This window comes from Garra rufa, chromosome 17, assembly GCF_049309525.1.
Source record: "Garra rufa chromosome 17, GarRuf1.0, whole genome shotgun sequence".
Classification (NCBI taxonomy): Eukaryota; Metazoa; Chordata; class Actinopteri; order Cypriniformes; family Cyprinidae; genus Garra; species Garra rufa.
In genome coordinates this window covers 552,679-621,113 of record NC_133377.1, presented here as the reverse complement: position 1 = coordinate 621,113, position 68,435 = coordinate 552,679, and the positions used below count along the sequence as shown (strand labels likewise).

Sequence of the window (68,435 nt, the reverse complement as noted above, 5' to 3'; positions counted from 1 at the left end):
GAAGTGGTGGACGTAAAGCAAGCAATAATAACATTTTGTTATCATGAATCTTGTTCTTACTTGTTAGCAGCAGGATATATCATATCTTTCACTAACTCAAACATACCAAGGTCAATCTGCACCAAACTTCATATGTTTGATAATAGTGCTGGCCTGAACACATCTACATGCCAATAATTAGTTACAAGCATAGCGCCACCATCTGGCAGCGGCAAGTTTGGCACATTTAAATGACTAATGACTTTTTTCTATATTTACTGTATTAAAAGCATACTGCCCACCGTTTGCTGATTTCCTGAAGCCACCGGTCGGCGGTGAGCCCAGGTGCGAGGGCCCGTTCATCGCTGCTCGCAGCTTTAATTATTAGGGCCCGAGCACCGATGGTGTGAGGACCCTATTGGATCTGCTTCGTTTATTATTATTATTATTATTCTTCTTCTCCGGAATGAATCGCATTTTTGAGGGCCTAAACATACCCGAAAACTCATGAAACTTTGCACACACATCAAACCTGGCGAAAATGGATGTCTGATATGGGTTTCAGAGATGGGTGTGGCAAAACGGCTCGATAGCGCCACCTTTACACGTTCCGCGGTGTGCGCTTTCAGCTATGATTCACGTACATGCATGAAAATCGGTACACACATGTATCTCACCAATACCTACAAAAAAGCCTCCTGGGACAAAATCCGAAACCCAACAGGAAGTCGGTTATTATTAATTTTCTTAGCAAAATTTGTGTCATTTTTGCCATTTTCAGGCGTCGTACTTGAACGAACTCCTCCTAGATATTTACTCCGATCAACAGCAAATTTGGTGAGTCTAATCTAAAGCCCTTTGTGACGTTAAATTGTGAAGATCTAGAGTTTTCATCAGAGGGCGTGTCTGTGGCGGCCTCGCAAATTTCGATGTTTCGCCATGAAAAAGGAAGTTGCTATAACTTAGGCATAAAATGTCCGATCTGTCCCAAACTTCACATGTGTGATAACACTCCTGACCTGATGACATCTACATATCCATATTCAGTTATAGTCATAGCGCCACCTGCTGGCAACAGGAAGTGTCATGCTGTACTCTACCACCAACTCCTCCTAGAGATTTATACAGATCAACACCAAAATCGGTCAGTCTAATATAAAGGCCTTAGAGATGTTAAATTGTGAAGATCTTGAGTTTTCGGTAAAGGGCGTGTCCGTGGCGGCCTGACAAATTTCGAGGTCTCGCCATGGATATAAAACTTGTTATAACTCAGCCATAAAATGTCCGATTTGCCTCAAACTTCACATATTCGATAAGAGTCCTGGCCTGAACACATCTGAAGGCCAATATTCTATTATAATCACAGCGCCACCTGTTGGCAACAGGAAATGACTTGTATCAAACTCCTCCTAGAAATTTATTGATATCAACATTATATTTGGTCAGTCTGATCTAGAGGCCTTAGAGATGTTAAATTGTGAAGATCTTGAGTTTTCGTTAAAGGGCGTGTCTGTGGCGGCGTGACAAAGTTTGATGTTTCGCCATGGACATAGAAGTTGTTATAACTCAGCCATAAAATGTCCGATCTGCCTCAAACTTCACAGGTTTGGTAAGAGTCCTGGCCTGAAGACACCTAAAGGCCAATATTCAGATATTATCATAGTGCCACCTGTTGGCAGCAGGATATATCATATCTTTCACTAACTCAAACATACCATGGTCAATCTGCACCAAACTTCATATGTTTGATGAAAGTGGTGGCCTGAACACATCTACATGCCAATAATCAGTTATAGGCATAGCGCCACCAGCTGGCAGCAGGAAATTTGGCACATTTAAGTGACTTTGACATATTTCTCCTATTTTTACTGTATTAAAAGCATACTACCCACCATTTGCTGTGTTCCTAAAGCCACCGGTCGGCGGTGAGCCCGTGTGCGAGGGCCCGTTCATCGCTGCTTGCAGCTTTAATTATTATTATTATTATTATTATTATTTTTTTTTTTTCAATGTTTTGGGGGATTTCGGGGGCCTTAACATACACGAAAACTCTTGAAACTTTGCACACACATTGGAACCTGCGGCCATCAGGGCCGGACAGACTTTGACATGGGGGGGTCACCTGGGGGGGGCATGGCACAGCGTTAAAAATTGCGACTTTTGAAGGGCTCTGGAGCGCACAACGGTTGACCTACAGTCACCAAAATTCATACACATATAGACCTCATCGGGCCGAACAAATTTCACACTCATAGTCCGTGCTTCGCCAAACAGGAAGTCGGCTATTCAGGGATGTCTAAAAAGTGCATGCAATGGAATTTGAAATACTCCTACTAGGCCTTTCCACCGATGGCCACCAAACTCGGTCAGCATGATCTCAAGACATTGGGGACGCAAAATTGCCAGGGGATTTTTGATATCTCAAACGGTTTGACCGTGACGGGGCGACAAATTTATGGCGAGAAATGAGAAACAGGAAGTGCCTAATAACTTTGACATACTTTGTCTGATTTTGACCAAACTTCAGCAGTTTGTTCATCGTCTGATGCCGATCACAGAGATGTGACTATTATGAGTCAAAGTTATAGCGCCACCAACTGGCAGCAGAAAGCGTGACGTTTTTGAAACGCTTTAATCTCAGCCTCTTAATTTTACTCAATTTGCTTCAAACTTCATCCCAATAATGTCAAAACACGACCGATAAGAATCTGTGAAGGGCGTTATCCATAACATTTATCATGTTGCCATGGCAACGTGTCAAACTTTAACTTTTGTTTTTTGTGTTTTTGAGCCACTTAAAATGCTTAGAATTTCATGAAACTCAACACACACATCTGTATTAATGACAGTTAAACACTGATAAAAGCCCATAAATGGGCGTGGAGCAGGTGCTCCATAGCGCCACCTTTTGACAAAAGTTGGGGGGTTACTTTGTCCTACAGTCACCAAACTCGGTACATATATTGGACTCATCAAGCCGGACAACTTTCTAATTTACACCCATTAGCTACGACCAACAGGAAGTCAGCTATTTTTATTTGAATATGGATTTTTGGAAAAATCAAGCTGTGGAATTTGAAACACTCCTCCTAGACCTTTCCACCGATGGCCACCAAACTCGGTCAGCATGATCTCAAGATATTGGGAATGCAAAATTGCCAGGGGATTTTTGGTATCTCGAACGGTTTGGCCGTGGCAGGGCGACAAATTATGGCGAGAAATGAGAAGCAGGAAATGTCTAATAATTTTGACACACTTTATCTGATTTTGACCAAACTTAAGCAGTTTGTTCGTCGTATGATACCGATCACAGAGATGTGACTATTATGAGTCAAAGTTATAGCGCCACCAACTGGCAGCAGGAAGTGTGTTGCTTGCAAAACGCTTTTAAATCAACCTCTTAATTTTACTCAATTTGCTTCAAACTTCATCAGAATAATATCAAAACACGGCCGATGAGAATCTGTGAAGGGGTCCTTGATACATCAAATGCTGTTGCCATGGCAACATGTCAAACTTTAACATTTGTTTCCTGTGTTTTTAAATATAGCTGTGAATAAATTCATATCACTCATAGCAGAATCAGACAGTTCACACCAAACTTTGTCAACATGATGCCAAGATACTGAAGATGTTAAATTGTGAACGGCTTTGGGACATCTTGAACGGTGTTGATGTGGTGATTTATGAAAGTAACAATAAAAAAGATGAAGAGTTATTTTCATATATCTTTAAATTGCATTATTCTAACTCATCAAAACTTTTTACATATAAAGAACAAGAAATTCTTAGGAAATACGTGTAGTTTCAAAATGTTATCATGCTCAGAGGCCCCAAAAACATTAAAAGTGTCACATAAATTTGTCAGATTAAAGCTCTAATACCAGGGATGAACACTAGAGGTCCTCATAAGATAAGGAATCGTTTGACCTCTAATGCTATTTAGCTCATTCTCAGTGTATAAGAATGAAAATAATCCATAGAATCAGTTGATATAGACTGTACTGTCAGTGTACTTTTACATATATATTTAGTATAGGTGCTTAAAGAGCATTAAAATCTTTTTTTAATCTTTTAAGGAAAAATTATATGATTTATATACATATATACAATCTCACTGATAGAATAAAAAATCTTATAAGTATGACACTATACTGCTCAGTTCACTTAATTAGAATGAGAAACAAATACATCAACTAAGTTAATACGTATTTATTTTTAATATATTTGTTTATAATTATTTCACAGATGCTTATAGATCATTAAAATAATATTTAAAAATGGATGTAGATCATAAAACATGGTAACTATTTAAAATAGGGTCTCTTTTGTTAACATTGGTTAATGAACTAACACACGAACGAACAACGAACAATATATTTGTACTCGATTTTCTTCAAACTTCATCAGAATGATGTAAAAACACGGCCGATGAGAGTCTGTAAAGGCGTCCCTGATGCATCAAATGCTGTTGCCATTGCAAATAAATAAAAATACAAAATACATTCAAATATTTGTTTCCTGTGTTTTTGAGGCAGATAGCGTGCCTAGAATTTCATTTTCCATTTTCAATTTTCAATGATTTATAATATATTTAAAGTGCAGCATCCTAACTCTTTGAAACTTTTTTCATACAAATAACTATTCATTATGATTAAACACAGTTTATTTCATAATTATGCAAAACTCCACGAATGAAAGAAAATTAAAAAACACTCTGCTCTGCACTCTATGTGTGTGTTTGTGTGGTAAGTGGCTGAGTGTAAGGAGGTGGGATGGGTGGTAAGAGAAAGAGTCAGACAGGAGGAGAGACAGTTAGGGTTAGTCCAAAGGGTTATTGTGAATGCATGTGCCAACTGGGCACCGTTTTCCTGATGCTATCGGGATGGCGACTGCCAGACGGCGAGGGCCCGGTCAACGCTGCTTGCAGCTTTAATTTTTTTTTATTTATTTTTTTTTTTCAACCTTCCGGGCACTTTTGGGGGCCTTAACATACTCAAAAACTCTTGAAAATTTGCACACACGTCGGAATCTGCGGCCATCAGGACGCCAAAGAGGCTGGGACCCGGGCGTGGTTCAGGGCCTCTACAGCGCCCCCTGGAACACAGTTTGAAAACTTGATGTACTGCGCACACATACTTGCATGTATTGATATGAAACTCGGTACACATATAGATCTCACTGAGCCAAACAACTTTTGTACTCTATGTCATGGGCTCCACGCAACAGGAAGTGAGATATTTAGGGCTGTTTAAAAAGCGCATGCTCTGGAATTTAACGTACTCCTCCCAGGAATTCCATGGGATTGTCACCAAACTCGGTCAGCATGATCTCAAGACATTGGGGACGCTAAATTGCGAGGGGATTTTTGATATCTCGAACGGTTTGGCCGTGGCAAGGCGACAAAGTTATGGCGAGAAATGAGAAACAGGAAGTGTCTAATAACTGTTGACCACATTGCCTGATTCTGATGAAACTTCACCAGTTTGTTCGTTGTATGATGCCGATTCCATAAATGTGACTATTATGAGTCAAAGTTATAGCGCCACCAACTGGCAGCAGGAAGTGTATCATTTTCAAAATGCTTTGATATCAGCCTCTTAATTTTACTCGATTTTCTTTAAACTTCATCAAAATCATGTCAAAACACGGCCGATAAGAATATGTAAAGGGGTCGATGATAAATCGAATGCTGTTGCCATGGCAACATGTCAAACTTTAAAATTAGATTCCTGTCTTTTCGAGGCAGTTAACATGCTTAGAATTTCATGAAACTCAACACACACATCAATATTTATGATAGTTAGACACTGGCAAAAGGTCATAAATAGGCGTGGAGCAGGCACTCTCTAGCGCCATCTTTTGACAAAAGTTGGGGGGTTAGTTTTTCCTACAGTCACTAAACTCTGTACATATATTAATCTCATCAATTTGGAGAACTTTCTAAATCAAACTCATTAGCTGAGACCAACAGGAAGCCGGCTATTTTGATTTGAATGTGGATTTTTGGAAAAATCAGGCTGTAAACAAATGCACACTACTTCTAAGAACAACCAGCTGTTCACACCAAACTTTTTTAACATGAAGAGAATATTCTGAAGATGTTAAATTGCGACCGGATTTTGGATATCTTGAACGTTGTGGACGTGGTGATTTTTTAAAGATATAGTAAAAAATATTTTTATATCTTTAAAGTGCAGCATCCAAACTCTTTAAAACTTTTTTCACACAGAGATCTAATCATTCTGAGCAAGTGCTGGAAATAAAAAATGTATACAAGCTTCTATGAATTAAAGAAAATTTAAAAAAGAACTCAGAAACCTGCTGTCACTCTGGTGAATGTCTCTACAGTATGTGTGTGCGTTCAGTCAGGCACAGAGAAGCTCATTATTGCAGGGGGGAGGGGTGAGAGGCAGAGAGGGTGACAGAGTAGAGAGCCATCCTACAGACCATCTTTGAACAAAATGCACATACTGTATGTAGTGTAATTACATAAATATGTCTGATCTTTGAGAGTCTGATATTTTGAGAAAATATAAAGGGTCACTAAGTCTTTCATTGTTCATTTTTTGCAGTTGTTGTTTTTTATTTATTTTTTACTTAACTGTACCATGAACTTGTCCTATTCAGTCACATAGCAAAAGATTTTAAAAAATACAACTTTTTAGCATGATCAATTTATCTTCATTGATAGACAATATTTACATAGTGTTATTTATTGAATATAAAATAATAATAATAAAAAATTAAGACAAACTTTGACAACAAAACAAACGTTACTGTTATCTCTTCAAAACATCTGAAAACCATAATTTTAAGATCAGTTATATATATGTATCACCCCGTTAAAATACTCAACTTGATTTTTAAAGATATTTTGAAAGAATGAAGCGTTTATAGAGCACTTTATTGTGTATTGCTGTACACCCACATGAACTGTGTTCATGTTCATGTTAATTCACAGTACATAAACTTTATATGAATACTTTTTTTAGCTTAATATTAATTAACATTAATAAATGCTATTTATTTATTGGTCATGTTAACTGATATAGTTAATTTTAACAAATGAAACTGGATGGCAACATTTTATATTTTGTGTGTATGTGTCTGTGTGTTGATTTTAAAGTGTAACCCTTTCAATTCTGTAAACTTAAAATCCAAACTAGCAGATGGTTACTGTGAATGCATGTGCCAACTGGGCACCGTCTTCATTATTGATTCTTAGTTATGACAACAATTGATTTTATACAAAAATATATTATACAAAAATAGTACAGATAGGTAACAATGACATTTAAGCAGAAGTGGTGGATATAAAGGAAGCAATAATAACATTTTGCTATCATCATGAATTACATGTTCTTATTTGTAGCATACTGGTTCACAGTTGGCATCTATCTGAAGTCCTTGCATTGATTGCATTTAATTAAATCAACATTATATTTGGTCAGTCTGATCTTGAGGCCTTAGAGATGTTAAATTGTGAAGATCTTGAGTTTTCATTAAAGGGCATGTCCGTGGTGGCCTGACAAAGTTTGATGTTTCTGCATAGACATAGAAGTGGTTATAACTTAGCCTGAAAATGTCTGATCTGCCACAAAATTCACAGGTTTGGTAAGAGTCCTGGCCTGAAGACACCTAAAGACCAATATTCAGATATTATCATAGCGCCACCTGTTGGCAGCAGGATATCTCATATATTTCACTAACTCAAACACACCAAGGTCAATCTGCACCAAACTTCATATGTTTGATAATAGTGCTGGCCTGAACACATCTACATGTCAATAATCAGTTATAGGCATAGCGCCACCAGCTGGCAGCAGCAATTTTGGCACATTTAAATGACTTATGACATATTTTTTCTATATTTACTGTATTAAAAGCATACTGCCCACCGATTGCTGTTTTCCTGAAGCCACCGGTCGGCGGTGAGCCCGGGTGCGAGGGCCCGTTCATCGCTGCTCGCAGCTTTAATTATTATTATTTTTTTTTTTTTTTTTTTTCAACCTTCCGGGCACTTTTGGGGGTCTTAACATACTCAAAAACTCTTGAAAATTTGCACACACGTCGGAATCTGCGGCCATCAGGACGCCAAAGAGGCTGGGACCCGGGCGTGGTTCAGGGCCTCTACAGCGCCCCCTGGAACACAGTTTGAAAACTTGATGTACTGCGCACACATACTTGCATGTATTGATATGAAACTCGGTACACATATAGATCTCACTGAGCCAAACAACTTTTGTACTCTATGTCATAGGCTCCACCTGACAGGAAGTGAGATATTTAGGGCTGTTTAAAAAGCGCATGCTCTGGAATTTAACGTACTCCTCCCAGGAATTCCATGGGATTGTCACCAAACTCGGTCAGCATGATCTCAAGACATTGGGGATGCTAAATTGCGAGGAGATTTTTGATATCTCGAACGGTTTGGCCGTGGCAAGGCGACAAAGTTATGGCGAGAAATGAGAAACAGGAAGTGTCTAATAACTGTTGCACACATTGCCTGATTCTGATGAAACTTCACCAGTTTGTTCGTTGTATGATGCCGATTCCATAAATGTGACTATTATGAGTCAAAGTTATAGCGCCACCAACTGGGAGCAGGAAGTGTGTCATTTTCAAAATGCTTTGAAATCAGCCTCTTAATTTTACTCGATTTTCTTTAAACTTCATCAAAATCATGTCAAAACACGGCCGATAAGAATATGTAAAGGGGTCGATGATAAATCGAATGCTGTTGCCATGGCAACATGTCAAACTTTAAAATTAGATTCCTGTCTTTTCGAGGCAGATAACATGCTTAGAATTTCATGAAACTCAACACACACATCAATATTAATGATAGTTAGACACTGGCAAAAGGTCATAAATGGGCGTGGAGCAGGCACTCTATAGCGCCATCTTTTGACAAAAGTTGGGGGGTTAGTTTTTCCTGCAGTCACCAAACTCTGTACATATATTAATCTCATCAATCTGGACAACTTTCTAAATCAAACTCATTAGCTAAGACCAACAGGAAGCCGGCTATTTTGATTTGAATGTGGATTTTTTGAAAAATCAGGCTGTAAACAAATTCACACTACTTCTGAGAACATCAAGGTATTCACACCAAACTTTTTTAACATGAAGAGAAGATTCTGAAGATGTTAAATTGCGAGCGGATTCGGGATATCTTGAACGGTGTGGACGTGGTGATTTTTTAAAGATATAGTAAAAAATATTTTTATATCTTTAAAGTGCAGCATCCAAACTCTTTAAAACTTTTTTCACACAGAGATCTAATCATTTTGAGCAAGTGCTGGAAATAAAAAAATTATACAAGCTTCTATGAATTAAAGAAAATTAAAAAAAGAACTCATAAACCTCACTCTGCCTGACTGTGTTCAGTCACTGCAGAATGACAGAGTGGCTAAAGGGGGGAGGGGTGAAAGGGAGAGAGGGAGAGAGGGATAGAGAGTGAAACATGCTATCTTGCTTATAGACCATCTTTGAGAAATGCACATATATATATATATATAGTGTAATCGAAATAAATACGTCTGATCTTTGAGAGTCTGATATTTTGAGAAAATATAAAGGGTCACTAAGTCTTTCATTGTTTGTATTTTGCAGTTGTTGTTTTTTTATTTATTTATTTTTTACTGAACTATACCATGAACTTGTCCTATTCAGTCACATAGCAAAAGATTAAGAAAAATGCAACTTTTAGCATTAGCGATTTATCTTCATTGATAGACATTTATTTTCATAGTGTTATTTATTGAATATAAAATTTAAATTAACAATTTCAAGACAAACTTGGACAACAAAACAAGCTTTGCTGTTATCTGTTCAAAACATCTGAAATTTATACAATTTTAAGTTGAGTTATATATATATATATCGCCCCATTTCAATACTCAACTTGTTTTTAAAGATATTTTGAAAGAATGAAGAGTTTATAGAGCACTTTATTGTGTATTTCTGTACACCCACATGAACTGTGTTCATGTTCATGTTAATTCACAGTACATAAACTATATATGAATACTTTTTTAGCTTAATATTAATTAACATTAATAAATGCTATTTATTTATTGGTCATGTTAACTAATATAGTTAATGCTAACAAATGAAACTGAATGGCAACATTTTATATTTTGTGTGTATGTGTCTGTGTGTTGATTTTAAAGTCTAACACTTTCAATTCTGTAAACTTAAAATCCAAACTAGCAGATGGTTACTGTGAATGCATGTGCCAACTGGGCACCGTCTTCCTTATTGATTCTTAGTTATGTAGCGCTTAAGAGTGATGTCTTATAACAGGAGTCACCAGCAAAGCAATATCCACACACAAATTGTACAGATAGGTAACGATGACATTTAAGCAGAAGTGGTGGACGTAAAGCAAGCAATAATAACATTTTGTTATCATCATGAATCATGTTCTTATCATCATCATCAGAGTATAGGGAACATTTAGCATATTGGTTCACAGTTGGCATTATCTGAAGTCCTTGCATTGATTGCATTTAATTAAATCAACATTATATTTGGTCAGTCTGATCTTGAGGCCTTAGAGATGTTAAATTGTGAAGATCTTGAGTTTTCATTGAGTTGTTATAACTTAGCCATAAAATGTCTGATCTGCCACAAAATTCACAGGTTTGGTAAGAGTCCTGGCCTGAAGACACCTAAAGACCAATATTCAGATATTATCATAGCGCCACTTGTTGGCAGCAGGATATATCATATCTTTCACTAACTCAAACATACCAAGGTCAATCTGCACCAAACTTCATATGTTTGATAATAGTGCTGGCCTGAACACATCTACATGCCAATAATCAGTTATAGGCATAGCGCCACCATCTGGCAGCGGCAAGTTTGGCACATTTAAATGACTTATGACATATTTTTTCTATATTTACTGTATTAAAAGCATACTGCCCACCGTTTGCTGATTTCCTGAAGCCACCGGTCGGCGGTGAGCCCAGGTGCGAGGGCCCGTTCATCGCTGCTCGCAGCTTTAATTATTTTTTTTTTTTCAATGTTTTGGGGGATTTCGGGGGCCTTAACATAAACAAAAACTCTTGAAACTTTGCACACACATTGGAACCTGCGGCCATCAGGGCCGGACAGCTTTTGACATGGGGGGGGTCACCTGGGGGGGGCATGGCACAGCGTTAAAAATTGCGACTTTTGAAGGGCTCTGGAGCGCACAACGGTTGACCTACAGTCACCAAAATTCATACACATATAGACCTCATCGGGCCGAACAAATTTCACACTCATAGTCCGTGCTTCGCCAAACAGGAAGTCGGCTATTCAGGGATGTCTAAAAAGTGCATGCAATGGAATTTGAAATACTCCTACTAGGCCTTTCCACCGATGGCCACCAAACTCGGTCAGCATGATCTCAAGACATTGGGGACGCAAAATTGCCAGGGGATTTTTGATATCTCGAACAGTTTGACCGTGACGGGGCGACAAATTTATGGCGAGAAATGAGAAACAGGAAGTGCCTAATAACGTTGACATACTTTGTCTGATTTTGACCAAACTTCAGCAGTTTGTTCATCGTCTGATGCCGATCACAGAGATGTGACTATTATGAGTCAAAGTTATATCGCCACCAACTGGCAGCAGAAAGCGTGACGTTTTTGAAACGCTTTAAACTCAGCCACTTAATTTTACTAAATTTGCTTCAAACTTCATCACAATAATGTCAAAACACGACCGATAAGAATCTGTGAAGGGCGTTATCCATAACTTTTATCATGTTGCCATGGCAACGTGTCAAACTTTAACTTTAGTTTTTTGTGTTTTTGAGCCACTTAAAATGCTTAGAATTTCATGAAACTCAACACACACATCTGTATTAATGACAGTTAAACACTGATAAAAGCCCATAAATGGGTGTGGAGCAGGCGCTCCATAGCGCCACCTTTTGACAAAAGTTGGGGGGTTACTTTGTCCTACAGTCACCAAACTCTGTACATATATTGGACTCATCAAGCCGGACAACTTTCTAATTTACACCCATTAGCTACGACCAACAGGAAGTCAGCTATTTTTATTTAAATATGGATTTTTGGAAAAATCAAGCTGTGGAATTTTAAATACTCCTCCTAGACCTTTCCACCGATGGCCACCAAACTCGGTCAGCATGATCTCAAGATATTGGGAATGCAAAATTGCCAGGGGATTTTTGCTATCTCGAACGGTTTGGCCGTGGCAGGGCGACAAATTATGGCGAGAAATGAGAAACAGGAAATGTCTAATAATTTTGACACACTTTATCTGATTTTGACCAAACTTAAGCAGTTTGTTCGACGTATGATACCAATCACAGAGATGTGACTATTATGAGTCAAAGTTATAGCGCCACCAACTGGCAGCAGGAAGTGTGTTGCTTGCAAAACGCTTTTAAATCAACCTCTTCATTTTACTCAATTTGCTTCAAACTTCATCAGAATAATGTCAAAACACGGCCGATGAGAATCTGTGAAGGGGTCCTTGATACATCAAATGCTGTTGCCATGGCAACATGTCAAACTTTAACATTTGTTTCCTGTGTTTTTAAATATAGCTGTGAATAAATTCATATCACTCATAGCAGAATCAGACAGTTCACAGCAAACTTTGTCAACATGATTCCAAGATACTGAAGATGTTAAATTGTGAACGGCTTTGGGACATCTTGAACGGTGTTAATGTGGTGATTTATGAAAGTAACAATAAAAAAGATGAAGAGTTATTTTCATATATCTTCAAATTGCATTATTCTAACTCATCAAAACTTTTTACATATAAACAACAAGAAATTCTTAGGAAATACGTGTAGTTTCAAAATGTTATCATGCTCAGAGGCCCCAAAAACATTAAAAGTGTCACATAAATTTGTCAGATTAAAGCTCTAATACCAGGGTTGAACACTAGAGGTCCTCATAAGATAAGGAATCGTTTGACCTCTAATGCTATTTAGCTCTTTCTCAGTGTATAAGAATGAAAATAATCCATAGAATCAGTTGATATAGACTGTACTGTCAGTGTACTTTTACATAATTATTTTGTATAGGTGCTTAAAGAGCATTAAAATCTTTTTTTAATCTTTTAAGGAAAAATTATATGATTTATATACATATATACAAGCTCACTGATAGAATAAAAAATCTTATAAGTATGACACTATACTGCTCAGTTCACTTAATTAGAATGAGAAACAAATACATCAACTAAGTTAATATGTATTTATTTTAATATATTTGTTTATAATTATTTCACAGATGCTTATAGATCATTAAAATAATATTAAAAAATGGATGTAGATCATAAAACATGGTAACTATTTAAAATAGGGTCTCTTTTGTTAACATTGGTTAATGAACTAACACACGAACAAACAACGAACAATATTTTTGTACTCGATTTTCTTCAAACTTCATCAGAATTATGTAAAAACACGGCCGATGAGAGTCTGTAAAGGCGTCCCTGATGCATCAAATGCTGTTGCCATGGCAAATAAATAAAAATACAAAATACATTCAAATATTTGTTTCCTGTGTTTTTGAGGCAGATAGCGTGCCTAGAATTTCATTTTCCATTTTCAATTTTCAATGATTTATTATATATTTAAAGTGCAGCATCCTAACTCTTTGAAACTTTTTTCATACAAATAACTATTCATTCTGATTAAACACAGTTCATTTCATAATTATACAAAACTCCACGAATGAAAGAAAATTAAAAAACAAATCTGATCTCACTCTGCTCTGCACTCTATGTGTGTGTTTGTGTGGTAAGTGGCTGAGTGTAAGGAGGTGGGATGGGTGGTAAGAGAAAGAGTCAGACAGGAGGAGAGACAGTTAGGGTTAGTCCAAAGGGTTATTGTGAATGCATGTGCCAACTGGGCACCGTTTTCCTGATGCTATCGGGATGGCGACTGCCAGACGGCGAGGGCCCGGTCAACGCTGCTTGCAGCTTTAATTAATGTTGTTTTTTATTCAGGTTGAATTTGACAAACTTCAGATTGTCTAACTTTTTTCGAATTTGTCCTTTCATTACCTATATAGCAACAATTGTCAGTTGTGTTGCACATATTTCAACCATTTGGAAATTGTCTTTTTCAGTACGATGTTGTTTGTATTTTGATTAATTGTTTTGTTTTCTGTGTTTTAGGCCCCTGAGTTGGGTGGCTAGCTGCTCTATTATCCTGGTGGTGGTGTTTGCAGCACGGAGTGTGGATTGCCGTTACAGTCACTCACCTCACTGTGTGTGTGTGTGTGCGTGCGTGTGTGTGGCGTGTGGTTACAAATAATCACTTTGCAGCTAGCCTACCCTACTACGGGTGAGCCTTAAATTAGTGCTTTGTTCTGTGTGACATTGAGTCATATTTTGTTTGAGCTGTTTTAAATATTTTATTCAATTGTGAACTTAATAAATATATTTTGTATACTGATATTTTATGTCTCTGCCCTTCATGGTAACGAACCTGTTCTCCATCAAATAGTTAGTTCCCCTTACTTTAAAGGGGTGGCGTAGTCAGCATTAATACCCCATTTAAAGGGTTTGTATTTATAGTGTGATTTTTGATTTGCCTCCCGTGGCCTCGCTACAATATATAAAACAATGACAGAGAATATTTAAAACATTAGTTGATCTATACAGAGACAGAGGCTCTTGCAGACCAAAACAATCATATAAGACTTAGTTTCTATTATGTAATATTAGCGTAGGAATAAAGCATTGAGTAAATTAAATAAGCATAAATTACCTGCACCGCTGCCACATTCAAAGGCGTTTCATCCTTTCCACTCAGTGATGTCGGTCTGTCTTCGTACCCGTCTATAAAACCATTGTCGTTTATTATGTGAGGGTATTGGCACATTTGTTATCCTTCCACTTGCTAAGAAAAACATCTTACCGCAGATGACTTGTTTAGCCCCAGCCATTGCTCAGATTCTGCCGTTAGCGCGAGTGTGTTTAAATTTTGGCTCATGCGCAAAAGTACGGTGGCCGTATTCTTGAAATGCGTTTTAGCAAAGTCCCTTTAAGGCAAGTCATGTCACTCGGCGGCCATCTTTGAAACGCTACTCGGGCAGGCAAGTGCAGCTCCTATCTCTTTGAATGGGGAAACATCAATTTCTCCAAAACTGTTCACCAAGCTGACGATTAAATGAACTGCCTCATAAATATGGTTCCTTGAGCTCTAATAACATTTAAAAAACGCTTATTTTTTCCGGCTCAAATAGGCCAGTGTGCATGCGCAGTACTGAGCGCTCGTCTTAAAGCGCCGATTGTTTCTATAGCAACCGGGACTTCTAACGGCAGCTGCAGTGACGCACTGACTTTACTAATCAACGGTTGGCCCTTTCACTAAGAAGGCGGGGCTTCGCGGCCATAATGAACGTTGCATTTTTCCCCATTCAAAACTATAGGAGTGACATGTCTTGGGTATTCTATAGTCTTTGGTTTTAGTTCATTGATGATGAGAGCACATATGGACAAACAGTTACATTGAAGTGTTTTCCCCCCTCAATAACTCTATAATACATTCCTTTTACTACAAGTAATTAGTACATTGGCATTTTTTGAACAGGTTTTATATTCATCTATATTTTCTTCTCCAGAAAACTGAATAGGCTTCATGCCCAACAGGCTTCCGTTTTCTGCTAAACAGGTCTCGTTGCTTCCGGTTCACGCGTTTTGCATATCCCTCTTTAAATATGAACATGATTTACTCAAGATTCATTCAAAGTAGACACTAAAAATGATCATAACCAATGTCCATCACATATGTGGATTGATATATAAAAGTTTTAAATTTTTATTCTTTTCACTAACATTTATATATAAATATCGAATGAAACATCCACAATAAACAGCTGGCTTGTTTAACTGATTACCTTAAAAGTCCGTCGATATCGCCATTATTTATTACGGCTATTAACACGTTCTCCGACAAGCGGAAGCAATGAGACCTGTTTTCCGGGGTTGGTCATGTGACGTTCGGCATAAAGCCTATTGAAACAAAAATAAGCAAAACATAATTTTGTTATATGATTTACAATAAGCAGTATCTTTTAGGCATATGTGGTTAATAAACTTGCATAAATTCAATATATACATTGGTAACAAATGGTCAAAACAGAGTAACATATATAATTTTGATATATATTGTTAACATATATGGTCATATCATATAATACAATATACCATTTTAATAAATATTGTAAACATATATGGTCATAACATGCAATACCAAGTTAACCATATATATACTTTCAATATATGTTTATATACAAATTGTACTATGGGAAATTCATATATGTTATAAACATATATCTACAAATATCCAGAAGATGGATATATGTGATAATAATATATTGCCCTATATTTAACATATATGAGAGTAGCACTTCTGATATAGGGACATATATGTCATATATTACATTTCCGTATGGGTCAGTAAAGATCCTCTCACTGTCCTCCACTGCTGTCTGTGCAGAGCGCTGTTAGACACACATCACAATCAGCTCTTACTGCTTCCTCATAGCCTGAGAGACACAGCGGCTTCAGTGGGACTGAAAGAGGAGAGTCCAAACCGAGTCTCAAACTTCTCTTCTTCTCCAAACTCACCTTAGGAGACTCCACAGCCTCTCTCAGCTGCTGAAGATCTTTCTGTCTCTGCTGGATTCTCTGCTGGAGTTTACTCTGTGTCTCCTTTAGGTGTTTCTGGAGGAGAGAGAAAAAAAAAAAAAAAAAAAAACACTTACAATACTACATAGAGATATCACAAGTTGCCTGTTTGATTAAATAATTTTCTTATTTAAAGCATTTGTCAGAGTTTTAAGATCATTAGTTGAATTTAGGTTAGACATGTCCTCACACATAAAGAGGAACAGCAAATATGATGCATGTTCAGTTATTGTAGAAATCTTGGTTGATGTGACAAACTGAGCAAAGTTCAGCTTGTGGCTCAAATGCACAGAGCTGTCATGTAGTAACTCCCGATGGGAGTGTAGATCACATGATGCACTTATGATAACAGCTGGGTACTGCAGTGAGAAGGAACACTTGAAGTGTCAGCATTAATACATCAATGAGTCGTTTTAGGTCATGCCTTTTTTTTTGTCCTCTCTGCTGCAGTTGATACAGTCTCATGATTTTTATGTTCATGCATTGCACACAACATGCAAACACATCGCTGATCAGTACGACAGAAAACCAATAGAGGCATATCATGTTGACGGCAGATCATCTGCTGCAGTTGTCCAGTGGCATCAGTCACTTTGTGTCTCTTTCCGAAACTCCTCATGACGCTCAAAATGAGTTTGACAGTAAGACTCCAGACACACCAGACAGGACTTGACAGCTTTGTGTTTTCTTCCAGTACAGATGTCACACTCCACGTCTCCAGGTCCAGCAGGAACAGCAGCTTGTAGTTTGGTCTTCTTCAGTTTCTCCACCACTTCAGCCAGCATGGTGTTTTTGCCTAAAGTAGGTCTTGGACTGAAGGTCAGTCTGCACTGAGGGCAGCTGTAGACTCTTTTCTGATCCTCTTGATCCCAGCAGTCTGTAATGCAGCTCATACAGTAACTGTGTCCACAGGGAATGGCCACTGGATCCTTCAGGAGATCCAGACACACTGGACAGCTGAACTGCTCCACTGAAAAACACTGGCTTCAGCCATTTCACTGCATCTACAGGAATACAGACACACAAATTAAGCTCAATGGCAGATCAGTTTCAGTTTCTGTTAACTGTTTCCTGGTTTTGTGTTTGAGAGATGTGTGCAAATAAACTTCCTAAAATATCCAATAGGAGTCTCAAACATAAACTTTAGAGTTAGTGAGAACAGAAAGTTGCTGTGAGTTGTTAGATTTACATTTAGTCATTTAGCAGATGCTTTTATCTAAAGGGAATTACAAATGGGGACAATGGAAGCAATCAAAATCCACAAAAAAGCAATGATATGCCAGTGCTATGAAAAGTCTCAGTAAGTGTAATGCAGTAGCAAGGTTCTTTTTTTTTTGTTAATTACATAATAAATAGAAAACAGATAGAGTAGAAAAAGAATAGAGCAATGTAGTGTGAATGGCATTTTATGTTAATTATACAATAAATAAAAAGAAAACAAATAAATAGATTGCAAAAGAATAGAAAAGCTAGTGTTTTTTTTTTTAAGAAAACAAGCAGAAAATGAATAAAGTGCAAGTCTTAAAGGGTCAAGTTTTTTTTTTCTTAAAGAGTAGAATTAGAATAGAGAGTGCTAGAGTAAGGGGGTCAAATAAAGATAGAAAATATGTGTTTTTAGCCGTTTCTTGAAGATGGCTAAGCGCTCATCTGTTGGAATTGAGTTGAGCAAGTCATTCCACCAAGAGGGTACATTAAAGGTAAAAGTCAGTGAAAGTGAGTGTGTGGCTCTTTGGGATGGCACATTAATGCACCGTTCACTTGCAAAATGCAAGCATCTAGAGGCATATAAGTCTGAAGTAGTGAATTTACACTCTAAAAACTCCTGGGTTATTTCTTTAACCCATTTTCTGGGTTATTTGTGTTGGGTTAAAATTATGGGTTATTTTTTCAGAGAGTAACCATTTTCTGGGTTATAGGGCTAATATTTTGACCCAACTCCTGGGTTGTTTAGGTTTATGGGTTATTTTTCAAAGAGTAACCCATGTTCTGGGTTCACGACCCTTCCCCCCGCCCCCGCTGTTGTTCTGGTATTTTCTCACAACAGTCGTTTGAAATAACCGTCACTTGAACTTCACGCTCGATCCTTTTTGGCCTGGGCTTCTTCGGTACAACTTCGTCGCGTATTCAAGGTAAGCAAGTATTTTCAGTGTCAATGTAACGTAAACTTTTCTGTGTCCATGTCCCCGTTAGTAGTTTAGCACCGTTTGCTGAAAAAATGACCATGGCTTATCATGGTAATTCTGTGGTTAGCATGTAGTCACCTGCAGATATGTAACTAGTTTAAAGTCCGTGTAAAGTGAAAGTAAATGTGTTTTGAGTTTTTCAGACTAAAGAAGAAAGTGTAATTAACCACCCAGCCAAATTTGAATGATTAAAAATAACGATAAATTCATGAAATTCGATGTCAAAATGGTTGAAATGCTTTTTACACATCGTTGAGAAATACATGTATGACCTAAATGACTGAATTCATTTTACACGGTGTTTAAATTCTATTTTTCATAAATTGTGCTGTACTTATCTCATTGTTTTAATACTCGTGGTAATACGATAAGTATAGTGCAGCTAGTGGAGACTTCATGCCGCGTTAAGGGGGTCGTACACCGGACGAGAAGCCGCCCTCGCTGCGTCTAGGACAACTCGAGGTATCGCGTACTTTATCAGTTTATGGCCAAGCAATATTGTTACGTTTAAGGATATTATGGGTTTAGATAATGCCAGTACTATGTTATGATTGTACTGTATAATTAAAGACCATTGCTGAGACTGCAGTCTTAACACTTACTGTCTGTTAACTAAATTAAATGAGAATATCACCTGAAAATCCAATAACATCAGCAATTTTTCATTCAAGTAGCCGATTTCTGTAAATTAATGTAAAACTAAATTTATGTTGCAGCACATGGTGAAGTCAGTATATACATTAAAGACGATTTGTGAGAAAGAAGAGTAAATTTAATATAAGACTATGTACATTTACGCGCTCAAGTTTGTTATTTCAAATGTAGGCGCGCGGCATGCACACCGCAGGTCATGTGACATGAACTAACCAATTAGCTTCATCCTTTCCCTTAATAGCATTGAAAGCACTTCCAAGTCGGAGAAACAGTTTATCATAGCTGTACAGGAATAAATATTTTTAAATAAATTTAATAACAGAGCTACTGCAAATGATTTTTAATGCTGAAAATCCATTTATCCTTTCCTGAATCTTCCGCGTGTTTATGGAGAGCGCAGGTCATGGTTGCTTAGCAACGGCACACGCTTCCGGAGCGCAAGCGCACGAGCGCTTTATTGATAGGAGGAAAGCGGCGCGCCTAGCGTTTTCCACGCGTTTTTAGGCGCGACATGTGAACGGCCCCATAAAGAATAATGTGTTTGTATTTTAAATACCCTTCTCGTCCAGTGTGCAACCCCCTTTAGCCGCGGCTAGAGCGACGAGGCAACACAATAGTTGAGTTATGTTAACCAGCTGCGCTGTGCTTATCATATTATACAGTGCTCTACTGGCTTAAGTAGTAATAGTTAAAGAAACGTGTCAGGTCTTCAAATTGTTGCTAACTTCTATTGCTATGTTTTCTCCAGGTCATTTTAAATGGACAGCTTTGTCGCTGATAAGCTAACTGAGTGGCGGCTGTCTGAGCTGATAGAGAATTTTAGAGGTGAGTGTTTTACTCTTAACTGCCCTCACATCATCTCTCTATACCTAAACATTTTTTTCTTTAATACGTTTTAAATGTGTCAGTGCAAGATTTTGTGACAGTCACAACTTCTTTTACAGTGGGGAATGCATATCTATAATAACCCTTTTAGTTAAAAGATACTTGTGCCTTGTCTTTTAGCTGTTATGCATAATAATGGGCCAGATATTCACCTTTGCATTAATGTCATTATTACACTTGTTAATGAAAGAAAAGATAGACAGTATAGACTGTATGGAACTCATATGGAAACTGATGCTCATTTAACTTGATGCTTTTTTTTTTTTTTTTACAAAGATGTGAATGCACTTAATAAGAAAATGGTGTCTAATGAGATGAGTGGGTCATACAAGACATAATATATTGTATGTGTACATGTATCATTTCCGTTAATTTTGCTTTTAGCCCTTTTAACCCCCTAGTTGTTCCTTATCTGTACCTGATGTGTGTTATCTCTACTGCAAAACTTTGTAAAAGATTAAAAATGTCTGTTCATTTTCATTTACATATTTCTATAGTCGTTTTATTTTTTCACACACATACTGATACCTAGAATATTGTTAACCTACAGATGCCAAAGGGGAACTAGCGCTAACACTTCTACCCAACATGGTGCCACAGGCCGTCTACAGGGTTGGGAAGAAGACTGTCCAGCACTCCATTGAAGTGTCCCGGACAGCGTCCATACACCAAATGCCTGTAAGTACAATGGACCAGTTTCTCAGCACCACTCTGAGAGAGAATATTCTTAATTCTAACTATGCTGTACAGGTGAAAGATGGCAATCCAAGTGACATGTTTCATGTGAAAGCTAAAGGGTGAATCCTGATTTAAAAAAAAAAAAAAAAAACCTCCAAGGTTCCTCGCAGTTGTATTTCAGTTTTGAGTGATGCCATCTATGGTAGCTAGAAAGTGAAGTTGAAGATGTTAAGTTTTATTACTCTGAGTGGTTCTCAATCCACATTTTCTTTTACACATTCATGACCCACTCAAAATGAACACATCAATTAAGAACCACAGTTCATTTGGCTTCCTTGTACAGTTAGTGTCAGCATTATAACACAAACTGGTAGTCTATTATCTTGCTTACAGTTCACCTTCTACACAATATTCACATTCTTTTGTGTATCTTTCTGTCTCTGTCTGTTTTAGGTTGGAACAAATATGGTGGAATACCTCTTGCAATCAAAGCCATTCCTCTCTGTCCTGGCGCTGGGAGACCCCCAGCAATGTGCTTCTCAGGCATTTGTGATATTAGCTGGTCAGGCACTCTGTTTCGGGCAGTTGACGTGTGTTTCAAGGCATTTTATGTTCTTGATATCAACTACCCCAAGCAGTGTGCTCCCGCATGGGAGTTTCTGCAGCAAGTTGTATATCAGATTGAGGGATCTGAATCAAAACCTGTCAAATTTCTTAAGACTGCCTTGCTTAATTGCAGAACTGTTTAATCGTGTTAAGCTGCAGTAAATGACACAACCAATGTTTAAAGCCTCAAGTTCAATCCAGTTATTGAATGTTGTCAAATGTTTGAGAGAGAATAAGTTGTTTATTTTTCTATTTTTTAAATGTCTAATTGTTATACAATGTTATTACAGTGTGACCTAAAATAAATAGGTCCAAGTGTGTGTTTTTTTTAAATTGAATTTAATTTAATGCAATAAAAATGTAAAAGTGCTTGAAGTGTGTAAGTGTTTTAATTTCTGAAATAAGGCATACTGGCATAGTTACCCAAGTTAGGTTATTTTTGACCTCTGACCTTTGGTTAAAAAGGGACCTACTAATTTCTGGGTTATTTCAACCCAGATATTTGGGTTGTTCTTTTGACCCAGAAGTTGGGTTATATTAACTACAATGTTGGGTTATTGTAACCCAGCATTTGGGTCAGGTATTTAACCCAGAAGTTGGGTCAAAAAGAATAACCCATTTTTCTGGGTTGAAATAACCCAGAAATTAGTTGGTCCCTTTTTAACCCAGGATTTGGGTCAAAAATAACCCATTATGGGTTAGTTTTGACCCAGGAGTTTTTAGTGTGTAGGTAAAGGGGTGCGTGCATAAATATTTACTTTTTAGCTAATTTGACAGTTGTGTGACGCCACACACTGCATTTTGCGTGCTTTGCTTATCAGCTTGTGTACATCAGCTATAAAGGTGAATATTGAATGTTTAACATTAAATTAATTACATACATGTACATGTACTTCATATACATCCTTAATCTCTAATTCCATTCTGCTCTTCTCTCTTGTGTTCTGTTGTGTTTCTTTGTCAGAACACAGCACTGTTTATATTCTGGTATCGGTGTTTGGTATTGGCATTTTAATGAGCACGAGTACAGGAGCACAGTATCAGGCCGATACCGATACCGATACCAGTAATACCAGATACCTGGAATTTTAATTTCACACAGTGTTTACAGATTTAATGGGTAAGCTAACTGTGAGTTGACATTGGCAAATGTTCACTCAAAAAAAAAAATGGTTTTGTGCCATTGTTGGTTTTATTTAAATATTTTATTTTAAAACAACATATATTTTTTGTTTGCCAAAACACTATTGTATTGTGCTTAACTTAAGCTGTTTAATTACCCACTTAATTATGAATTGTTAAAGTAACGCAAAGGGTTTAATTTCACCATTCAAAAACAGGATGTGACAATTTCGAAAGTATTTGATGAAGACACGTCCTGATTGATCATTATTACAGACACCTGATGTTAATAAGCAGAATCACCAAAAGAGGAAAAAAATAAATAAAAATTAAGCAACCATTATAGTGGTCAATGTTTGCATTAGTTGGGCTCTTGACCCTTAAATCTTCAATGCTAGATTTTGTTTGGCTGCTTTTACTGAGTTATAACAGCCAGACAAGCCAAGAAGACAAAGTCATCAAGTAGCATTGACTGTACTTAAAATAGCTATCATCCTATAGTGACTTAAGTACTTGACTTAGGTTTTCCTTACAGATTTCAATAGAACTGTGAACAAAAGATCAGTCAGTTTTGGCTTTATAAGACAGATGAAGAAAGAAAAATAAAAGCTATTTTGCTTTTAGCCACACAGAGATGAAGAATCAGTGTGAGAATCACAAGAACGGTGACCACCAAAAAAACATGTTGTGGCCAATCAGAACTCATCCATGACTCCCATCATGCATTGCGACATGAATAAATTATGAGCTGTTTGGTCTATTTTTTAGTAAACCAAAACAAGCTGACCAAACTTAATGGTTTTAAGTTAAAGGACATTGATTACATTGATTTGGTTTTGACATTACTATTTCACATTGATTTTCCTAGTTCAATTGTGTTGTCTTAACAGAATAGTTTTGAATAGATTGAAAAAAAAAAAAAAAAAACATTGTCCATAATTGAATTGAGTTAGTTTAAAGAATCATTTTTTGAGTGTTGTAGCTGATCAGTGATCTGATGTCTGTGCTCTTGCAGGTATCTGGAGATGTTGTTGGAGTACCTGCAGGAATACATGGATCGGGTCAAGCCTCTGCTGGATCAGAATGAGCTCTATGGAAAGATCTTGGCAGAGTTTGAGAAAAAGTGGGAGAGTGGAATGTTTCCAGGCTGGCCGGTGGGTTTGTGTTTGAGAGACAACATCAATGAGCTCTATTATTATTACATGTATTTGAGAGTTTTGATTGCAACAGGGTCTGCATATTTTTCAAAAATATCAATTTATGACCTTTCATTGTTAGTGTTATAATAATGAAGGTAGCATAGAATATTTATAAAAGATTTCTATTATCTATAACATCTACATAATCCTGCTGTCCTCTATTAAATCATGTGAGTGCCTGAGGAATGAATCAAGGTGTTTTCTAAATGTGTGTGTTACAGAGACGAGTAGTGCTCTGACTCACGCTGGAGCCCATCTGGATCTGTCTGCCTTCTCTTCCTGGGAGGTCAGTTTCTCTTGTTCTTGCCTGTTACAAATGTGACTTTCATGTTTTCTTAGTTAATAATGTTTTCATTAATAATGTCAAACTGATTTCCAGTTCAGGAATAATGTGTTAAATGGCTACAGGATCTGGTTTTCACTTTAACTGTAGTTTCACATTTAACTGGATTACAAATAAAACATTCATATAACTGTCAGTCTCTGATTCTTGAGTCTGTTTCGTATCATCCAGACGTGAGATTTTTGTGTGTGTTTTGTTTGTAGCACACTAGAAGAGAGGGCTCAGTGTCTGTTCAGCACTAATTGCAAATCTCTGTAGTCACTGGACCCCAAAGGCCAAGGGACCAAAGTAAGGTTATCTCTATTTGATACAATGTAATGCAATGCATTCAGGTTTTGATAAAGCTCAGAATCAAGTGACTTATTCACAAAATATTAGTCTTTTCTTATAAATATAGCCCTACTTTGTAAGAATTAGTTGCCTGTTAAATGTAACTTATTTATTTATTTTTAATCTATCTATCAATCTGTCTTGCACAACAAACACAACAATGCTTTTCTTGAATGCATTTAGCACAAAAATGCTTTTCTTGAATGCATTTAGCACAACAATGCTTTTCTTGAAGCTCAGATTTATGAATATGTGAAGATCTTGGGGGTTTTGTGTTTGTCCTCCTCACATTTCACATTTATATATAGAATACGCAAAATTAAAACCACTAACAGGTCAAGTTAATAAATAGATTATATCGTTGCAGTGGCACCTGAAAAGGATGAGATATATTAGTTCACTAGTTCGCTTTTGCATATAATAAACAGCGTAAAAGTTAAGCGTGTTTGGCATGCTGTCCGGGAGAGGGCTCCGAGCTCGGTAGTCATTCCCGAGCCCGGGGCACTCCCCCTGCCCAGGGAGAGGGGTCCGAGCTCGGCCTTTGGCCCGAACCCAATAGCGCTCCCCCCCTGGCTGGAGGTGAGGAGAAAATAAACAGGGGGGGTGGGAGGGATGCTGGAATCAGAGATAGCTGAAGGTAGGACTGCTTGGTTATTTAAAGGGACTGTAGTAATGGGATAGGGAGAGTGATTGGATAGGGAGTGATTGCTGATGATGAATTGGCCGTGTTAATTATCTGCGCGAGCTCCTCCTGAAATTTGTTAATGAAACATCACTTCACTAGTTCGCTTTTGCATATAATAAACAGCGTAAAAGTTAAGCGTGTTTGGCATGCTGTCCGGGAGAGGGCTCCGAGCTCGGTAGTCATTCCCGAGCCCGGGGCACTCCCCCTGCCCAGGGAGAGGGGTCCGAGCTCGGCCTTTGGCCCGAACCCAATAGCGCTCCCCCAAAGTGCAAAATAACTGCAGGACAGCAGCCAGGTGGCCCCCCAAAAAGCTTAACTTGAGCTGGAGGGATGCTGGACGATTAGCGGCGGGGAAGCGCGGGAGGAGCTGCTGCGGGCACTGCTAGGGAAGGAAAAGCAAAGAGAACCTTATGTGGGGTGGCATTTAGGGGGAATGAAGAATGGCGTTTTCTTGGGGGTGGGTACTGCTGTGGCGTAGGGGAAACATGCTAGGTGCTCTAGGATGTGTGGGCTTTGCTGCGCTAAAGGGGACTGAGCGGGGGCTGCCGCGTGAAAGGGGGAATAAGCGGGGCGCTCTAGACAGAGCGGGCATTGTTGCGGCATGGGGAAATAAGCAGGGCGTTCTAGTGTGAGCGGGCATTGCTGCGTGAAAGGGGGAATAAGCGGGGCGCTCTAGTCAGAGCGGGCATTGTTGCGGCATGGGGAAATAAGCGGGGCGCTCTAGTCAGAGCGGGTATTGCTGCGGCATGGGGAAATAAGCGGGGCGCTCTAGTCAGAGCGGGCATTGCTGCAGCGTGGGAAAGTAAGCAGGGGCTGCGGCGAGAGCGGGCATTGCAGTGCGTGCGGGCGCTACTGTGGCATGGGGGAATAAGCGGGGCGCTCTAGCAAGAGCGGGCAATGCAGTGGCGTGGGGAAACGAGCAGGGGCTGCGGTGAGAGCGGGCATTGCAGTGCGTAAAGGGAAGGAGCGGGGCGTTCTAGAATGAGCAGGCGTTGCTGCCTAATGGGGGGAGCGAGCGGGGTGGCTTTAGCATGAGCGGGCGTTGCTGTTCTGTAAGGGGAATAAGCGGGGGCTTGAACAGGAGCCATGCGATGTTGAGCGTGACGCGAAAAGCAGGGCGAGCACTGCTGTGCGTAAGGGGGGCTCCAGCGGGGGCGCACATTGCTGCGTGTATAGGGGATAAGCGGGGGCTTGAACAGGAGCCATGCGATGTTGAGCGTGACGGGAAAAGCGGGGCGAGCACTGCTGTGCGTAAGGGGGGCTCCAGCGGGGGCGTGCATTGCTGCGCGCATAGGGGATAAGCGGGGGCTTGAACAGGAGCCATGCGATGTTGAGCGTGATGGGAAAAGCGGGGCGAGCACTGTTGTGCGTAAGGGGGGCTCCAGCGGGGGCGCGCATTGCTGCGCGTAGGGGAATAAGCTGGGGTTTTAACGAAGGCAGGATGTCCCAAGGAAAAGGGACGCAGAGGGGGTGGTTGAAGCGGCTAGAGATGGCGTGGACGGGGGTGGGCTGGCGGTAGAACGGGTTGGCCGATTAGGGTTTGGTGTGTTTCCCTGATAAAAGAGCGATCTGCTCGAATGTAGCTCTTGAAAGCTTCAGATGACCAGCGGCCGAGCGCTTGGATCTGCTGTTGGGAGAGACCTTTTTTGGGCGGCTGTAGTTGCTGCGCCTATGCGAAATGAATGGCTGGAGAAGTTATCAGCTGGGGTACCAGAGAGAAGCAAGACAGACTTCAGGTGCTTTTGGAACCAGAAGCGTGTGGCAGGGCGGTTGGCATCATCAGTAAAGAGGGGGTCAGAGGGGAGGGAGGATTGGGATTTCCTGTGGCAAAGGAAGGCTAGGAGGGTTTGGAATGGTTGGAGGGGAGTTTGGAGGTTAAAAATATAAATGAAATGGCCCTTCTTTATTTGGTCTGTCTTGCTTTGTTTAATAAAGTAAGAGATGGTATCGCCGTCTAGCACGGTTAGGTCGGAGATGGTGGGGTGAATGGCTGGGTTAAAACTGGATGTAATGGCGAGCTCAGAGCATCTGAGGAAACTGAAAAAAGCCAGGATGAACATGGCGTCCAGTGTGCGGGCAGTGTGGATGGAATGGTAGCCTTTGCGGAGGGAGGAGATGCATTTGGTCAAAATATTTAAAGTGATAGGTTGTCTGGGGTCTGGGCGGTTGGGCTGGGTTTTTTGGATGCCTTTGATGAGAAGGGAGGTCTGGGAATTAGCTATATGAGGGGAAGGCGAGCCGTGAAACAGTTTATGAAAAAACTGAATACCGCTAAGGTATGCTTTGATGGAGCTAGCTTGGAGGTTTTTATGGGAATTGAGGTGGGAGATAAATGAGGTGACAGTGAGCAGGGAAAAATCGGGGAAAGGTAAGCTGTAGGCGGCGTGGAAAGTTTTAAAGCATTTCCACGCTGTAAGATAGGATTGGAGAGTCCTGAGGGAGACTGCTTGGAGAATGGAGTCGATGGATGCTTCGAGAAGAGGCCTTAGGGGGAGGGTTATGGGAATATCAGTTCTGAATAAGGAGGGACTGGGGTTGGGAGCGGGTCCGCTTCTGGAGCCAGCGATCTGAATTTCTGAAAAAACAAAACGAGAGAGAGAGTCAGCGATTTGATTCTTTGACCCGGGGATGTGTTTTGCAGTTATGATAAATTGGTCACGAGCTGAAATCCAAATCAAACATCTGAGCAAAGGCATGAGTACGGGGGAGTGGGAACGGCCTTTGTTAATGCAGTGCACGGTAGCTGCGTTGTCGTATTGGACGACGATGCTGGTGGCGGACCATTCTTTGCCCCATAGGGAAGCTGCGGCCACTAATGGGTAAAGCTCAAATAGTGCTGAGGATGATAGCTGGAGGGGTAAATTTGCCAACTCTGGGGGCCAGGTAGAAGCGAACCAGCGGCCCCGGAGGAAACCTCCAAAGCCGACGGAGAGGGCGGCGTCAGTATATAATTCGATATCAATTGGGGAAGAAACCAAATTGCTGTAAAAGAACGATAGCTGTTCCACTGTTTAAGGAAGGAAATCCATAAGCTGAGCTCCTTGCGGCAAGAATCAGTTATGGAAATGCGGTCCTCAAGGGCGTGGGCGGAGGAGGAGAGGGAGAGGAGATGGGAGATAAAGGGGCGGCCTTGTGGGATGATGCGCATCGCGGAATTTAGATGACCCAGAATGGATAGCAGCTCGCGTTTTGTACAGCTACAGTTTGTTAACAAAGTGGAAGCTACTAGAATTGTTCTGTCAATCTTTTCTTTGGGCAGGGAAGCCAGGAATTTTTGGGAATCTAAATTGATGCCCAAAAATTCGATGGAAGTGCTAGGACCCTCGGTTTTGTCTTGGGCCAGGGGAATCCCGAGCTCTGAGAAAAGCTTTGGGATGTCAAGAGGTGTGCGGCTGGGACGGAATCTGGGGGTGAGATGATTAAGAAATCGTCTAAAAGATGAATCAGATAGGGTAAACTGTAATTGTTGGAGAGGATCCAGCAAATTGCCTCCGACGGCGTGTCGAAGATTTTTTGGATTGCTTTTGCAACCAAATGTGAGGCGGACGGCGAAATAGAATTCATTTTTCCAGCAAATGCCAAATAAGTGCCAGAAATCTGGGTGGATGGGCATAACTTTGAAAGCAGAAGTAATATCGACTTTGGCCAACCAGGCGCCGCGACCTGCTTTTTTAATCAAGGTAGTGGCTTGGTCGACGTCGTGATAGTGAAGAGAAAACTCTTCGAGTGGAATGAGGCTGTTAATGCTAGGGAATGGGGAATTATGCGGAGATAAAAGATCAATTAGGAGGCGTTTTTTGCCTGAGAATTTTCTGGTGGCAACGCCGATGGGGCTGACTCGATAGATGCTAAAGGGAGGAACAGAAAAGGGGCCTATCATGAAATTTGAGTCTATTTCTTTTTAATTAGGCCGTCCACTATTTCGGGTTCGGTGAGAGCGGAGTGGAGATTTGGGCAGATGAGGTTTTGGGAGGGGAGGCTCAGGACGCCGGGTTGGAATCCATGTATGAGACCTGCTAGTATCTGGGTCCTGATGGAGTTGGAACCTGGGGGAGGTTCCTGCGCTAAAGCATTTGGCGGGGCTGGAAGGGGTGTGGCTGAGGCCAATGAGAAGGTAGGACGGGCCTGAGGAGGAGGGAGTCGGCTGCTGGAGTGGGCGAGCTCGTGCTGCTGCGGCGGCTTGTGGAGGCGATGGCCGGCTCTCTGACAGCATGAGCAGCGAGCTCCCGCTTCGAGGATCGAGCGGGATGGGCGTGGCTGGAGACTGCGGTGTCCGGGGCGTGGCCCAAGCTCGGTGACGGCCTTCTGCTGCGTCCTGACGTGGAGTAGGGGGCTCTGCGGCCCGAGCGCGCTCTGCCTGAGGCCCTTGCAGAGCTCGGCTACGGTCCATTTTCCCTTGGCTGGGGCGCAGGAGAAGGCTGAAGCGTAAGAAGACGCTGGGGAAGATGCCCGACATCTGGAAGATGGTGGAGACGGCGTAAGCTGGCGTCTCGGAGCAGCGTTGTTTTTTGACAACCATCTTAGATTTAGTCTTATGGACTAAAATGCTTGTTAGTTTTAGTCCAATTTTAGTCGACGAAAGCCAAAAAGGTTTTAGTCTAGTTTTAGTCTAAAAAGGGGAAAAAGTCTTTTAACAAATTAATGTAGGTCGGTAAGTATTTTGCTGTTGGGTAGTGTCAGTTCTGAAAATAGCAGATCTAGTTCAACACAATGTGAGCTTCCGGATCGACTATTTTCACCAATAATTGCAATAAGGAATGTTTTAAAACATAAAAGACAAACAAGGATGGAATGCTAAAACGGCTTGCCATACTAGTATGGCAAAGAGTATTTAATGCTAAAACGGCTTGCCATAGCGGCATCAAAACGTTTAAGGTTTTGATTGGCATGCACAATAAGCAGAAATGTCATGCATTTTAAACGTCTGACGGACCACCCGTCTCATCAACGAAAACTCACGCACGTCTCGTCATGTTTTAGTCATCAACGAGCCATTTTTATCTCGTCATCGTCTCGTTATCGTCGTGAAAAAGTGGCGTCAACGAAATGATTTCGTCATCGTTGACGAAAACAACACTGCTTGGAGTGCGAGCAGCGGCGGTGTGTGAGGGCCTGTGGCCCCGTGATGCAGCCGCGGGCTCGATTGGTGGAACCTGCGGAGCGCTGGTGGCCTGAGCGGCGACCTGTATGGAGGCTGGATGAGCTGCGGGCTTGTCTGTATCTGAGGAATAATCCTCGGAGGACGAGTGAATCTCGGACATGTTGCGGCGATTGGGAGTGCCAATGCTGGAATCAGAGATAGCTGAAGGTAGGACTGCTTGGTTATTTAAAGGGACTGTAGTAATGGGATAGGGAGAGTGATTGGATAGGGAGTGATTGCTGATGATGAATTGGCCGTGTTAATTATCTGCGCGAGCTCCTCCTGAAATTTGTTAATGAAACATCACTTGTCGTTCCAGTTTACTTTTTTTTTCTTAGTAAATTAACATTAGTATTTTTTCTTTAGTCTTTTTTTTTTTTTACTGAGTGGTTTTATTCAATGGCATTGGTGTGAATTGTCTGCAGTGTTGCTGCTGGAAGCTGATGTGTTTTGTTGTGTGTTGCAGGAGCAAAGGCAGCTGACCCATGAGAACGTCCAGAGGAAGCAGGCACGCACAGGAGAGGAGCGTGATGAGGAGGATGAAGAGCAGCCCAGTGAGAGCGAGAGTGAAGATGAAGATAATGAGATCATATACAACCCCAAAAACCTGCCACTCGGCTGGGACAGACTTTGTTTTATTATAGTTATTTGTAGTGTTCATTAGCGATTAAATCAGAAAACTGTTTTCAAGATTCAAATCAGACAATGATACAGTATGATCTAATTGATTCCAGTCCTCCCAAAACACAATGAACAGTAGTGATCATTAAGACTGGGACATCTTTTTTTTTTTTGTATTTTAATTATTTTTATCACATGTTCAGTATCACACAGCTGTAGTGGTAAAACACTTATAGTGTGTCGTTAACTTTGTCTATAACTACTAGCCTTCTGTTCAAATCCGTGGCACAAGGTAATTGTTGGAGAGCTTTATTCTGATATTTATCCTGGTGTTTGTTTACAATTACCTTTTAATTTACAAAACAAAAAAAGTGATGTCCTTTGTGAAGTAAATATTTTAATAAAGGTTAATCATTAAAATTTGATTATGACAAGGATGATGCATAACACAACATATTGTAAGGATTAATTAGCTCAAATTTATAATGATTCAAATAAGGAATTGAATCGAAAGATTCAAAACTTGATTAAATTGATTCAGAATTAATAGATTACACTTCTTAACCATTCGTCCAGCAAAGTGGTCAATTCAGTATAATGTATTAACTCAAAAAGGTTTATATTATGCTCCTGGCCAAGATCACAAATAAACCAAAATATTACGTTAGGAAATTTTAAAGCTGAGGTAGCTTGATCTAAACACAGATAGAACTTTTGTGAACATAAAATTCAAGACACTTCTTTTAATGAAACAATGATTTATTGACTACTCTAAGACACAAAACTAATTTACTAAAACACAAACACACACACATACATTCACACTCACACTCACACTCATACAGTTCCGGGGATGAGAAATTACTGAATTGAAGAGAACCCCAAATGTTCTAGTATCTTAACTAGTTCTTAGATCGCAACCTTAGAAAATCACAAAAGCAGAGACTTAGCTTTAACTACTTAGGGAATATTTTGCACCAGTTTCAGCTAGAATGTGAGACCTTGTTTTACTTGTGTTTGTGCCGGGAACAGGGATTCCGGGGGCTCGTCTGAGCGAAAGTTCTGGTTGGTTGCTGGTCGATGACGTACTTTGGGAAATCCTTCGAAGTGGAGGAGTGGGTTGCTGGAGCCAGTCTTCGGTTGCCTGGTTACGCGGTTTGACGCGCTCAGAGCTCTTCTGCGTTGCGAGACTTTGAAGAGTTTGGCAGTCGCGAAGTTTTCAGTTTGTTCTGTAGAGTTTTGATGGCGCAATCGCGTGCTTGGTCAAGTCAAGTGGTCGAGCGCAGATGGAAAAACACTCCAACCACAAGAGGCGAAAGGCGTGAGGAGAGAGCTGAGTTCTCTGAGTTCGCTTAGTTCTGTTAGGAACATGAAGTTTTAAACGGGCCGCTAGGGCACGTCCCACGATGCTGGGATCCAATGGCATTGCTAAAGGGGCGGGTCTCGCCACCCCCTTTCTGTCCTGTAATTCCTTCTGGTAACTTACGTGACTTATTAGGATATGGATTTCTCTGCAATTTTTGTTATTAACTTCAATAAACTATTTCAATGCATAAAGTATACACAATATAATTTTCTCGTTCATTCAGACAAACTGCAATCGTCAAGGTCATTCATCCCATATCAAACAATAGTATATCGCTTGCATGCTAATACATTTGACAACTTCCTTTCCTAAAGGCATATAATGCATAGATTAAACTCCAATGCTCAAATAAAACACATCAAGCATGTAAAAGAAAACATGAAAACATATGATACTGTTTGCTCTAATAGTAATACTAATAAGCTGATCGTTTCTTAAAGATTGTCTATGCTCAATTGAGACATGCAGTGTGTTTGGAATGTCAGAGGGGAGGGGGACAGGAAATCTGAAAAATCATGTGAATCACGCTGGACGGATCATGTGCCTTGGATGCTCTGAGACAAAGAGCGTTTTTCCTCTCAGGATGCGTAAGACGCAGATCTCGACAAAAGCGGTCCAGACAATTGGTTGGTCATTTCGCTGTATTTTATGTTTGATTTAGCACAGGTTCCCTCTTATACTCCGAAAGTTCCCTTAGGCATTTGTGCGCATGTGCACTACTCATAAATGGTGCTTTATAGAGGACGCACAAAAATACTGAATAAAATCATTTATATTTAGGTTAAACGTAGGTTATAGCTTGTACTGCATGTTAGCTTGCAAATTATGCCCAAGAACATAATTTGTTTAGCTATATGTCTTGCTAACAAGAAACAATGCCTCTAACCACAGGTCACGTATACGAAAAATAATGCCCCGTTTAAGCCATTTCACTCCACTGAAGGGGTGGAGCGGAAAATGAAAATAAATACGGCCTTTTAAAATTTAAATGTTCCAGCGATTTCATTCCGTCAACCCCTTAGAACACACCAAGAGCTAAATGCAGGTGTTTGCGAGTAGTTTTATTTAAAACGGAGAGAGCTGCCTTCAGCCAGTGTTTTCTGTTGTACTGACATGAGAGTCAAGGCTCCGAGCTCTCGGTCTGCGAACTACATCACTGAGCCTCTTTTAAAAGCATTTAAATAAAAACACTCCAGCGACTGTACGCAATGTAAACATAATATCATTTTAAAGAGCTATATTAAGCGCATATGAGCTGCTTTATATGGTTTACGGATGAGCTTCAGGGCTGGCGTTTCTTCGTCCGTGTTCACAAAACTACATATTTTAAAGGCATTTAAAAAAAATAAAAAATAAAAACACTCCAGCGATTGAACAGTAATAGTAGATTAGTGTATTGAAAACGTTAAAATGCTTGCTTATTTGTGCTGCATTTTTGTGGAAACGAATTAGCTAGTAAAGACTGTTTCATGAATGTGGTCTCATCGTTTGAACCACATAGTTCAACAAAGCACGGCCGTTTTTAATGACCAACTAATAACTTCTGCTATTTACCTGATTAGAGTTCTCAAAAAAAAAAAGCAACTGTATAGCAACTAATCACTCATTTAATATTTTTTTTATTCCATGTCATTTCGCTGTATTTTCTGTTTGATTTAGCACGTTCCCTCTTACGTCATACTCCGAAAGTTCCCTTAGGCATGTGTGCGCACGCGCACTACTCATAAATGTTGATTTAATAGAGGACGCACAAAAATACTGAATAAAATCATTTATATTTAGGTTAGAGGTAGGTTATAGCTTGTACTGCATGTTAGCTAGCAAATTATGCCCAAGAACATCATTAATTAAGCCATATGTCTTACTTAAAAGAAACAATGCCTCTAACCACAGGTCACGTACGAAAAATAATGCTCCGTATAAAGAAGCCATTCCACTCCACTGAAGGGGTGGAGCGGAAAAATGAAAATAAATACGGCCTTTTAAAATTTAAATGTTCCATCGATTTCTTTCCGTCAACACCTTTGAACAAGAGCTAATTTCAGGTGTTTGCAAGCAGTTTCATTTAAAACGGAGAGAGCTGCCTTCAGCCAGTGTTTTCTGTTGTACTGACATGAGAGTCAAGGCTCCGAGCTCTCGGTCTGCGAACTACATCACTAAGCCTCTTTTAAAAGCATTTAAATAAAAACACTCCAGCGACTGTACACAATGTAAACAGAATATCATTTTAAAGAGCTATATTAAGCGCATATGTACGGTGGCCGAGAGAGGCCAACGCGCTGCAAACAAGAAAACACATGCAAACAGAAAAAAACGACAACAAATAAAGAAAACATCTTCATCAGTTTGACAACACAGGCGCTGCAAATCCTCGCAACGCAAACACAAATACGGAAACGCGCTGCAAATTCTCACAACACAACCAAACTCAGAAACGCGCTGCGAACACACGAGGGCGCTGCAAACTAACAAACGCGCTGCATATAACACGGTCCACAACGGAAATGTTTCAGGGGGACCTCAAAAAGTGACGAACTCATCTGGGACCTGATTATTTATATCACTATATTACCTGATTATTTATATCACTATCACCTTTAAGTGATACTATACTATCACTAAAAGGTGATAGTTCACCGATAACACCTCTGCTCTGACCAACAGCCACTGAAAAAATAATCAGGTCCCAGATGGGTTCATCACTTTTTGAGGTCCCCCTGAAACATTTCCGTTGTGGACCGTGCTATATGCAGCGCGTTCGTGTGTTCGCAGCGCGTTTCTGAGTTTGGTTGTGTTGTGAGAATTTGCAGCGCGTTTCCGTATTTGTGTTTGCGTTGCTAGGATTTGCAGCGCCTGTGTTGTCAAACTGATGAAGATGTTTTCTTAATTTGTTGTCGTTTTTTCTGTTTGCATGTGTTTTCTTGTTTGCAGCGCGTTGGCCTCTGTCGGCCACCGTACATATGAGCTGTTTTATGTGGTTTACGGATGAGCTTCGGGGCTGGCGTTTCTTCGTCCGTGTTCACAAAACTACACGTTTTAAAGGCATTAAAAATATAAAAAATAAAAAAACACTCCAGCGATTGAACAATAATAGTAGATTAGTGTATTTAAAACGTTAAAATGCTTGCTTATTTGTGCTGCATTTTTGTGGAAACGAATAAGCTAGTAAAGACTGTTTCATGAAAATGGTCTCATCGTTTGAACCACGTTAGTTCAACAAAGTACGGCTGTTGTTAAAGACCTCACCAACTAATAACTTCTGCTATTTAACTGATTAGAGTTCTCGAAAAATGCAACTGTATTGAACAGAGCACCTAATCACTCATTTAATATTTTTTTCCCCTGTCATTTCGCTGTATTTTATGTTTGATTTAGCACGGGTTCCCTCTTACGTCATACTCCCTCTTATACTCCAAAGTTCCCTTAGGCATTAGTGCGCATGCGCACTAATCATAAATGGTGCTTTATAGAGGACGCACAAAAATAGTGAATAAAATCATTTATATTCAGGTTAAACGTAGGAAATAGCTTATACTGCATGTTAGCTTGCAAATTATACCCAAGGACATAATTTATTAAGCCATATGTCTTACTAACAAGAAACAATGCCTCTAACCACAGGTCACGTACGAAAAATAATGCCCAGTTTAAGCCATTCCACTCCACTGAAGGGGTGGAGCGGAAAAAATGAAAATAAATACGGCCTTTTAAAATTTAAATGTTCCAGCGATTTCATTCTGTCAACCCCTTAGAACACACCAAGAGCTAATTTCAGGAGTTTGCAAGCAGTTTAATTTAAAACGGAGAGAGCTGCCTTCAGCCAGTGTTTTCTGTTGTACTGACATGAGAGTCAAGTCTCCGAGCTCTCGGTCTGCGAACTACATCACTAAGCCTCTTTTAAAAGCATTTAAATAAAAACACTCCAGCGACTGTACACAATGTAAACAGAATATCATTTTAAAGAGCTATATTAAGCGCATATGAGCTGTTTTATGTGGTTTACGGATGAGCTTCGGGGCTGGCGTTTCTTCGTCCGTGTTCACAAAACTACACGTTTTAAAGGCATTAAAAATATATAAAATAAAAAAACACTCCAGCGATTGAACAATAATAGTAGATTAGTGTATTTAAAACGTTAAAATGCTTGCTTATTTGTGCTGCATTTTTGTGGAAACGAATAAGCTAGTAAAGACTGTTTCATGAAAATGGTCTCATCGTTTGAACCACGTTAGTTCAACAAAGTACGGCTGTTGTTAAAGACCTCACCAACTAATAACTTCTGCTATTTAACTGATTAGAGTTCTCGAAAAATGCAACTGTATTGAACAGAGCACCTAATCACTCATTTAATATTTTTTTCCCCTGTCATTTCGCTGTATTTTATGTTTGATTTAGCACGGGTTCCCTCTTACGTCATACTCCCTCTTATACTCCAAAGTTCCCTTAGGCATTAGTGCGCATGCGCACTAATCATAAATGGTGCTTTATAGAGGACGCACAAAAATAGTGAATAAAATCATTTATATTCAGGTTAAACGTAGGAAATAGCTTATACTGCATGTTAGCTTGCAAATTATACCCAAGGACATAATTTATTAAGCCATATGTCTTACTAACAAGAAACAATGCCTCTAACCACAGGTCACGTACGAAAAATAATGCCCAGTTTAAGCCATTCCACTCCACTGAAGGGGTGGAGCGGAAAAAATGAAAATAAATACGGCCTTTTAAAATTTAAATGTTCCAGCGATTTCATTCTGTCAACCCCTTAGAACACACCAAGAGCTAATTTCAGGAGTTTGCAAGCAGTTTAATTTAAAACGGAGAGAGCTGCCTTCAGCCAGTGTTTTCTGTTGTACTGACATGAGAGTCAAGTCTCCGAGCTCTCGGTCTGCGAACTACATCACTAAGCCTCTTTTAAAAGCATTTAAATAAAAACACTCCAGCGACTGTACACAATGTAAACAGAATATCATTTTAAAGAGCTATATTAAGCGCATATGAGCTGTTTTATGTGGTTTACGGATGAGCTTCGGGGCTGGCGTTTCTTCGTCCGTGTTCACAAAACTACACATTTTAAAGGCATTAAAAATATATAAAATAAAAAAACACTCCAGCGATTGAACAATAATAGTAGATTAGTGTATTTAAAACGTTAAAATGCTTGCTTATTTGTGCTGCATTTTTGTGGAAACGAATAAGCTAGTAAAGACTGTTTCATGAAAATGGTCTCATCGTTTGAACCACGTTAGTTCAACAAAGTACGGCTGTTGTTAAAGACCTCACCAACTAATAACTTCTGCTATTTAACTGATTAGAGTTCTCGAAAAATGCAACTGTATTGAACAGAGCACCTAATCACTCATTTAATATTTTTTTCCCCTGTCATTTCGCTGTATTTTATGTTTGATTTAGCACGGGTTCCCTCTTACGTCATACTCCCTCTTACACTCCAAAGTTCCCTTAGGCATTAGTGCGCATGCGCACTAATCATAAATGGTGCTTTATAGAGGACGCACAAAAATAGTGAATAAAATCATTTATATTCAGGTTAAACGTAGGAAATAGCTTATACTGCATGTTAGCTTGCAAATTATACCCAAGGACATAATTTATTAAGCCATATGTCTTACTAACAAGAAACAATGCCTCTAACCACAGGTCACGTACGAAAAATAATGCCCAGTTTAAGCCATTCCACTCCACTGAAGGGGTGGAGCGGAAAAAATGAAAATAAATACGGCCTTTTAAAATTTAAATGTTCCAGCGATTTCATTCTGTCAACCCCTTAGAACACACCAAGAGCTAATTTCAGGAGTTTGCAAGCAGTTTAATTTAAAACGGAGAGAGCTGCCTTCAGCCAGTGTTTTCTGTTGTACTGACATGAGAGTCAAGTCTCCGAGCTCTCGGTCTGCGAACTACATCACTAAGCCTCTTTTAAAAGCATTTAAATAAAAACACTCCAGCGACTGTACACAATGTAAACAGAATATCATTTTAAAGAGCTATATTAAGCGCATATGAGCTGTTTTATGTGGTTTACGGATGAGCTTCGGGGCTGGCGTTTCTTCGTCCGTGTTCACAAAACTACACATTTTAAAGGCATTAAAAATATATAAAATAAAAAAACACTCCAGCGATTGAACAATAATAGTAGATTAGTGTATTTAAAACGTTAAAATGCTTGCTTATTTGTGCTGCATTTTTGTGGAAACGAATAAGCTAGTAAAGACTGTTTCATGAAAATGGTCTCATCGTTTGAACCACGTTAGTTCAACAAAGTACGGCTGTTGTTAAAGACCTCACCAACTAATAACTTCTGCTATTTAACTGATTAGAGTTCTCGAAAAATGCAACTGTATTGAACAGAGCACCTAATCACTCATTTAATATTTTTTTCCCCTGTCATTTCGCTGTATTTTATGTTTGATTTAGCACGGGTTCCCTCTTACGTCATACTCCCTCTTACACTCCAAAGTTCCCTTAGGCATTAGTGCGCATGCGCACTAATCATAAATGGTGCTTTATAGAGGACGCACAAAAATAGTGAATAAAATCATTTATATTCAGGTTAAACGTAGGAAATAGCTTATACTGCATGTTAGCTTGCAAATTATACCCAAGGACATAATTTATTAAGCCATATGTCTTACTAACAAGAAACAATGCCTCTAACCACAGGTCACGTACGAAAAATAATGCCCAGTTTAAGCCATTCCACTCCACTGAAGGGGTGGAGCGGAAAAAATGAAAATAAATACGGCCTTTTAAAATTTAAATGTTCCAGCGATTTCATTCTGTCAACCCCTTAGAACACACCAAGAGCTAATTTCAGGAGTTTGCAAGCAGTTTAATTTAAAACGGAGAGAGCTGCCTTCAGCCAGTGTTTTCTGTTGTACTGACATGAGAGTCAAGTCTCCGAGCTCTCGGTCTGCGAACTACATCACTAAGCCTCTTTTAAAAGCATTTAAATAAAAACACTCCAGCGACTGTACACAATGTAAACAGAATATCATTTTAAAGAGCTATATTAAGCGCATATGAGCTGTTTTATGTGGTTTACGGATGAGCTTCGGGGCTGGCGTTTCTTCGTCCGTGTTCACAAAACTACACATTTTAAAGGCATTAAAAATATATAAAATAAAAAAACACTCCAGCGATTGAACAATAATAGTAGATTAGTGTATTTAAAACGTTAAAATGCTTGCTTATTTGTGCTGCATTTTTGTGGAAACGAATAAGCTAGTAAAGACTGTTTCATGAAAATGGTCTCATCGTTTGAACCACGTTAGTTCAACAAAGTACGGCTGTTGTTAAAGACCTCACCAACTAATAACTTCTGCTATTTAACTGATTAGAGTTCTCGAAAAATGCAACTGTATTGAACAGAGCACCTAATCACTCATTTAATATTTTTTTCCCCTGTCATTTCGCTGTATTTTATGTTTGATTTAGCACGGGTTCCCTCTTACGTCATACTCCCTCTTACACTCCAAAGTTCCCTTAGGCATTAGTGCGCATGCGCACTAATCATAAATGGTGCTTTATAGAGGACGCACAAAAATAGTGAATAAAATCATTTATATTCAGGTTAAACGTAGGAAATAGCTTATACTGCATGTTAGCTTGCAAATTATACCCAAGGACATAATTTATTAAGCCATATGTCTTACTAACAAGAAACAATGCCTCTAACCACAGGTCACGTACGAAAAATAATGCCCAGTTTAAGCCATTCCACTCCACTGAAGGGGTGGAGCGGAAAAAATGAAAATAAATACGGCCTTTTAAAATTTAAATGTTCCAGCGATTTCATTCTGTCAACCCCTTAGAACACACCAAGAGCTAATTTCAGGAGTTTGCAAGCAGTTTAATTTAAAACGGAGAGAGCTGCCTTCAGCCAGTGTTTTCTGTTGTACTGACATGAGAGTCAAGTCTCCGAGCTCTCGGTCTGCGAACTACATCACTAAGCCTCTTTTAAAAGCATTTAAATAAAAACACTCCAGCGACTGTACACAATGTAAACAGAATATCATTTTAAAGAGCTATATTAAGCGCATATGAGCTGTTTTATGTGGTTTACGGATGAGCTTCGGGGCTGGCGTTTCTTCGTCCGTGTTCACAAAACTACACGTTTTAAAGGCATTAAAAATATATAAAATAAAAAAACACTCCAGCGATTGAACAATAATAGTAGATTAGTGTATTTAAAACGTTAAAATGCTTGCTTATTTGTGCTGCATTTTTGTGGAAACGAATAAGCTAGTAAAGACTGTTTCATGAAAATGGTCTCATCGTTTGAACCACGTTAGTTCAACAAAGTACGGCTGTTGTTAAAGACCTCACCAACTAATAACTTCTGCTATTTAACTGATTAGAGTTCTCGAAAAATGCAACTGTATTGAACAGAGCACCTAATCACTCATTTAATATTTTTTTCCCCTGTCATTTCGCTGTATTTTATGTTTGATTTAGCACGGGTTCCCTCTTACGTCATACTCCCTCTTATACTCCAAAGTTCCCTTAGGCATTAGTGCGCATGCGCACTAATCATAAATGGTGCTTTATAGAGGACGCACAAAAATAGTGAATAAAATCATTTATATTCAGGTTAAACGTAGGAAATAGCTTATACTGCATGTTAGCTTGCAAATTATACCCAAGGACATAATTTATTAAGCCATATGTCTTACTAACAAGAAACAATGCCTCTAACCACAGGTCACGTACGAAAAATAATGCCCAGTTTAAGCCATTCCACTCCACTGAAGGGGTGGAGCGGAAAAAATGAAAATAAATACGGCCTTTTAAAATTTAAATGTTCCAGCGATTTCATTCTGTCAACCCCTTAGAACACACCAAGAGCTAATTTCAGGAGTTTGCAAGCAGTTTAATTTAAAACGGAGAGAGCTGCCTTCAGCCAGTGTTTTCTGTTGTACTGACATGAGAGTCAAGTCTCCGAGCTCTCGGTCTGCGAACTACATCACTAAGTCTCTTTTAAAAGCATTTAAATAAAAACACTCCAGCGACTGTACACAATGTAAACAGAATATCATTTTAAAGAGCTATATTAAGCGCATATGAGCTGTTTTATGTGGTTTACGGATGAGCTTCGGGGCTGGCGTTTCTTCGTCCGTGTTCACAAAACTACACATTTTAAAGGCATTAAAAATATATAAAATAAAAAAACACTCCAGCGATTGAACAATAATAGTAGATTAGTGTATTTAAAACGTTAAAATGCTTGCTTATTTGTGCTGCATTTTTGTGGAAACGAATAAGCTAGTAAAGACTGTTTCATGAAAATGGTCTCATCGTTTGAACCACGTTAGTTCAACAAAGTACGGCTGTTGTTAAAGACCTCACCAACTAATAACTTCTGCTATTTAACTGATTAGAGTTCTCGAAAAATGCAACTGTATTGAACAGAGCACCTAATCACTCATTTAATATTTTTTTCCCCTGTCATTTCGCTGTATTTTATATTTGATTTAGCACGGGTTCCCTCTTACGTCATACTCCCTCTTACACTCCAAAGTTCCCTTAGGCATTAGTGCGCATGCGCACTAATCATAAATGGTGCTTTATAGAGGACGCACAAAAATAGTGAATAAAATCATTTATATTCAGGTTAAACGTAGGAAATAGCTTATACTGCATGTTAGCTTGCAAATTATACCCAAGGACATAATTTATTAAGCCATATGTCTTACTAACAAGAAACAATGCCTCTAACCACAGGTCACGTACGAAAAATAATGCCCAGTTTAAGCCATTCCACTCCACTGAAGGGGTGGAGCGGAAAAAATGAAAATAAATACGGCCTTTTAAAATTTAAATGTTCCAGCGATTTCATTCTGTCAACCCCTTAGAACACACCAAGAGCTAATTTCAGGAGTTTGCAAGCAGTTTAATTTAAAACGGAGAGAGCTGCCTTCAGCCAGTGTTTTCTGTTGTACTGACATGAGAGTCAAGTCTCCGAGCTCTCGGTCTGCGAACTACATCACTAAGCCTCTTTTAAAAGCATTTAAATAAAAACACTCCAGCGACTGTACACAATGTAAACAGAATATCATTTTAAAGAGCTATATTAAGCGCATATGAGCTGTTTTATGTGGTTTACGGATGAGCTTCGGGGCTGGCGTTTCTTCGTCCGTGTTCACAAAACTACACATTTTAAAGGCATTAAAAATATATAAAATAAAAAAACACTCCAGCGATTGAACAATAATAGTAGATTAGTGTATTTAAAACGTTAAAATGCTTGCTTATTTGTGCTGCATTTTTGTGGAAACGAATAAGCTAGTAAAGACTGTTTCATGAAAATGGTCTCATCGTTTGAACCACGTTAGTTCAACAAAGTACGGCTGTTGTTAAAGACCTCACCAACTAATAACTTCTGCTATTTAACTGATTAGAGTTCTCGAAAAATGCAACTGTATTGAACAGAGCACCTAATCACTCATTTAATATTTTTTTCCCCTGTCATTTCGCTGTATTTTATGTTTGATTTAGCACGGGTTCCCTCTTACGTCATACTCCCTCTTACACTCCAAAGTTCCCTTAGGCATTAGTGCGCATGCGCACTAATCATAAATGGTGCTTTATAGAGGACGCACAAAAATAGTGAATAAAATCATTTATATTCAGGTTAAACGTAGGAAATAGCTTATACTGCATGTTAGCTTGCAAATTATACCCAAGGACATAATTTATTAAGCCATATGTCTTACTAACAAGAAACAATGCCTCTAACCACAGGTCACGTACGAAAAATAATGCCCAGTTTAAGCCATTCCACTCCACTGAAGGGGTGGAGCGGAAAAAATGAAAATAAATACGGCCTTTTAAAATTTAAATGTTCCAGCGATTTCATTCTGTCAACCCCTTAGAACACACCAAGAGCTAATTTCAGGAGTTTGCAAGCAGTTTAATTTAAAACGGAGAGAGCTGCCTTCAGCCAGTGTTTTCTGTTGTACTGACATGAGAGTCAAGTCTCCGAGCTCTCGGTCTGCGAACTACATCACTAAGCCTCTTTTAAAAGCATTTAAATAAAAACACTCCAGCGACTGTACACAATGTAAACAGAATATCATTTTAAAGAGCTATATTAAGCGCATATGAGCTGTTTTATGTGGTTTACGGATGAGCTTCGGGGCTGGCGTTTCTTCGTCCGTGTTCACAAAACTACACGTTTTAAAGGCATTAAAAATATATAAAATAAAAAAACACTCCAGCGATTGAACAATAATAGTAGATTAGTGTATTTAAAACGTTAAAATGCTTGCTTATTTGTGCTGCATTTTTGTGGAAACGAATAAGCTAGTAAAGACTGTTTCATGAAAATGGTCTCATCGTTTGAACCACGTTAGTTCAACAAAGTACGGCTGTTGTTAAAGACCTCACCAACTAATAACTTCTGCTATTTAACTGATTAGAGTTCTCGAAAAATGCAACTGTATTGAACAGAGCACCTAATCACTCATTTAATATTTTTTTCCCCTGTCATTTCGCTGTATTTTATGTTTGATTTAGCACGGGTTCCCTCTTACGTCATACTCCCTCTTATACTCCAAAGTTCCCTTAGGCATTAGTGCGCATGCGCACTAATCATAAATGGTGCTTTATAGAGGACGCACAAAAATAGTGAATAAAATCATTTATATTCAGGTTAAACGTAGGAAATAGCTTATACTGCATGTTAGCTTGCAAATTATACCCAAGGACATAATTTATTAAGCCATATGTCTTACTAACAAGAAACAATGCCTCTAACCACAGGTCACGTACGAAAAATAATGCCCAGTTTAAGCCATTCCACTCCACTGAAGGGGTGGAGCGGAAAAAATGAAAATAAATACGGCCTTTTAAAATTTAAATGTTCCAGCGATTTCATTCTGTCAACCCCTTAGAACACACCAAGAGCTAATTTCAGGAGTTTGCAAGCAGTTTAATTTAAAACGGAGAGAGCTGCCTTCAGCCAGTGTTTTCTGTTGTACTGACATGAGAGTCAAGTCTCCGAGCTCTCGGTCTGCGAACTACATCACTAAGCCTCTTTTAAAAGCATTTAAATAAAAACACTCCAGCGACTGTACACAATGTAAACAGAATATCATTTTAAAGAGCTATATTAAGCGCATATGAGCTGTTTTATGTGGTTTACGGATGAGCTTCGGGGCTGGCGTTTCTTCGTCCGTGTTCACAAAACTACACATTTTAAAGGCATTAAAAATATATAAAATAAAAAAACACTCCAGCGATTGAACAATAATAGTAGATTAGTGTATTTAAAACGTTAAAATGCTTGCTTATTTGTGCTGCATTTTTGTGGAAACGAATAAGCTAGTAAAGACTGTTTCATGAAAATGGTCTCATCGTTTGAACCACGTTAGTTCAACAAAGTACGGCTGTTGTTAAAGACCTCACCAACTAATAACTTCTGCTATTTAACTGATTAGAGTTCTCGAAAAATGCAACTGTATTGAACAGAGCACCTAATCACTCATTTAATATTTTTTTCCCCTGTCATTTCGCTGTATTTTATGTTTGATTTAGCACGGGTTCCCTCTTACGTCATACTCCCTCTTACACTCCAAAGTTCCCTTAGGCATTAGTGCGCATGCGCACTAATCATAAATGGTGCTTTATAGAGGACGCACAAAAATAGTGAATAAAATCATTTATATTCAGGTTAAACGTAGGAAATAGCTTATACTGCATGTTAGCTTGCAAATTATACCCAAGGACATAATTTATTAAGCCATATGTCTTACTAACAAGAAACAATGCCTCTAACCACAGGTCACGTACGAAAAATAATGCCCAGTTTAAGCCATTCCACTCCACTGAAGGGGTGGAGCGGAAAAAATGAAAATAAATACGGCCTTTTAAAATTTAAATGTTCCAGCGATTTCATTCTGTCAACCCCTTAGAACACACCAAGAGCTAATTTCAGGAGTTTGCAAGCAGTTTAATTTAAAACGGAGAGAGCTGCCTTCAGCCAGTGTTTTCTGTTGTACTGACATGAGAGTCAAGTCTCCGAGCTCTCGGTCTGCGAACTACATCACTAAGCCTCTTTTAAAAGCATTTAAATAAAAACACTCCAGCGACTGTACACAATGTAAACAGAATATCATTTTAAAGAGCTATATTAAGCGCATATGAGCTGTTTTATGTGGTTTACGGATGAGCTTCGGGGCTGGCGTTTCTTCGTCCGTGTTCACAAAACTACACATTTTAAAGGCATTAAAAATATATAAAATAAAAAAACACTCCAGCGATTGAACAATAATAGTAGATTAGTGTATTTAAAACGTTAAAATGCTTGCTTATTTGTGCTGCATTTTTGTGGAAACGAATAAGCTAGTAAAGACTGTTTCATGAAAATGGTCTCATCGTTTGAACCACGTTAGTTCAACAAAGTACGGCTGTTGTTAAAGACCTCACCAACTAATAACTTCTGCTATTTAACTGATTAGAGTTCTCGAAAAATGCAACTGTATTGAACAGAGCACCTAATCACTCATTTAATATTTTTTTCCCCTGTCATTTCGCTGTATTTTATGTTTGATTTAGCACGGGTTCCCTCTTACGTCATACTCCCTCTTACACTCCAAAGTTCCCTTAGGCATTAGTGCGCATGCGCACTAATCATAAATGGTGCTTTATAGAGGACGCACAAAAATAGTGAATAAAATCATTTATATTCAGGTTAAACGTAGGAAATAGCTTATACTGCATGTTAGCTTGCAAATTATACCCAAGGACATAATTTATTAAGCCATATGTCTTACTAACAAGAAACAATGCCTCTAACCACAGGTCACGTACGAAAAATAATGCCCAGTTTAAGCCATTCCACTCCACTGAAGGGGTGGAGCGGAAAAAATGAAAATAAATACGGCCTTTTAAAATTTAAATGTTCCAGCGATTTCATTCTGTCAACCCCTTAGAACACACCAAGAGCTAATTTCAGGAGTTTGCAAGCAGTTTAATTTAAAACGGAGAGAGCTGCCTTCAGCCAGTGTTTTCTGTTGTACTGACATGAGAGTCAAGTCTCCGAGCTCTCGGTCTGCGAACTACATCACTAAGCCTCTTTTAAAAGCATTTAAATAAAAACACTCCAGCGACTGTACACAATGTAAACAGAATATCATTTTAAAGAGCTATATTAAGCGCATATGAGCTGTTTTATGTGGTTTACGGATGAGCTTCGGGGCTGGCGTTTCTTCGTCCGTGTTCACAAAACTACATATTTTAAAGGCATTAAAAATATATAAAATAAAAATAAAAAAAACACTCCAGCGATTGAACAATAATAGTAGACTAGATAAAAAAGTTCGTCGAGACAAACTTTAAGTTGGCTTGAGAAAGCTTTGCCTTAAAGTTTAAAGAAGTTTTGAAAGCTTTAAGCAGTTTGATTAGTTTTTAAAGTTTAAAGATAGAAAAAGTTTAAAAAGATTTAAGTTTGAAGGTTTTCAGTCTGAAATAGTTTTAAGTTTAAAGTAGTTTTAAAGCTTAAACGGATAGACAGATTTATAGATAGATAGATTTATAGACAGATAGATTTATAGACAGATTAATAGACAGATTTATAGATAGATAGATTTATAGACAGATTTATAGATAGATTTATAGATAGATAGATTTATAGACAGATAGATTTATAGACAGATTAATAGACATATTTATAGATAGATTAATAGATATATAGATTTATAGACAGATAGATTTATAGACAGATTTATAGACAGATTTATAGATAGATAGATTAATAGATATAGATTTATAGATAGACAGATTTATAGATAGATAGATTAATAGATATAGATTTATAGATAGACAGATTAATAGATAAATAGATTAATAGATATAGATTTATAGATAGATTAATAGATAGACAGATTTATAGATAGATAGATTAATAGATAGATTTATAGATAGACAGATTAATAGATGGATAGATTTATAGATAGACTAGCATGACTAACAAGTTACTAGCATGATCCTAGCACGACTAGCAAGTCACTAGCATGATTTTAGCATGACTAGCAAGTCGCTAGCATGATTTTAGCATGACTAGCAAGTCGCTAGCATGATTTTAGCATGACTAGCAAGTTGCTAGCATGATTTTAGCATGATTAGCAAGTCGGTAGCATGATTTTAGCATGATTAGCAAGTCGGTAGCATGATTTTAGCATGACAAGCAAATCGCTAGCATGATTTTAGGATGATACTAGCATGACTAACAAGTTACTAGCATGATCCTAGCACGACTAGCAAGTCACTAGCATGATTTTAGCATGACTAGCAAGTCGCTAGCATGATTTTAGCATGATTAGCAAGTCGGTAGCATGATTTTAGCATGACAAGCAAATCGCTAGCATGATTTTAACATGATTAGCAAGTCGGTAGCATGATTTTAGCATGACAAGCAAGTCGTTAGCATGATTTTAACATAATTAGCAAGTCGCTAGCATGATTTTAGCATGACTAGCAAGTCACTAGCATGATTTTAACAAATCGCTAGCATGATTTTAGCATGACAAGCAAGTCGCTAGCATGATTTTAGCATGATTAGCAAGTCACTAGCATGATTTTAGCATTACTAGAAAGTCGCTAGCATGATTTTAGCATGACTAGCAAGTCACTAGCATGATTTTAACAAATCGCTAGCATGATTTTAGCATGATTAGCAAAGTCACTAGCATGATTTTAGCATGACTAGCAAGTCGCTAGCATGATTTTAGCCTGACTAGCAAAGTCGCTAGCATGATTTTATCATTACTAGCAAGTCACTAGCATGATTGTAGCATTACTAGCAAGTTGCTAACATGATTTTAGCAAGACTAGCAAGTCGCTAGCATGATTTTAACATGATTAGCAAGTCACTAGCATGATTTTAGCATGACTAGCAAGTCACTAGCATGATTTTAGCATGACTAGCAAGACGCTAGCACGAATTAAGCATGATTAGCAAGTTGCTAGCATGATTTTAGCATGACTAGCAAGTCGCTAGCAAGATTTTAGCAAGTCGCTAGCATGATTTTAGCATGACTAGCAAGTCGCTAACATGAATTTAGCATGACTAGCAAGTCACTAGCATGATTTTAGCATGATTAGCATATTGTTAGCATGATTAAGATGGAGAGATAGAAAGATAGATAGATTAATAGATGGATAGATTTATAGATAGACAGATTTATAGATAGATAGATTTATAGATAGATTAATAGATAGATTAATAGATAGACAGATTAATAGATAGATAGATTTATAGATAGACAGATTTATAGATGGATAGATTTATAGATAGACAGATTAATAGATAGATTAATAGATAGACAGATTTATAGATGGATAGATTTATAGATAGACAGATTGATAGATAGACAGATTAATAGATAGATAGATTTATAGATAGACAGATTAATAGATAAATAGATTTATAGATAGATAGATAGATAGATAGATAGATAGATAGATAGATAGATAGATAGATAGATAGATAGATAGATAGATAGATAGATAGATAGAAAAGTTTTAAGTTTGATGGTTTTCAGTCTGAAATAGTTTGAAGTTTAAAGTAATTTTAAAAGCTTCAAGTTAGATGCTAAGGTTCTCAGAGTGGTTGATGAGGTGTTTCTGTGTGGTTGATAGGGTACTCTGGGTGGTTGCTAAGGTGTTGCTAGGCGGTTGCTAGTGTACCTGGGGTGGTTGCTAAGGTGTTGCTATGCGGTTGCTATGGTGCCTGGGGTGTTTGCTAGGGTGTTGCTCAAGCCAACTTAATAAGTTTAAATAGAATATCAACTTAACTAGATATGTACATTTCCTGAAGAAAATGTGAGTGGTGCTTGCGGTGGCAAAACTCGGCCCTCGGTTGTTAGGGTGATGTAATTGGTCGCTAGGGTGTGGCTATGAAGATCATAGGTCACTTCTTATAGGCCGAGTCCAAACCCACAAACCTCTATGACTTTCTGATCCAAAGATATGATCTCACAAATTGTATGGCAATGTTAGTCTAAAGGAGATTTTGTACCCATGGTGGTTGCTAAGGTGTTGCTATGCGGTTGCTAGGGTACCCGGGGTGGTTTCTAAGGTGTTGCTATGCGGTTGCTAAGGTACCTAGGGTGGTTGCTAAGGTGTTGCTATGCGGTTGCTAGGGTACCCAGGGTGGTTACTAGCATGTTTCTAGCATGTTGCTGGCATGATTAGCTAGTTGCTAGCATGAATTTAGCATGACTAGCAAGTCGCTAGCATGATTTTAGCATGACTAGCAAGTCGCTAGCAAGATTTTACCATGACTAGCAAGTCGCTAGCATGATTTTAACATGACTAGCAAGTCGCTAGCAAGATTTCAGCATGACTAGCAAGTCGTTAGCATGATTTTAGCATGACTAGCAAGTTACAAGCATGATCCTAGCATGACTAGCAAGTCACTAGCATGATTCTAGCATGACTAGCAAGTTACTAGCATGATTTTAGCATGACTAGCATGTCACTAGCATGATTTTAACATGACTAGCAAGTCACTAGCATGATTTTAACATGACTAGCAAGTCGCTAGCATGTCACTAACATGATTTTAGCATGACTTGCAAGTCACTAGCATGATTTTAGCAAGACTAGCAAGTCACTAGCATGATTCTAGCATGACTAGCAAGTTACTAGCATGATTTTAGCATGACTAGCATGTCACTAGCATGATTTTAACATGACTAGCAAGTCACTAGCATGATTTTAACATGACTAGCAAGTCGCTAGCATGTCACTAACATGATTTTAGCAAGACTAGCAAGTCACTAGCATGATTTTAGCATGACTAGCAAGTCACTAGCATGATTTTAACATGACTAGCAAGTCGCTAGCATGTCACTAACATGATTTTAGCAAGACTAGCAAGTCACTAGCATGATTTTAGCATGACTAGCATGTCACTAGCATGATTTTAACATGACTAGCAAGTCACTAGCATGATTTTAACATGACTAGCAAGTCGCTAGCATGTCACTAACATGATTTTAGCAAGACTAGCAAGTCACTAGCATGATTCTAGCATGACTAGCAAGTTACTAGCATGATTTTAGGATGACTAGCAAGTCACTAACATGATTTTAGCATGATTAGCATATTGTTAGCATGACTTAGAAAGATAGATGAGTTTGAATGAGTTTGAATGGATTAGAAATATAGTACATAGAAGGGAAGCTTGATTGAGTCTCAAATGATTCTGGCAGTTTAAATTTGAATTTTGACAGTTGGAGTTGAACATTCCATCAATGTAAGTCAATGAGATTTTTTTCCCAGGTTTAATCGGGATTTTTAGGAAAACCGTAAGTCCGATCAGTTAGAAAAGATATAGCATATCGAGTCTGACCAGTCTGAAGATCTGGGCTGAGTTTGGAGTTTGTAGAGTTAAAGCTCTAGGAGGAGTAGCAGTCAGAAATTTTATATAGGAAGAAGAAGAATAATAAAAATAAGAATAAGTTTAAATAGAATATCAGTAAGTTGGCTCTCTCAAGCCAACTTAATAATAACTAGATAAAAAAGTTTGTCAAGACAAACTTTAAGTTGGCTTGAGAAAGCCGGACCAGAAAGTTTTAAGAAGTTTTAAGAAGTTTTAAGAAGTTTAAAGAAGTTTTAAGTTTAAAGAAGTTTAAAGTTTTAAGAAGTTTAAAAAGTTTAAGAAATTAAAGTATAAAAAGTTTTACAAGTTTAAAAGCAAGTTGCTAGTATGTTTTTAGTTAGCATGATTAGCATGTCACTAGGATGTTGTTAGCATGACTAGCATGACTAGCAAGTCGCTAGCATGATTTTAGCAAGTCGCTAGCATGATTTTAGCATGACTAGCAAGTCGTTAACATGATTTTAGCATGACTAGCAAGTCGCTAGCATGATTTTAACATTACTAGCAAGTTGCTAACATGATTTCAGCATGACTAGCAAGTTGCTAGCATGATTTTAGCATGAATAGCAAGTTACTAGCATGACTAGCAAGTCGTTAACATGATTTTAGCATGACTAGCAAGTCGTTAACATGATTTTAGCATGACTAGCAAGTTACTAGCATGACTAGCAAGTTGCAAGCGTGATTTTAGCAAGTCGCTAGCATTATTTTAGCAAGTCGCTAGCATGATTTTAACATTACTAGCAAGTTGCTAACATGATTTCAGCATGACTAGCAAGTCGCTAGCATGATTTTAGCATGAATAGCAAGTTACTAGCATGACTAGCAAGTCGTTAACATGATTTTAGCATGACTAGCAAGTCGTTAACATGATTTTAGCATGACTAGCAAATTACTAGCATGATTTTAGCATGACTAGCAAGTCACTAGCATGATTTTAGCATGACTAGCAAGTTACTAGCATGATTCTAACATGACTAGCAAATTACTAGCATGATTTTAACATGACTAGCAAGTCACTAGCATGATTTTAGCATGACTAGCAAGTCACTAGCATGATTTAAGGATGACTAGCAAGTCGCTAGCATGATTTTAGAATGACTAGCAGGTCGCTAGCATGATTTTAACATCATTAGCATATTGTTAGCATGACTTAGAAAGAAAGATAGATGAGTTTGAATGAGTTTGAATGGATTAGAAATACAGTACATAGAAGGGAAGCTTGATTGAGTCTCAAAGGATTCTGGGAGTTTAAGTTTGAATTTTGACAGTTGGAGTTTGAAAAGTCTTGGCTCATTTGAACATTCTGTCAATGTAAGTCTATGGGATTTTTCCCATTTTTAATCAACATTTTTAGAACACCCGATCGAGTCTGACTGGACAAGAGACTTTCTGTCAGTATTTCACCTGCGAGTTCTAGGCGAGCTGTCAGTCAGTGCAGTTTCATTGTTACGCCACAAGATGGAGGCAAGAGACTATCTTTGAGTAAGTCTTTAAACCGTTCATTCAACTACACGTTCAATAACGCTTATTTATTCAAAGAGAGTATTCGTAATGAAACAAGATGTTGAAATCATTTTAACTTTAATCGCCACTTTAAAGGTTCAGCTGATCAGCAGAGCATCGATGTTAAGACAGAGATTTCACTTTCCTTGGACATGACAAGCTACTTTCAGATACATACCTGACTCGATCTGAAAGACAGACGCAGGTAATCGCACAAGCTCAGTCGATCTCTCTCTCATTCGCTGTCTGTTTAGGCTTGTTAAGTGCATATCTACTGAGCCTCATAATAAACACATTATGTTATCATTACTAACTTATTACTAATTATTCACCACACAGGTATTAAGTGAGAAGGGCAAATCCTTAGGAAAAAAGAAAACAGGCAAATATCGCGGTTGTTGCATTCCTCTGCGGTTATGCACGTCAATAGCGTGATATTGCGGTTATCGCGACAGCCCTAGTTGCTAGCATGGTTTTAACATGACAAGCAAGTCTCTAGCATGATTTTAGCATGACTAGCAAGTCACTAGCATGATTTTAGGATGATTCTAGCATGACTAGCAAGTTACTAGCATGATCCTAGCACGACTAGCAAGTCACTAGCATGATTCTAGCATGACTAGCAAGATAGTTTAAAATAGTTTTTAAAGTTTGTAAAAGTTTGACTGTTTTCAGTCTGAAAAAGTTTGAAGTTTTCAGCTGTTTTAAAGCTTGAAGATTGGACAGACAGATAGATAGATAGATGTGGTTGGTAGGGTACTCTGGGTGGTTGCTAAGGTGTTGCTATGCGGTTGATATAGTGCCTGGGGTTGTTGCTAGGCTGTTGCTATGCGGTTGCTAAGGTACCCGGGTGGTTGCTAAGGTGTTGCTATGCGGTTGCTAGGGTACCCGGGGTGGTTGCTAAGGTGTTGCTATGCGGTTTCTATGGTGCCTGGGGTGGTTGCTAAGGTGTTGCTATGTGGTTACTAGGGTGCCCAGGGTGGTTACTAGCATTTTTGTAACGTGTTGCTAGCATTATTAGCTAGTTGCTACCATGATTTTAGCATGATCAGCAAGTCATTAGCATGATTTTAACATGATTAGCAAGTTGCTAGCATGATTTTAGCATTACTAGCAAGTCGCTAGCATGATTTTAACATGACTAGCAAATCTCTAGCATGATTTTAGCATGACTAGCAAGTCACTAACATGATTTTGGGATGATTCTAGCATGACTAGCAAGTTACTAGCATGATTTTGGGATGATTCTAGCATGACTAGCAAGTCACTAGCATGATTCTAGCATGACTAGCAAGTTACTAGCATGATTTTAGCATGACTAACAAGTCACTAGCATGATTTTAACATGACTAGCAAGTCGCTAGCATGATTTTAACATGACTAGCAAATCGCTAGCATGATTTTAGCATGACTAGCAAGTCACTAGCATGATTTTGGGATGATTCTAGCATGACTAGCAAGTCACTAGCATGATTCTAGCATGACTAGCAAGTTACTAGCATGATTTTAGCATGACTAACAAGTCAATAGCATGATTTTAACATGACTAGCAAGTCACTAGCATGATTTTAACATAACTAGCAAGTCACTAGCATGATTTTAGCAAGTCGCTAGCATGATTTTAGTATGATAAGCATACTGTTAGCATGACTTAGAAAGATAGATGAGTTTGAATGAGTTTGAATGGATTAGAAATATAGTTCATAGAAGGGAAGCTTGATTGAGTCTCAAAGGATTCTGGCAGTTGAAATTTGAATTTTGACAGTTGGAGTTTGAAAAGTCTTGGCTCATTTGAACATTCCGTCAATGTAAGTCAATGAGATTTTTTTCACAGTTTTAATCGAGATTTTTAGGAAAACCGTAAGTCCGATCAGTTAGAAAAGATATAGCAACTCGAGTCTGACCAGTCTGAAGATCTGGGATGAGTTTGGAGTTTGTAGAGTTAAAGCTCTAGGAGGAGATACAGTCAGAAAATTTTTGGCAAGGAAGAAGAAGAATAATAATAATAAGTTTAAATAGAATATCAGTAAGTTGGCTTTCTCAAGCCAACTTAATAAGTTTAAATAGAATATCAATAAGTTGGCTCTCTCAAGCCAACTTAATAATAATAAGTTTAAATAGAATATCAATAAGTTGGCTCTCTCAAGCCAACTTAATAATAATAATAATAAGTTTAAATAGAATATCAATAAGTTGGCTCTCTCAAGCCAACTTAACTAGAAGCTAAAGTTCGATGACAAACTTTAAATGTTGGCTTGGAGAAGCAAACCGGGCAGCCTTCGGGCAAAAGGGCCAGCCCAGAACACTTAGAGCTCTCTGATTGAATTATTGCTAGTAAAAATGCTATCACGAAAAGTAATACTTAGTATATTTTAGGCTAAAACAGCTTGCCATAGAGGATTTATGTGTATTTTAGGTTAAAACGGCTTGCCATACAACAAGTGTGCAGCGCGTGTTTGAAAGCCACGACGCGTTGCTGTGCGGTTGAGCCTAAAAGCAGAAATAAGCAAGCATTTAAGCTGTGTAATATATTACTCTACTATTATTGTGTTAAATCGCTGGAGTGTTTGTATTTAAATACATTTAAAAGACGTGCAAATGATGTCTTTGATGCAGACGAAGACTGAGCAGTGCATTCAATGTTAGTTAGTTAAGCCTGTGAAAAAAGTCATTTGCACTCAATGTAGGTCTTTAAAATATTCTTCTATATTTATTGTGTGGAATCGCTGGAGTGTTTGTATTAAAATACCTTTAAAAGACGTGCAAATGATGTCTTTGTTAACTGACACATAAATGCAGCCGTGCATCTCCTGTTAGTTAGTTAAGCCTATGAAAAAAGTCATTTGCACCCAATGCAGGTCTTTAAAATATTATTCTATATATTGTGTGCAATCGCTGGAGTGTTTGTATTTACATGCCTTTAAAAGACGTGCAGTCATGTATAATTCTCAGACGGACATCTCGGAGCTCATGTCTTAACACACTGCTGAACACATCGCTCTCTGTATGAAAAAAAAAAACTCACAAACAACTGCATTTAGCTGTTGATATTTTCTAATGGGTGGACTGAATTAAATCGCTGCAATATTGTAATTTTAAAGGCGGTCAAATTCGTGCAAATTATGTCGTTCGTCTCCATGTATACTCGTTGAAGGCAACCTGTATGCGGTGAAGGAAATGCTTAGGGGTTTCAATAAATTCGCTCAAACAGATGAATTCAGGTCTTGATGTGTTCTAATGGGTATTTACAATTAAATGGCTGGAATATTGTAATTTTAAAGGCGTTATTTATATGCATTTTCCACCGAAGTCAAAGTGAAAGTATAGGTCACAGCTCGGTAACATGTTCGTTAGTGAAACCTACTGAATAGCTCATTTGCAGCTAATGTTGTTCTTTAAAATATTCTTCTATATTTATTGTGTTGGATCGCTAGAGTGTTTTTGTTTAAATGCTTTTAAAAGACGTGCACTCATGTATAATCATGTATAATATATTCTCAGTCGGGTAAGTTCCGAGCCTTGAAAGCTCGTCTGTATAACACATTTGCTGAAGACAGTGCTTTAAGTTTGAAATAAAACAGATCACAAAAGGCAGATTTGTTGATGTGTTCTAATGGGTATTTACAAATAAATCGCTGAAATATATTAATTTTAAAGGCGTTCTAATTCGTGCAAATTATGTTGTTTATGAGCACATACAGAGAGAGTACATGCTGACGGCTTGTATAAGCGCTGAAGGGTGCGAGCTTTTCTTTTACAAGAACTACTCACAAACCACTGAATTTAGCTGTTGATATGTTCTAATGGGTATTTAGAGTTAAATCGCTGTAATATTTAAATTTTTAAGGCGGTATTTATTTGTATTTCCACCGTTTTCAGAGTGACTGTAAGTAAGAGGTTTGAATCCCGCCTCTTCAGTCGAGAGGTATTACTGTTAGAGGGCGCATTTTTTCTCAGCCCATGTAATTCATTGGGAAATTTGTCATATTCAAAAATTAATAATAAATCAACTGTACATCTGATCAGTCCAAATAGATATAGCAACTCTTTCGGGACCAGGGCCCAGGTCTCTGCCAAGTTTGGGCCTTGTGGCTTCAAAGGCCTCGGAGGAGTAGGTGTCAGAAATTTCTTTAGCTCATAAGAATAATAAAATATAACTAGAAGCTAAAGTTCGATGACAAACTTTAAATGTTGGCTTGGAGAGCCAAATTGGGCAGCCTTCGGGCAAAAGGGCCAGCCCAGAACACTTAGAGCTCTCTGATTGAATTGTTGCTAGTAAAAATGCTATTATGATAAGAAATGCTTAGTATATTTTAGGCTAAACAGCTTGCCATAGAGGATTTATGTGTATTTTAGGTTAAAACAGCTTGCCATACAACAAGTGTGCAGCGCGTGCTTGAAAGCGTTGCTGTGGGGTTGAGCCTAAAAGCATTAATAAGCAAGCATTTAAGCTGTGGAATATATTACTCTACTATTATTGTGTTTAATCGCTGGAGTGTTTGTATTTAAATACCTTTAAAAGACGTGCAAATTATGTCTTTGATTATGCAGATGAAGACTGAGCAGTGCATTCAATGTTAGTTAGTTAAGCCTGTGAAAAAAGTCATTTGCACTCAATGTAGGTCTTTAAAATATTCTTCTATATTTATTGTGTTGAATCGCTGGAGTGTTTGTATTTAAATGCCTTTAAAAGACGTGCAGTCATGTATAATTGTCAGTCGGACATCTCGGAGCTCATGTCTAACACACTGCTGAACACATCGCTCTCTGTATGAAAACAAAATGCTCACAAACAACTGCATTTAGCTGTTGATATTTTCTAATGGGTGGACTGAATTAAATCGCTGCAATATTGTAATTTTAAATGCGTTCTAACTCGTGCAAATTATGTCGTTCGTCTCCATGTATAACTCGTTGAAAGCAATCTGTACGCGGTGAAGGAAATGCTTAGGGTTTTCAAAAAATTCGCTCAAACAGCTGAATTCAGGTCTTGATGTGTTCTAATGGGTATTTACAATTAAATGGCTGGAATATTGTAATTTTAAAGGCATTATTTTATATGCATTTTCCACCGAGTTCAAAGTGAAAGTAAGTCACAGCTCTGTAACATGTTCGTTAGTGAAACGTATTGAAAAGCTCATTTGCAGCTAATGTAGTTCTTTAAAATATTCTTGTATATTTATTGTGTTGGATCGCTGGAGTGTTTTTATTTAAATGCTTTTAAAAGACGTGCAGTCATGTATAATTCTCAGTCGGGTAAGTTAGCTCCGATCCGTGAAAGCTCGTCTGTATAACACATTTGCTGAAGACAGTGCTTTAACTTTGAAATAAAACAGATCACAAAAGGCTGATTTTTTGATGTGTTCTAATGGGTATTTACAAACAAATCGCTGAAATATATTTATTTTAAAGGCGTTCTAATTCGTGCAATTCATGTTGTTTGTGAGCACATGTAGAGAGAGAGTAGCCTAGTGCTGACGGCTTGTATAAGCGCTGAAGGGTGCGAGCTTTTCTTTTACAAGAACTACTCACAAACCACTGAATTTAGCTGTTGATATGTTCTAATGGTTATTTAGAGTTAAATCGCTGTAATAATTAAATTTTTAAGGCGATATTTATTTGTATTTCCACCGATTTCAGAGTGACTGTAAGTGAGAGGTTTGAGTCCCGCCTCTTCAGTCGAGAGGTATTACTGTTAGAGGGCGCATTTTTTGTCAGCCCATGTAATTCATTGGGAAATTTGTCATATTCAAAAATTAATAATAAATCAACTGTACATCTGATCAGTCCAAATAGATATAGCAACTCTTTCGGGACAAGGGCCCAGGTCTCTGCCAAGTTTGGGCCTTGTGGCTTCAAAGGCCTCGGAGGAGTAGCTGTCAGAAATTTCTTTAGGTCATAAGAATAATAAAATATAATAATAATAATAAGTTTAAATAGCATAACAGTATGTTGGCTCTCCAAGCCAACATAACTAGAAGCTAAAGTTCGATGACAAACTTTAAATGTTGGCTTGGAGAGCCAAATTGGGCAGCCTTGGGGCAAAAGGGCCAGCCCAGAACACTTAGAGCTCTCTGATTGAATTGTTGCTAGTAAAAATGGCAGTACGACAAGAAATGCTTAGTATATTTTAGGCTAAAACATAGAGGATCGTGTGTGGATTTTACGTTAAAACGGCTTGCCATACAACAAGTTTGCAGCGCATGCTTGAAACCCACGACGCGTTGCTGTGCGGTTGAGCCTAAAAGCAGAAATAAGCAAGCATTTAAGCTGTGTATTATATTACTCTACTATTATTGTGTTTAATCGCTGGAGTGTTTGTATTTAAATACCTTTAAAAGACGTGCAAATGATGTGTTTGATGATGCAGACGAAGACTGAGCAGTGCATGTTAGTTAAGCCTATGAAAAAAGTCATTTGCACCCAATGTAGGTCTTTAAAATATTCTTCTATATTTATTGTGTGCAATCGCTGGAGTGTTTGTATTTAAATGCCTTTAAAAGACGTGCAGTCATGTATAATTGTCAGTCGGACATCTCGGAGCTCATGTCTAACACACAGCTGAACGCAGCGCTCTCTGTATGAAAACAAAATGCTCACAAACAACTGCATTTAGCTGTTGATATTTTCTAATGGGTGGACTGAATTAAATCGCTGCAATATTGTAATTTTAAAGGCGTTCTAATTCGTGCAAATTATGTCGTTCGTCTCCATGTAAACTCGTTGAAAGCAATCTGTACGCGGTGAAGGAAATGCTTAGGGGTTTCAATAAATTCACTCAAACAGCTGAATTCAGGTCTTGATGTGTTCTAATGGGTATTTACAATTAAATGGCTGGAATATTGTAATTTTAAAGGCGTTATTTATATGCATTTTCCACCGAAGTCAAAGTGAAAGTATAGGTCACAGCTCGGTAACATGTTCGTTAGTGAAACCTACTGAATAGCTCATTTGCAGCTAATGTTGTTCTTTAAAATATTCTTCTATATTTATTGTGTTGGATCGCTAGAGTGTTTTTATTTAAATGCTTTTAAAAGACGTGCAGTCATAATTCTCAGTCGAGTAAGTTAGCTCCGACCCGTGAAAGCTCGTCTGTATAACACATTTGCTGAAGAGTGCTTTAACTTTGAAATAAAACAGATCACAAAAGGCTGATTTGTTGATGTGTTCTAATGGGTATTTACAAATAAATCGCTGAAATATATTAATTTTAAAGGCGTTCTAATTCGTGCAAATTATGTTGTTTATGAGCACATACAGAGAGAGTACATGCCGACGGCTTGTATAAGCGCTGACGGGTGCGAGCTTTTCTTTTACAAGAAATACTCACAAACCACTGAATTTAACTGTTGATATGTTCTAATGGGTATTTAGAGTTAAATCGCTGTAATAATTAAATTTTTAAGGCGATATTTATTTGTATTTCCACCGATTTCAGAGTGACTGTAAGTGAGAGGTTTGAGTCCCGCCTCTTCAGTCGAGAGGTATTACTTTTAGAGGGCGCATTTTTTCTCAGCCCATGTAATTCATTGGGAAATGTGTCATATTCAAAAATTAATAATAAATCAACTGTAAGTCTGATCAGTCTAAAAAGATATAGCAACTAACTTCAGAGCAGGACCCAGGTATCTGCCAAGTTTGGGGCTTGTGGCATTCAAGCCCTAGGAGGAGTAGCGTTTGTAAATTCGTGTACCATAAGAATAATAACATATAATAATAATAATAAGTTTAAATAGCATAACAGTATGTTGGCTCTCCAAGCCAACATAATAATAATAATAACTAGAAGCTAAAGTTCGATGACAAACTTTAAATGTTGGCTTGGAGAGCCAAATCGGGCAGCCTTCGGGCAAAAGGACCAGCCCAGAACACTTAGAGCTCTGTAATTCAATTGTTGCTAGTAAAAATGCTATTAAGATAAGTAATGCTTAGTATATTTTAGGCTAAAACAACTTGCCATAGTTGATTAATATGTGTATTTTAGGTTAAAACGGCTTGCCATATCTTAAGATTCGTGCAGCGCCTGCTTCAAAGCCGCGTCGCGTTGCCGTGCGGTTGAGCCGAAAAGCAGAAATAAGCAAGCATTTAAACTTTTTATTATATGACTGTACTATAATTGTGTTGAATCGCTGGAGTGTTTGTATTAAAATACCTTTAAAAGACGTGCAAATGATGTCTTTGTTAACAGACACATAAATGCAGCCGTGCAACTCATGTTAGTTAGTTAAGCCTATGAAAAAAGTAATTTGCACCCAATGTAGGTCTTTAAAATATTCTTCTATATTTATTGTGTTGAATCGCTGGAGTGTTTGTATTTAAATACCTTTAAAAGACGTGCAGTCATGTATAATTCTCAGACGGACATCTCGGAGCTCATGTCTAACACACTGAACGCAGCGCTCTCTGTATGAAAACAAAATGCTCACAAACAACTGCATTTAGCTGTTGATATTTTCTAATGGGTGGACTGAATTAAATCGCTGCAATATATTAATTTTAAAGGCGTTCTAATTCGTGCAAATTATGTCGTTCATCTCCATGTATACTCGTTGAAAGCAATCTGTACGCGGTGAAGGAAATGCTTAGGGTTTTGAATAAATTCGCTCAAACAGCTGAATTCAGGTCTTGATGTGTTCTAATGGGTATTTACAATTAAATGGCTGGAATATTGTAATTTTAAAGGCGTTATTTATATGCATTTTCCACCGAAGTCAAAGTGAAAGTATAGGTCACAGCTCGGTAACATGGTCGTTAGTGAAACTGAATAGCTCATTTGCAGCTAATGTAGTTCTTTAAAATATTCTTCTATATTTATTGTGTTGGATCGCTAGAGTGTTTTTATTTAAATGCTTTTAAAAGACGTGCAGTCATAATTCTCAGTCGAGTAAGTTAGCTCCGACCCGTGAAAGCTCGTCTGTATAACACATTTGCTGAAGACAGTGCTTTAACTTTGAAATAAAACAGATCACAAAAGGCTGATTTGTTGATGTGTTCTAATGGGTATTTACAAACAAATCGCTGAAATATATTAATTTTAAAGGCGTTCTAATTCGTGCAAATTATGTTGTTTATGAGCACATACAGAGAGAGTACATGCCGACGGCTTGTATAAGCGCTGACGGGTGCGAGCTTTTCTTTTACAAGAAATACTCACAAACCACTGAATTTAGCTGTTGATATATTCTGATGGGTATTTAGAGTTAAATCGCTGTAATATTTACATTTTTAAGGCGGTATTTATTTCTATTTCCACCGTTTTCAGAGTGACTGTAAGTAAGAGGTTTGAATCCCGCCTCTTCAGTCGAGAGGTATTACTGTTAGAGGGCGCATTTTTTCTCAGCCCATGTAATTCATTGGGAAATTTGTCATATTCAAAAATTAATAATAAATCAACTGTACATCTGATCAGTCCAAATAGATATAGCAACTCTTTCGGGACCAGGGCCCAGGTCTCTGCCAAGTTTGGGCCTTGTGGCTTCAAAGGCCTCGGAGGAGTAGGTGTCAGAAATTTCTTTAGCTCATAAGAATAATAAAATATAATAATAATAATAATAATAAGTTTAAATAGCATAACAATATGTTGGCTTCTCCAAGCCAACATAATAATAATAAGTTTAAATAGCATAACAATATGTTGGCTTCTCCAAGCCAACATAACTAGAAGCTAAAGTTCGATGACAAACTTTAAATGTTGGCTTGGAGAGCCAAATTGGGCAGCCTTCGGGCAAAAGGGCCAGCCCAGAACACTTAGAGCTCTGTAATTGAATTGTTGCTAGTAAAAATGGCAGTACGACTAGAAATGCTTAGTATATTTTAGGCTAAAACAGCTTGCCATAGAGGATCGTGTGTGGATTTTAGGTTAAAACGGCTTGCCATACTAGAATATGTGATGAGCGCCTGCTTCAAAGCCGCGTCGCGTTGCCGTGCGGTTGAGCCGAAAAGCAGAAATAAGCAAGCATTTAACCTTTGTAATATATTACTATACTATTATTGTGTTAAATCGCTGCAGTTTTTGTATTTAAATACCTTTAAAAGACGTGCAAATGATGTCTTTGATGATGCAGACGAAGAACTGAGCAGTGCAAACAGCTCATTTGCACTCAATGCAGCTCTTTAAAATATTCTTCTATATTTATTGTGTGCAATCGCTGGAATGTTTTTATTTGATTACCTTTAAAAGACGTGCAAATGAATTCTTTGTTGACAGACTGATAATGCAGCCTTACATCTCATGTTCGTTAAAAACCTTTGAAACAGGTCATTTGCATTCAATGCGGCTCTTTAAAATATTCTTCTATATTTATTGTGTGCAATCGCTGGAGTGTTTTTATTTAAATGCCTTTAAAAGACGTGCAAATGATGTTTGTTGACAGACTGATAATGCAGCCATACATCTGATGTTCGTTAGTGAAACGTTTGAAATAGCTCATTTACACCCAATGTAGCTCTTTAAAATATTATTCTATATTTATTGAAAAAAAATGAATAAAAGACGTGCAAATGATGTCTTTGATGATGCAGACGAAGAACTGAGCAGTGCATCCAATGTTAGTTAGTTAAATCTATGAAACAGCTCATTTGCACTCAATGCAGCTCTTTAAAATATTCTTCTATATTTATTGTGTGCAATCGCTGGAATGTTTTTATTTGATTACCTTTAAAAGACGTGCAAATGAATTATTTGTTGACACAGACTGATAATGCAGCCATACATCTCATGTTCGTTAGTAAAACGTTTGAAATAGCTCATTTACACCCAATGCAGGTCTTTAAAATATTCTTCTATATTTATTGTGTTGAATCGCTGGAGTGTTTTTATTTAAATGCCTTTAAAAGACGTGCAGTCATGTATAATTCTCAGTCGGACATCTCGGAGCTCATGTCTAACACACTGCTGAATGCAGCGCTCTCTGTATGAAAAAACAAAATGCTCACAAACAACTGCATTTAGCTGTTGATATTTTCTAATGGGTGGACTGAATTAAATCGCTGCAATATTGTAATTTTAAAGGCGTTCTAATTCGTGCAAATTATGTCGTTCGTCTCCATGTATACTCGTTGAAAGCAATCTGTACGCGGTGAAGGAATTGCTTAGGGTTTTCAATAAATTCGGTCAAACAGCTGAATTCAAGTCTTGATGTGTTCTAATGGGTATTTACAATTCAATGGCTGGAATATTGTAATTTTAAAGGCATTATTTATATGCATTTTCCACCAAATTCAAAGTGAAAGTAAGTCACAGCTCGGTAACATGTTCGTTAGTGAAACTGAAAAGCTCATTTGCAGCTAATGTAGTTCTTTAAAATATTCTTGTATATTGATTGTGTTGGATTGCTGGAGTGTTTTTATTTAAATGCTTTTAAAAGACGTGCAGTCATGTATAATTCTCAGTCGGGTAAGTTAGCTCCGATCCGTGAAAGCTCGTCTGTATAACACATTTGCTGAAGACAGTGCTTTAACTTTGAAATAAAACAGATCACAAAAGGCTGATTTGTTGATGTGTTCTAATGGGTATTTACAAATAAATCGCTGAAATATATTAATTTTAAAGGCGTTCTAATTCGTGCAAATTATGTTGTTTATGAGCACATACAGAGAGAGTACATGCCGACGGCTTGTATAAGCGCTGACGGGTGCGAGCTTTTCTTTTACAAGAAATACTCACAAACCACTGAATTTAGCTGTTGATATGTTCTAATGGGTATTTAGAGTTAAATCGCTGTAATATTTACATTTTTAAGGCGGTATTTATTTCTATTTCCACCGTTTTCAGAGTGACTGTAAGTAAGAGGTTTGAATCCCGCCTCTTCAGTCGAGAGGTATTACTGTTAGAGGGCGCATTTTTTCTCAGCCCATGTAATTCATTGGGAAATTTGTCATATTCAAAAATTAATAATAAATCAACTGTACATCTGATCAGTCCAAATAGATATAGCATATCTTTCGGGACAAGGGCCCAGGTCTCTGCCAAGTTTGGGCCTTGTGGCTTCAAAGGCCTCGGAGGAGTAGCTGTCAGAAATTTTCTTAGGTCATAAGAATAATAACTATAATAATAATAAGTTTAAATAGCATAACAGTATGTTGGCTCTCCAAGCCAACATAATAACTAGAAGCTAAAGTTCGATGACAAACTTTAAATGTTGGCTTGGAGAAGCAAACCGGGCAGCCTTCGGGCAAAAGGTCCAGCCCAGAACACTTAGAGCTCTCTGAATGAATTGTTGCTAGTAAAAATGCTATTACGATAAGTAATGCTTAGTATATTTTAGGTTAAAACAGCTTGCCATAGTGGATTTATGTGTATTTTAGGTTAAAACGGCTTGCCATACAACAAGTGTGCAGCGCGTGCTTGAAAGCGTTGCTGTGCGGTTGAGCCTAAAAGCATTAATAAGCAAGCATTTAAGCTGTGTAATATATTACTCTACAATTATTGTGTTTAATCGCTGGAGTGTTTGTATTTAAATACCTTTAAAAGACGTGCAAATGATGTCTTTGATGATGCAGATGAAGACTGAGCAGTGCATCTCATGTTAGTTAGTTAAGCCTATGAAAAAAGTAATTTGCACCCAATGCAGGTCTTTAAAATATTCTTCTATATTTATTGTGTTGAATCGCTGGAGTGTTTTTATTTAAATGCCTTTAAAAGACGTGCAGTCATGTATATGTCACGGATTGGTCAGGTTCTGCACCCACAATCACTCCCAGATCACCGTCACCTGAGTATTGATTATCCTACACCTGCACGCAATCATCACCAGCACATAAAGCCACTCTCCACACACCACTCATTGTCCGGGCTCGTTCTTGCGAAAGCGGACTGCTAGTGCTTCTCTACGAGTCTCACTATCTAAATACTTACCCTACTGTACTTACCTGAACTCTGTCTCGTTCCAGTTCCAGTCTTCTGTGTCTTCTCAGTTCCAGTCGTCAGTGGTGGGTGGCCATAAGCTGACTTCCACGTCAGCGGAGGTTGGTGGACTCACGGACCCTCAAGTATACCTCCTTCAATCGTTCTTGGAATCCTCCCGTCTCACCTCCTACAAGGAAAAGGATCTGTTATTCCCATCAAGTCCCAAACCGGCTCTGAAACCTTCCTACTATCACGTACTCACCATCACAGGATCTCCGTTCACCTCCGGCACTGCTGCTAACATTAATAAACATCACTTGTATCATTCTTACCTTGTTGTCCCGTCTGCTTCATAACAGGAAGCCCGGACCAAAGCCGTAAGCAGCATGAGTGCTCAGGACCCCTTTCAGGAACTGGTAGATTCTCTGCGGAAGGTTTTGATGTCATCTCCATCTGTCACCCCTTCCGCACCGCCGGCACCCACACCTCCGTGCACTTCTTCGGAACCTCTACCATCCAGTCCCATGGCCCGACCAGCGCCCTACGCTGGCGGGGCGGAGGAGTGCAATGGATTTCTACTACAGTGTTCTTTAGTCTTTTCTATGCAGCCAGCGCTCTATCCTACAGACCAGTCTAAAATAGCGTTTATCACCTCTCTTCTCACAGGACCAGCTTTGAAGTGGGCTGAATCGATGTGGCAGCAAAGCGGGCCGGCCACTCGTTCCATCCAGGCATTCATCACTCACTTCAAGGAAGTGTTTAACCGCACAGACGGAGAAGTGTCAGCGGGTGAGCAGCTTTATCACTTATCACAAGGATCGATGTCAACTCATGAGTATGCCTTACGTTTTCGAACCCTAGCTGCTGCCAGTGGATGGAACGAGCGGTCGTTGCTGACCACCTATCGTCTTGGGCTCGAACCCCGTCTTCGCCTCCAACTAGCTGCGTCAGATGACGCTATGGGTCTAGAGCGTTTCATCCAGCAATCCATCAGATGTTCTGACCGTATGCAAACATATCAGACTCTCACCGATGTCTCCTCTAATGCACTCCTCCGCCCAGTGGAGACCGCCAGCCCTCCAGAACCAGAACCCATGATACTTGAATCTGGTAGACTGTCAGCCGCTGAGCGACAGAGAAGGCTGACCCGGGGTTTGTGTCTCTATTGTGGCGCCAGTGGGCATGTTCGGATGAAATGCCCCCTTCGTCCTGTCCCTACCGCGGTGAGTGTTATCCAGTCAGAAACTGAAAGGATGTATCCTCTATCTACATATGTTCAGTTAACCACTGCCACGTCTTCTGTCGTAGCCCACGCCCTCATCGACTCCGGGTCAGCGGGAAACTTCATCTCGGGGAACCTCTGTCGCCAGCTGCAGCTCCGAACCGAAACTTCGTCGAGCGTCTACCAGATTCTACCCATAACACGTTCCATCACTGCACGACCCCGCATCCATCGTAAATGCCAATTAATCCACCTACAGATTGGAGCTCTTCATCAAGAGGACATTCAACTTCTGGTTCTGGAGGGGGCCACCATGGACATCATCTTGGGGCGCCCGTGGCTGGTGAAGCACAATCCCATCATCTCTTGGGGCAACGGAGAGATAATCCGGTGGGGCCACGACTGTCATCCAGAGTGCTTTCCAGAAATTCCACGTCCACTACCAAAACCCATTCCTGTCTGCGCCACGTCCATCGAGAGCCCCCTGGAGCAACGCTCTACCAAGATTCCGGATATCTACTCCTCGTTCCAAGACGTCTTCTGCCCCAAGAGAGCTTCCCAGCTACCTCCCCATCGGCCATGGGACTGCGCCATAGACCTGATTCCAGATGCTCCTTTGCCCAGAGGAAGGATCTACCCGTTGTCACTTCCGGAGACTAAGGCCATGGAGGAGTATATTCAAGAGGCTCTTCAGCAAGGGTACATTCGCCCCTCCACTTCTCCCGCAGCATCAAGCTTCTTCTTTGTAGCCAAAAAGGATGGAGGGCTGCGGCCGTGTATAGATTACCGCATTCTCAACCAGAGTACTGTCAAGTTCAAGTATCCCCTTCCTCTCGTCCCTGCGGCCCTCGAACAACTCCGGTCAGCCACCATCTTCACCAAATTGGACCTCCGCAGCGCCTACAATCTGGTGAGAATACGGAAGGGGGATGAGTGGAAGACTGCTTTCGTGACCCCTACAGGCCACTACGAGTACTGTGTCATGCCCTATGGCCTGGTCAACGCCCCTTCCGTATTTCAAAACTTCATACATGAAGTCCTCCGGGAGTTTCTCCATCGGTCAGTAATAGTCTACATTGATGATATCCTCATCTACTCCCGGAGTGAAACCGAACACAGCCACCACGTTGCGGAGGTCCTCCAGAAACTCAGGGAACACCAACTCTTCCTGAAAGCAGAGAAATGTTCATTCCACCTTCCATCCGTCCAGTTCCTGGGTTATGTAATCGACCGAGAGGGCATTCGTATGGACGAGAGGAAGGTGTCATCTGTCACGTCCTGGCCGAAACCCTCTTCTGTCAAGGAGCTCCAGAGGTTTCTCGGCTTTGCGAATTTCTACCGCCGCTTCATTCAGGGTTACAGTATCATCGCAACGCCATTAACCAACCTGCTCAAAGGGAAACCGAATAAACTCACCTGGAACCCTGAGGCCGCCGCAGCCTTCCAATCCCTCAAGGACGCCTTCACCCAGACTCCCATTCTGCGCCATCCGGATCCCGAACTCCCTTTCGTGGTGGAAGTGGATGCGTCGACATCAGGAGTCGGAGCCATTCTCTCCCAGCATCACGGTACCCCAAGCTTACTCCATCCATGTGCCTACTTCTCCCGGAAGTTCAGCCCGGCGGAGAAGAACTATGACATCGGCAACCGGGAACTTCTCGCCATCAAGCTCGCCCTGGAGAAGTGGCGACACTGGTTGGAGGGAGCCAATCATCCCTTCCAGGTACTCACTGATCATAAAAATCTCCAATACCTCCGTGATGCAAAGAGACTGTGCCCACGACAGGCCAGGTGGGCACTGTTCTTTTCAAGGTTCCACTTCACCATCTCATATCGTCCAGGTCCAAAAAATATCAGAGCAGATGCATTATCCCGAATCCACGATTCCACTGATTCCTCTGAACCTCCCAGCTATATCCTCCCTCAAGACATATTCGTCAACCCCATCGAATGGTCAGCTCCCCCTAGTGTCGCTAC

General features: G+C 39.0%; 1 pseudogene; it reads right to left on the bottom strand.

The window, feature by feature from the left end:
• Nucleotides 1-16,505: 16,505 nt before the first annotated feature.
• Nucleotides 16,506-23,061, bottom strand: LOC141290209 (E3 ubiquitin/ISG15 ligase TRIM25-like; annotated as a pseudogene).
• Between the last annotated feature and the right edge of the window lie 45,374 nt (nt 23,062-68,435).